General features: G+C 36.6%; 3 protein-coding genes and 1 long non-coding RNA gene across 4 annotated transcripts in view; 2 read left to right on the forward strand and 2 right to left on the reverse strand.

The window, feature by feature from the left end:
- The window catches only part of LOC118613754, a 7,120-nt gene extending 3,467 nt beyond the window's left edge, over window positions 1-3,653 (forward strand). The window contains exons 4-5 of the long non-coding RNA XR_004955794.1: window positions 1,354-1,440; window positions 2,062-3,653. This is a non-coding gene — a long non-coding RNA (uncharacterized LOC118613754). The remainder of the gene's footprint in view (window positions 1-1,353; window positions 1,441-2,061) is intronic.
- A 16,747-nt stretch (window positions 3,654-20,400) lies between these two features.
- Window positions 20,401-27,948, reverse strand: GABARAPL1 (GABA type A receptor associated protein like 1). Its single transcript, XM_016128904.2, has 4 exons — window positions 27,584-27,948; window positions 23,550-23,628; window positions 22,532-22,650; window positions 20,401-21,643 (listed from the first exon to the last, which is right to left on the reverse strand). Exons 1-4 carry the CDS (start codon window positions 27,671-27,673, stop codon window positions 21,578-21,580), a joined length of 354 nt encoding a protein of 117 aa, XP_015984390.1. The 5' UTR covers window positions 27,674-27,948; the 3' UTR covers window positions 20,401-21,577.
- Window positions 27,949-32,634: 4,686 nt separating this feature from the next.
- Window positions 32,635-43,345, reverse strand: TMEM52B (transmembrane protein 52B). Its single transcript, XM_016128924.2, has 5 exons — window positions 42,762-43,345; window positions 40,632-40,675; window positions 38,881-38,919; window positions 38,155-38,324; window positions 32,635-37,190 (listed from the first exon to the last, which is right to left on the reverse strand). Exons 1-5 carry the CDS (start codon window positions 42,834-42,836, stop codon window positions 36,946-36,948), a joined length of 573 nt encoding a protein of 190 aa, XP_015984410.1. The 5' UTR covers window positions 42,837-43,345; the 3' UTR covers window positions 32,635-36,945.
- Window positions 43,346-50,428: 7,083 nt separating this feature from the next.
- OLR1 (oxidized low density lipoprotein receptor 1) lies at window positions 50,429-60,675 on the forward strand. Its single transcript, XM_016128916.2, has 6 exons — window positions 50,429-50,583; window positions 53,108-53,209; window positions 54,615-54,860; window positions 58,964-59,103; window positions 59,403-59,518; window positions 59,787-60,675. The coding sequence occupies exons 1-6, from the start codon at window positions 50,496-50,498 to the stop codon at window positions 59,929-59,931; spliced, it is 837 nt and encodes a 278-aa protein (XP_015984402.1). The 5' UTR covers window positions 50,429-50,495; the 3' UTR covers window positions 59,932-60,675.
- The last annotated feature ends 6,059 nt before the right edge of the window (window positions 60,676-66,734 follow it).

Genomic DNA, 66,734 nt, shown 5'->3' on the forward strand with positions numbered 1-66,734 from the left:
GGTTACCGGAAGTCAGAGCTGACTTAGTCCCATGTAAAACATACCTTTCCCATGAGATAGAAAAGTTATAGGTCCATATTCAACTAAGATCAAATCAATGACCAGCAGCATTCATTGTAGGAGAATATCTTTAAATTATGGAATAATCCAGTTTATGGAATAAATATGGAAGACTAATTTTGAAGGAATAAAAAGTTGATGATAATGCTTTCTTATTGTTCCACTGAATTATAAGAAAAATACCCATCTTTAGTATTCTAAGTGGTCTGATAAGGGACTAACACAGCAATATTTATTTCATTAATTCTCATGAGTCCAGCAATGCATTTTGGATTCAAACTGGAGTACTATGGTCCAGGGAACTTAGAGTCATGGTGATACGTATCTGCACTTAACCACATTGAAATTCTTTGTCCATCAACAGATTACATGACTCTTCAATTGAATTTGGATCAGATCTTTATAAAGCAGCCATGCAGAAAGATTTTCTCTACAATTTGTGTAAAATTTCCAAAATCCTTAGAAGTAACTATATACCATTTGGATTAAAATAAATTCAAGCTAGGAACAATCATTTCAGTCTTTATTTTATGATTCAAGTTGTGCCATCTGAAGTTCGAGATCTTTCAAAATAAAGCAAAACACATTTATGTGAAATGACGTAGGTTAAAGGTTTTATAGTTGAAGACAGTTGTAAAGAAAAATGGTACAATTTTTCAATCTTTTCATTTTAATGAATTTGAATTTTAGCATATAAACAATCGATAGTCTCTGAAGATGATTGAAAGATTAGTATTATTCAAGCTGTGAATTGGAGGTGTTAACTCTAGAGAAATTTTAAGGAAAATGTTGGCAAGTGAACTAGAGACAGAGATCTTATAGTATATTATAACAGCTCAATACGAAAATATCAAAAATGTGAATGGGGAAAGGTTATGGTACTGTAAAGAAGGAAACAGATATGTGAAGAGTCATAGTGACAGACTAAATAGTACTTTGTGATTGATTGGATGTGTGCCATGTCAAAAGTTTTGGCTTCAAATATAGCCTAAGTCATTATTTCTGACTTTCCAGGTTTATTAACTGCTTAGAATGGCATCAGATGTGGAAACTTGCAATTACTAAAGCACCAGCCATTAACTCAAAAGTATCCATCATAAGTAAAAGTTCATACTTTAATATCAGCTACTTGAAAATGAAAATTTACAATTCATCCCTCAGTTAATAATATAAAAGGAATGAATAAATTGTAGTTAAGAAATTTTAGATTTCTATTTCATTTGCAATCCCGAGTGTATTAAAGTGTTAATAGTCTTAAAATAAATTTTCTTTTGCAAATTTTATGAATTTCAGTTCATTGTCTAGAAAGCATTCTGAAGGCACAGGAAACCAATATGCAAAATGAGACTGCATACTGCAAAATAACATAGGAAAATAGAGGTAAGTATTGGATCACAATAGGAGTTTTGTACCATGCAATGATGTATAAATCTGGATGTATATATATATAATTAATAACTATAAAATCAAAGTTAGATAACTATAGTGTACTTACCAGAACTCATGTATCAGGACTTCTTTTAAAGTTAAGAAGAATAATTGAAAACGATAACGCAAAAATTATAATACTAAGTAACATGATGATATAGGTTATCTTCATGCATGTACTTTTAAACATTTTTTGTTAAAGTATAATTCATATACAATATTTTTATAAGTTTCCAATGTACATTATAATGATTCAACATTTATATATCTTATGATGTAACCACCATAATGTCTAGTAACCATCTGTTGCTGTACAAAGTTACTACAATATTATTGACTATATTCACTGTGTTGTACGTTATATCCCCATGGCTTATTTTTTAACTAGAAGTTTGTACCTGTTATTTATTTTCACCTATTCCTGACCCCTCTGCCCTCCGGCAGCCATCTGTTTGTTGTCTGTATCTACGAATCTGTTTTTATTTTGTTTTGCTTGTTTGTCTAGTTTAGTTTTTTGTTGTTGTTTTTTGGATTCCACATATAAATAAAATCATATGTTTTTTTTTTGTCAAGGAAATTGTTCCTTCTTTGAAGAAAATAGAGATATTATTTCTGCTAAAAATAAAATCTTGGCAGCAAAGAAATTCTTCTGAAACACTGAGGTCCAATCTTATCAAGACAAACAGCAAGGAAGAATTGCAAGTATATGGCATGGTGTTCTTTCCTATATTTACTATACAGAAGATAATTATAAATAGAGACATTTTAACATCTTGTATTCATTCAAGTAGCCTAAACTCAATATAATTAGAGATCTCTTACTCAAACACAAAATATCAAAATATGGACTTAAAATAATTGATTTTTAAATTTTATATATATTTACATATAGAAGTAAACACTGCTGTATAAAATTTCAAACCTTAAAAAATAAATGGGTGGGGGGAATCATAGAAGACATACAAACTACAGGGAATCTGGTCATATTTGGCATTTAAAATAGAGCTAATATTTATTGATTATTTCTAATATTCCTACCACTAGTACTTCAGTGGCTACATATATGAAAGCATGTACCGCTCCAATATCCTGTGAGGCAGTACTATCATTACTGCTGTCATAACAACAACTAAAGCCCAGAAGGGATGAGAAATTTTCCCACTTTGTATAGCTACTAAGAATTAAAACTAAGATTTAAATTCAAATAGTCTTACTCAAAAGACCATGAGCATAACCATTACCCTATGCTGATCCTAGAACAATAAATTGTATCAAAACGAGTCGTAATAATATTGCTTCTTTGGAAATAGTCTGGGCTGTTTATGCAAGCATATTTACATTTTTCTCCCACGGATGAATCTTTCAGAGAAGAGGAAATGAGAAAAAGAACTTTCAAGAATCAAATGTCAAGTAGCTGGTCATACAGCATGACTATTTTTCTATTAAATTTATTGTGGTGGCATTGGTTAATAAAATTATATAGGTTTCAAGTGTACAATTCAATAATACATCACCTGTATATTGCATTGTGTGTTCACCACCCAACGTCACTATTTTTGTATTAATTATTCTTTAGAATGTGTAGAAAAGCGATTAATAAAAGTGATTTTTCCCCTACAAGACTCTAGCAAGCCTAAAGAGTACACATCTCCTTTATTGTTTAGTTCTCTGCTATGTGACTGTAGGGTCTGTATTGTTTTTTTTTTTCACTGCATTCAAGTTCTGTTATTACCTTTTCTAATTAAAATTATTGGGGTGACGATTAATAAAATCAAATAGGTTTCAAGTGTACAATTCGATAATGTGTCATGTGTATATAGTATTGTCTTATTACTTTTAATAAAGTCTTCAAACTGTATCGGTGATGGTAAATTTATGGCGTGTATTCAATTTCCATGTGGTACTCTTGGAAGGTACTCCTCATAATCATAATATTCTTCTCTACTGAGGCTGCACCCTGCTTTGAATAATTTTCAACAAAGTACACCTAAAAGCCTTCCCCCATTACATCACTCTCATTTCATCTACATACTATGCTTCAAACTAAACTGAACCTATATATACAGATCATTAGTGAACTCTTTCAGAAAGAGCAAGTAAAAATACAAAATATATTTAAAAAAATAAAGTTAAACGTAACATATAGTCATACTCTTTAAAAAATATAGAACTGGAAATGGATGCCAAATACCTGGTATATACTCTTTTTTAATTGAATTTATTATAACAATGGCTAATTACAGTACGTAAGTTTCAAGTGTACAATTCCATCATATGCATTATATTGCATTGTGTGCTCATCACCCAAAGTCTAGTCTCCTTCCTTCACCATGTATTTTATTCACCTCCTTTACCCATTTCATCTTCCCTTTATCACCCTTCCCCTCTGGTAACCACTACATCGTTGTCTGTGTCTATGAGTTTGTTTTGTTTGTGTGTTACTTTCTGTTTTATATCCAATATGTGAGTGAAAGCATATATATTCTTTATTTTTGGTTGAAAACACACACATACATGCGTACCCCTTTCTGGCCCAGCCTCATTCAATAAACAAATAAACTTGCTAAGAAGAAGTAAGAAAAGTAGAGTCAGAAATGTCCTTAATGAGAAAGAGTCCATACTGAAATTCGACAACAGATGCCTAAGGATGGTAAGGAGCATGGAGGTCCATCAAACATCTTATCTAACAGCCACTTTGAATGGCTTTTACAATAAAAAAAAAAAAAGTGCCATCAGAATGCAAATAATCTCAAAAGCCAAAAACCTGATATAGATATTAATGGGACAAAATGATAGGGCTTGAAATGGCTGATCAGACTGAAATAGTAACACTATTGTCTAGAAAAGTACTGACTGATAGTAGTGAGGCACCGCTGATACTTCTAAGGAGACAAATATCCAATGTAGTTTATCCGCCAGAAGTGAGTGAGGGCAAAGCCTAGTGCACTGTGGTCTCCTCCACTGGAAAGCGGCAGGGTAAACGTTGGGGCAAAGTCACAAGTCTGTCACACAGTGGAAGCCTCTGCAATCAGAAACAGAGTCCTACACTTTGTGCCCATCAGTGATGGCAATGCCTCAAAAACCTGAATGAAATCCATGAAGATGGTGGAGATGATATCGTCACTTCTGGAAATAGTACCTTGGAAGTAAGGCTGCCAAAGAAACTCTAAGACACCAAAAATATACCCACTCAGGGAAACAAAATCAGTGGAAATTAATATCACTTTTTTTCCCCTGAAATCTGAATACCACACATAATAACATGGATAAATCTTAAAAACATTACACTGAGGGAAAGAATGTTCTATACAAAAGAAAATATGCTGCATTATTTCAATTTCTCGAAAAAGAGTATGTAAAACTAATCTATAGTAGAGAAACATCGGAACAGTTAACTCTAAAGAGTGGGTAAAGATCTATAGGAATTGCTTGAGGAAACTTCATGAGATGTAGTAATATACTTTTTCTCAATCAGAGTTTGCCAGAGATATATGCCAAATTTATTAAGTGGCACATTGAGATTCATGGACTTCACTGTATGTAAATTTTGCTTCAAAAGAAAAAGAATTATAAACAAATATTGAAATCCAGTTAATGATATACATGCTTAGGGTTCAGGGGGAAATGTGCTGATATCTCAAGATAATTTTGAAATGCATAAAATATAAGCTGCATTGATGAATGGATAAAGAGATAAAAAGATGGAGATACATGATAGAGAAAGTGTAGAAAAATGTTAATGGTAAAATATTTGTAATAAAATTCCTTCACTTTTTCTGTTTGAAATTTTCACAGTAGAGAGATCTGAATGGCACCTTTAACTTTATTCGGGGGCCGAATAGCTTCCTAGTCTCTTCTTCCAATGATAATATTGGCACATAATTCAGGGATATTTGGGTAAAATATATATATATTATGTGTGATATTTTGTGTTTATACAAATAATTCAGTTATATTATTCATTTCCAGTGAGGGTGAGCTATAACATATGTTAGTGCTTCAACTATAAGCATTCAAAGGTAGGTAACAAAACAATATATATTATAGCACACATGCTGCATTTGCTATAATTACATAACTTTGAAAGAACCAAGATGAAAAAATAACTATTACTACATGTCTGATGATATATAATTAATAGCACCATATTAAATAAGCACAGTCTTACATATAAATATCTCAGTTTTATTTTGTTTTCTTGAAAATAAAACCTCTTTTTTCTTTTGTATGGTTTGCGAAGAATTCTCGAACATTCTCATTTTGTTATTGATATTGTTCTGTATATAAGTACTGTGTGTGTGTAGGTGTGTGTGTTTGTCAAGCCTTGGAAGAATTCGTACTTTATATTTAAAGGCAATCACCATATTTTATAATATTATGAATTAGTAAAATCTTGTGGGGGACCAGTTTCTTTTTCTTTTTTTTTTCTTTTTCTTTTTTACTGTTGCAACTCTATTTGACAATAATTTACTTTGCTAGTGACCCGATAGTCTATATAGCGTAGTTGGCCACCCTTCCTTTGTGTGGATTTAGAAAAGGCCTCATATGATAAATGTATATTCCCTGAAATAAGGAAAGATATTGGTATCAGGAATAAAACAATTATCTGTTACAAAAATAGAGCATCTATTTCTCTTCAGAGTCTGTTGACAACAGTGCTCCTGAATTTTACAGCACTTAGAGTATTCTGAATAATCTTATATTCACAAGGGTTGCTATAACCTTAAACACCCCTTCTGGACAAATTTCCATCATATGTTAATATTGTAAGTACCCTCCTTTTAAAAAATCTCCATGAAGATACATACCAGAGTAAAAAGCTGAACTCTGAAAAGCCACTACTGTTTTTGGTTTAGAATGACCATCTGGGAAGGAAAACATTTAGAGAAGAAGAGGGTAGTAGATGAGGTACCGTGAGGTGGAAAGAGCTGACGCTTCGTACTAAGCCTGAATACAGTGTGTAATTCTTCTGTCATTAGTATATTGTTTCTGCTATAGTAAAATAGGGACATTGGTAAAGCATAGTGTTTTACTCTTTACATTTAATTTGAGAACAAGTTGTACAGAATGAACAAAGGATGGAGCTTACTAGAATGGTACATGTAGAACCCATAGAAAATTATAGCTATAAGAGAAACCCCAGCTCATTGTCATTTCCAGTTTAATAATTCCAAAGCTTTCGGTATGGGTAAACTAAAGTTATTACTCATTTTTTATTTTATTTTTAAAAGATGCTCTGTAATAGAACAACTTAAAGAAATAAAAATTCAACAACTGAGCTATTAAAGCAAAGTTCTTTGTACCTCCTGTGTGCCTAATTATAGTCATCATGTTATAGAATACAATAAGTTGGACTTTTGAATAGTCATCAAGCTGAAAATCAATTTTCAACAACTTTATCGAATAATTCTATTTCTTATGAGGCCACAGATGGCCTCGTCACATTGACCAACACTCTGCTAATGTTCTCCAGTACTTTTTCACTAGCTCGCTCCAGCTCTTAAAATCTCTTCCACCTTGTTTCTCCAGAGTTGAATTCAATCTCTCTCCCCTATTGCATTAGCTTTGAACAAAGTCTTCTGGGACTGTTTAATTCTGTCTAGTTAACATGTGAAGGATTTGGGTTAAGACTACTAATTCTTTGTACCATTCTTGCAACTTTTTCTGTAAGTTTGAAATTAATTCGTATTTTATAAAAGTAAAGATCCCTCCCCTTCTGAGCTTACTCATTAGCTAAAAAACTGGAAAAAAAAATATCAAGTATTTCTCCAGCAAATTTTTTTCTATATAATCTGTAATATAGATTAACCTAATAATTGATGAGGTGACATTAACTATTTATAGAAATATTTCAGCCAGTGAATGAAAAGAGATGCTTGAATTAAAATAGCACTATTTTGCCATGAACAGTGAATTATGGATGTAGTTAATGATTATCAATTGTTGCTAACATTACAAAAATGACACATTAAGTATTAAATATCTCTGAACGCAAGTACACAACACTTATTATAAAACAGTAGGGTTTTTTATCCTCCCAAAATAAATTCAATCACTATCTTATCAAGTATCTTGCTATCAATATATAAGAAATAGAGAAAACAAAACATGCCCAACAACAATACAGAAGATCAGCAAAGCTAGAACTGTAAAAAACCCTAAAGGACAAACAATTAACTTTCTTCAGTGACATAAAGAGCAGCAACAACAACAAAAATAAGGATGTATCAACCAGTCACATTGGTGAATCCTTATTTAATCTGCTTAAAAATATGAAACAATCCAGCAAATGTGAACACTGATAAGGTAGCTGATATTAAAAAATTATTGTTTTTTTTTAAATTTATTGTTGACATAAAGATTATGTTATAAAAATGTGTTTGCCTTATAGAGACTTACACTGAAAATTCACAGATGAAATCATATGCTATGTGGAATTTCAAACTCATCTGGACTGGAGAGTTGAGGTTTGTTAAAGCTGAGTGATGGGCACAGGACAATTCATCGAACTATTGTCTCTATGCTATTTAATGTTTAAAATTTTTCCATAACAGAAAGTTAAACAATATAAAAATACTTTTCTCTCCATCAGTCGCTGGGTATGGAGAACATAACTGAAGAGCTGCTCTACTGAGCTAGTCTTGGTAAGAAATAAGATCATGACGTGAAGCTAAAGGATAAATGTAGAGGAAAAAAATAAAAGACATTGAGAAGGTAGAAATGAGCATCCCAGAACACATTGATGGCCCACTTGCGTAATTTTCTTCTAAAGTGGTTACTGTGGCAATAGATGTAGAAATGATACATAAGAAACACATATAGTATTGCTGCTTACCTAACTATATGGTTTCATAATTTTAGTGGGAGGAAATTAATTCACTTGAAATTGACAAAATTGAAAGTTTTATTAAAGAAATTGTATTACAGTGATAATAGAAGGGAGGAGAGATGGTAGATCAGCTGTCAACATCAGAATCCATGATCACACTAACTCATAGACTAGAAATGGTGGAGCTGAACTGATATCAGCCTCAGAGGGGTCACACTTTTTGCCCAGACATAAAAAGCAATTCTGTCATCTTCACAGTACGTGGGTTTCTTAGAATTCTTACTACTAAAGATGAGTTATATAGGTACTTGTTTTTAGTACCAAACTTGCCCACTATATGATATATGTTCTTACTTTGAATATATTAATATGTTATCTGCCTTTTTTTCTCCTTTCTTTATGCTAATTCATTGGTCTGGTAGAAAGTTAGTCTAATCCCATGATATCAGATCAATATCTTTGGATCTTTTTTTGTTAAATCATGTTAAAATAGTTAAGTGCCTAGTTACGGCAAAAACAAGAATACAATAACAGGAAAAACTTTCGTGATGGCTAATCTCCCTCATCAGGCCTTCCAGAATTCTTGAGCTTCTCGAACAACTAAGTAATAATTAGGCGAGTGTCCAAGACTCACTTTTGAAGTTTCGAAGGCCTGAATTGGTGGATAAACTGAAAAAATATCAGGCTCAGAAACTACAGATGCAATCTTCAACTCACTGTTATTCTTTGTCAGATCTAATTCACAAAATTCTAACGTTAAGAAAAGGTCATTACAGTCATATGTTAAGGTTAGAAAATCTCTCTAATTTAGATCCCAGATGGGTTGGTTTTGTCTCACTTCACCAGATTTCTAGTTGTCACTTTTTAAAACTAATGTTGTATGCTAGATTATTTTGGTTCTATGCAAAGATATTTCTGGTCCTGTGATATGTGGTCCACATATATAAATCATTAAGTCAGTGAATGTTATTATTTATATATATATATAATTTTACTTAAGAGGCTTTTCTATCAAGTTTCTTTCCCATTTACATTCAAATAAAATTGTCTACTTAGGAAAATTCAAGAGTTCTGAACTCTTACTATTTACTTCTCAATTTATATATAGAAAATCTTCTAAAGAGATACTGTTATTTAAAACATATTTATTGTGTGCTTAATTGCATAATAACTGACACGTAGTAGGCACAACTTAAATATTCACGTGACATAATTATTGAATGAATGAAAACTAGACAATGGTTTCTGGATTAATGGACACTATATTCTTCCTAATAGAAGAAATAATAAACTCTAAGTAGAAAGGCAAATGAAAAAATAGAGTTCAAATTAGAGTTAGAAATGAAACAAAAAATGGTTTGAGATTCAGAACAATAGTGGAGGGACCCTACAATGTCTGACTGGGTGAAATGAGATTGTAATATTTAAGCTAAGACGAAGTATAAGATGAGCTGGACATACAGAACTGAAGAGGAGAAATTCAGCAGAACATGCCACCATGTGCACAGCCCCTGAAACAGGAAATTGGTTAGTGTAGTTCCAGAAACAGATAGAGTACTAGCATGGTTCAAGTTTAATTAGTGAGAGGGCAAATGACGTATGACGTATGAGGTTAGGTAGATAAGCAGAGGACTATTGTATATATGCTATCTCTTTAGTAGATCTAATGATTATAAACATTACTTAGGTGTACATTTTGTGCCCACAGAGGTTTTATTATTATTATTATTATTATTATTATTATTATTATTATTATTTACGTTTTTCTTTTTGAAAACAATACAAAAATGTAGTTCTAGATTTTTTTAGCCTTATTTGAAAGCTTAACCTCCTAAACAAAGAGTACAGCACATTTGAAAAAAGATGCTCAGAAAGTGTTCACTTCCTTTTCCTTTTCCCTGCTTCATCCTACTCTTATCTACTGTCATATCGGGGAAGTTTTACATTAATTTTCAACAACCTATAGAATGAGGAAATGAGAGCAAAGTCAGTTCTGAGACATTTAAAGGGATTTATAATCAGTACCTGCCTTTTGGATTGCAGTGATAGTCTAGCAACAAAACTTCACTTTTTATAAAGGAAAATAGTCTTAGAGGTGTACAAATTGAGATAAAACATTAAGCATTTTGCTTTTTCCTTCTTATAAATCTTTATTTGGCCCCTCGCCCCCTTTTTGCCAACTTCTTAGGTAACTCAAACAAAAACAAATGAAAAAACTGATTTATGTTATATTATTTTTTTTAAATGTGCTTGTATTTCCTTTCTTGGAGATGTACCATTGTTAGCTTTTTTAACAGAGTATTTCCATGAGTCTGAGATAAGAGCATTCATATTTTCTCTAGATTCTGAGACACTAGAAAGTCAGAAAAAAAAAATGAAAAATGTGTAATACGTCTCTTTCTGTTAGAAGATAAAAAAAGTTGACAATCAATGAACAAGAGGATCTCTCATATTTCCATCTAGTCTTAAAATTAAACGGTCTTTGTTTACAGAAACGTGACACACCCTTGGGAAAATGATTGCTGCAACCAGTTAGGAAGCTGAATAACGGATCTGGCCCGCCACCTTGTGGCCATCAGTGAAATGAACATAATTGTTTCAAAAACCCAGCTGTGATGCCGTAGGAGGTAAAGGTCAGGGTTTAAAAGTTACCTCATCAAAGTTTTTAGTCAGATCAAAATAGCATCAAAGTCATTGTGGGCAGAAGACAGGTGGCTTATATCTTTAAAGATATACAAGAAGCTTCATGCTATAGCCTCTTCTGGTCTGTAGCAGAAATCTAATTCACTGACTGGGATCGTATTAGATTCCCTAGCACCTTGAGAATTGATGGATAGAGGAAGAGTGATGTGGGTAAAGGGGATCAAATATATGGTAGCTGAAGAAAACTGGATTTGGGGTGGTAAATACACAATAGAATATATAGATGTCAAATGATAATGTATACCTGAAAATTATAGAATTGTATTAACCAATGTTACCCCAAAAAACTTAATTAAAAATTAAAAAAAAGAGAGAAAAAATACGATGGAGAAGGAAATATGGAGCTGACAAGAATTATTTTATGTCTCTTACTTAGTAAAAAAATGAATCAAATTCAGAAGAGACGCTCCTATTTCCAGAACTGGTACAGATGAGTTTGGTAAAGAAAAAGCATCCAGTTGAGTTGTTTACAGCCCTGGCCCCAGGGATCACTTGAGGGATTTGTAAAAAGTAAAGATGCCCAGGAATGAAGTGGAGCCCTGGTATCTGTAATTTTTAAAAGCTTGCCACTGATGCTAATGTACAGCCAGGAATAGAAATACCATGTAGTCTAACCCCGTTAAGTAGGACGGATGGTGACTTTAAGTGACTGTAGTTATAAAGATCCAGGTTATTTTGCTCAAGAATGAACAAACAAAACTCCCCACATTATAGCAGACTTATGTATGTTACAACACACCAATATTATCCAAGTTTTAAAATAAAATGATTCGAAGATGAAAAGAAACCCAAAAGATCATTTAAATACTTTTCCTTGGCTAGACTCCAATAAATGTGCTCTACAAAAAACATCCTGGATTACAGTCCCCTAGTTTTTATTCCTTCATAGGTCTAGATACATTGTATTGTAGACTTATTTTTATACTCATTTTTAATTTCTCTCATTCTTTGGAAAGTATAATACTGTACCTTGTGGTTCTTGAGATTCTATCTGCATACATAAAATCTCGTTTAAAATCCAGTTTTCTGTATTTACTCCCAGAAATTCACATTAGTAAGTCTGGAGTGGTGAATAGAAATATCTCTTATTTTACAAGCAATCAGATAACAGCGATGCACTTGGTTTCTTACATCTCAGTCATATTTCAACTTGCTAATTCACTGAGGGAGTGGGGGTATCTTTTAGACAAGGGATGTTCTTACATTTTTCTATTACAGTGATTGACAAGTGTGGTCCTATCATCAGCATCACGAAGGCACTTCTTAGAAGTGCAAATTCTAGGCACATTCTAGACCTCTGGAATCAGAAACTCTGGGGGGTAGAGCCAAAGAAGTCTTTTTAAGCAAATTTCCAGGTGATTTTGACACTCTTAAATTTGAGCACCACTGGTCTCCTCAACACCACCCCTCCATCTTCCTTGATGGCTTTTAGATGGAGCTTCTCCTTGTTCCTACAATTTTTAACTCATCCTCCAAACACGTCTTTAGGAAGGAGCCATGCTGTTTCAATATTTTCACTTGAAGGATGGGCTTGACCAACCAATGGTTAGAGAACAGTCTTTAGTTTCCAGATGGGCCTTGCTGATGAGAAAACTGCAGCCCTGCCTTACTGCCCTGTCAGAGAATGTCATGCTGTCTAAGGCACATAAACACTACTCAGGCTGACACTGCCTGCAGGAACGTGTGACCTCTGTGTCCATCAGGACTGCAACTGTGTGGGTGGTCACGTACCTGGGACAAATGCTTGCCGATATGTCTCACCAGATAAAGGCAAGTGTCATTGTTTCCATTGTTCAAGGACGAACTGCAGATGAGCACAAGCTTCTGCCCGCACTACTGCAAATGGTATTGTTTCCTTTTCCCTCCTATTAGATGTTCCCTGATGTACTTCTTTGCCAAATAAGTCCCTGCATTTCTAATTTTATGTTCCAAGTGGAAGAAGAGTAAAACCTGAGGATAGAACTGTGGTTAGTATTTTGACTGTTCTTGTTTATTTGTCTGAGGGACAAGTTAGGAAGAATGTGCAGGATTGGAGTAGGCACGTACATCTTCTAAAGAAATATTTATATATCTCTCTAGATAATCCTGTTGGTTCTATTTCTTTGGAGAACCTTAATATTCTAGATAAGTCTTCAGAAAGTCATGAGTTTATAAAAATCATGGTGAATTTGAGGAACTAAGAGAGCCACGAAGCTACAGCATAGAGAGCAAAGGACAGAGTGACATTAGTTGAAGCTGGGTAGAGAAACAAGTAGGAAACAATGAGGAAGTCACTTATCAAGTTACAATCCGTTTGTCTTTGAAGGTTTAACTTTGCTTCCAAGGATGCCTCACCTGTTAATTTTGAGATATGTATTTAAGAGGCAAGATTTGAAAAATGCCCAATCTGCTTTAGTCTTTATCACTGTATTGTATCGCACAATTGTTTCAGATTTAATAAAACTGTACTGAGAGCTGGGTACTGGGATATGAATATGAATTAAACAACTGAGGTCTTCGGGAACTCAAGACAATGAAGGAGAGAAGTTTCTAAATGAAAAGTTACAGTATTTTAAGACTAACACACACTCAAATGGAATAACGTACCAAATGATGTAATTTTGAGAGGCAGGCATTATTATTTCTAATTTACCAATGAGGAAATTGAACTTTGCAAAGGTTAAGTAGCTGGCATGTTGATACAGAGCTGCAAGTACCAAAGGAAAATTTAGTATTTATTTTAGATAGCCATGTGCCTGGCTACAAAATCAACTTCTATGGGAAAAGGGCAAAATGGGTTCTAGGGAACAAGAAGCCATCTCAGTCAAATCTCTCAACTCTTAAGATTCTTTCAAATTCTTAAGACTCTTCCTACTACTTTAATTACTTCTGCTAGTCCCTGTGGTAGGTTTTTTAAAAAAGTATAAATACAAAGTATAAATATGTCAATAATTAATATTCCAAAATAATTAAAACTGGGAACATTATGCAAATCATTTAATCTCTATCTCAGGCTCCTTATAAGCAAAAGAAGGATTAAGATGAAGATTCGAATGAACTACTAATTTTACTTAATACCCACCCATCTTAGGGCCATTGTGACTTTTTTTGGCCAAGGTGGGAAAAGAGAGCAGGGCAATTAGCCTTATATTCATTTAAATAGCTCAGTCTCTTTTTATTCTAATAATAAAATTGACTCTGGGACTTTAAGAATATTTACAGTGTTTTATTACTATGTAGTTAGTATGTTAAATACATTCATTAATAATTGCCTCACAATGATATATTTTAAATTCATTTTATAATGTCTCCCATGTAACATTGCTGAAAATCATGTCATTAACAAGATAAAGGGATTCCTAGTTGCTTGGTTAATCAATAATGCCACAAGTGTCTAGATTATGCTAAAGAGCTCAGATGGATATGCTCTAAGAGTTAATAGATAAATCTCATTTTTTAGTGTAAGTATTATCCATATGCTTATTTCTTTATTTCTTCATTTAACAGTCACTAACTCCTAGTAACTAGCTGGCTACTGGGGACACAGACAATTTAAAATATAATTTCAGAAGCAAGATATGTTTAAAACAAAATAAACAATACAAAGAACAACACGGTGAAGTGTATGGGTGTTTTACCAAAAGTCTAGAGATATGGGATACAGCACCTGCACCAAGAATTATGTCACCAAATTTCCGAGTGTTGAAGGAGTTATTAGGAGTTATAGAAGAGAATCTTTATGTTCTTTATAGTAATAAAGTTTTGAACCAGGCAGATGGCCGCCTATGATAAAGACTAAGTTCTCCAACTCCATTTGCAACTTCGTGTGGCCAGGTTACTAAGTTCTCGCTGGTAAAAATATGTGGAACTGTCTTGAGCACCTAAGGGACAGTTCCTTAAGAGGGAGCTGGCTTATAGCTGTCCTCCTAGATGTCACCCTCCGCCTGATTACAGGGAATAGATGATGACTTTGACCTTTTAGGGATGAGGACCACACCCAGATGATGCAGAACAGAGGGCAAGGAGCAGCCGGCCTGGGCCTCAGGAGACAGAGGCATGTTACCAAACCTGAAGTTTTTTACACGAGAAAGGAATAAATATCGTGTTTAAGCCACTGTTATTTTAGTTTTACAGTTACTCTTCCTTGTACCTAATTTTCACTCAAAGGCTGCTCCTGGACAGAGCTCAGTAGGCAGACAGGACAGGCAAGTGCGTTTCAGGTAAAGCTACTGTTAAGAAGGCCTGAGGTGTAAAATTACCTGGTGTGTTTATAACTGAAACAACTCAGCTATAGGACGGGGGACATCGCAAAGAGAAACTGAAGCTCATTACAGTTTCAGCCTTTAATCTGATCAAAACTTCACATGGAGTCCCTAAAGCCCTAAGTGCCGTGACCTTCATGAAGACGGTGCATGAAGGTTGCAGCCAGACCCGGCCTTGAAACTAGCTATGCAGAGCTCAACATTAGCTATTTCATCTTGGAACGACCTTTCTTTCTCCAATTAAGAAGTCCAATTGAATTAAAACATTCATCCTAGAGTTTATTTTCCAAGATTCAGTGAGAGGACGTTAGGAATCTAGCGCAGTGATTTATACATAAAGGTTTGTTATTTTTCCTGCCATTTAATTCTCCTTCTTGCTCACTTGTGGCTATTTAAGAAGTGTAGGTCCTTGAGGGATCCATCCCCTTGGGATTCAAAAGTTGCCTAAAAGGAAGCGAATAGACACCTAACTTGCCATCCCGGGGCTCATCATTTCCCAGCACTGGGCCACGCTCCTGGAGGGAGAAAAAGCGCTTCCGCACGCAGAGCCGTCTGGGCTGCAGACACCTGGGCCAAGGCCGTCACACTTCTTGGGAAGGCAGTTTGACACAGTTCATTCTGCTTTGGGTGGTACACATGGAGGGGAGTTATATCTGTTAATGCGTGTAGAGCACGATTAATATTTGTCTAGATATTTTATAATTATTTAGCCAAAAAAATCAAAATTCAAAAAATCATTATTCCAGCCTAATTGGGCTGAAAAATGTTCTAGCTACTCTGTCTTATCTCTAGGTGTTACCTACTGGTAAAGAAAAAAAGACCAGGAGGAGCATCTCTGAGGGTAAACGGCGCTACCATCATCAAGAAAATCAATCTTCAAGGAGAGTTTAATGGAAATGGAAAGGGGAAGCGCCCTCTCAGCTGTTTCGATCAAGTCCGTGAGCCGTCTTTGCAGATGTCCAGCTCAACATTTTCCCCAGCTCACGCCCTATTCTGTATTTGCCAATCAAAGTCCTGTAATATTACCAATGAATGAAAAAAAATGAAAACTGAGATCACCCCTACCAGCTAGCTTTAACAATTGCCATTTTCATTTCAGTGGTTTGGCAAAGGATTTATTTAATATTCACATCAACCTGTGAGGTAATTATATCTGACAGGAAAGGAACGATGAATTTCACTGATACAAAAATTAAATTGGCCAACGTCACAGAGCTAGCTGAGCGGCAGAGCTGGGATTCAAGCCCTGTTCCCTGCCTCCAGATCTTCTTTCTAGTAAGCCCCGAGGGCTTCCCAAAGTTCTTTGAATGGCCCTTTTGTAACTTATGCTTTCATGGAAATTTAGTTCTTAACTGAATTTCTTACCAAGTCCCCGAACTGAAATTTTCAGTCCCATCAGAAGCTACTATTCTTTCACTATCTTTGGAGCATCAGCTATATGTCAAGCACTGTTGTGATCAGTTTGTGTTAATCAGTGAACAAAACAAAGTTTCTGCCTTTGTGGAGCTTTACAGATCTGGTGAGAGAAGACAGACAATAAACCTAAGACGTTAGGTGATCAGTGGTAAGCAAGGACAAAGCAGAGCGAGGTAGAAGTGAATGTGAGGGCTGCGCGTGAGGGAGGCTGTTGAAATATCTCAGAGGATGGGTGGGGTGGGCCTGAGATGACAGCTGAGCTGAGACTTGGAGGCAGGCAGTTAGTCAATGTGAGCATCTAAAATATGGTTTGTTTCTGTTATTCTTTGAATACCAACCAGTGTGAAATCATTACGCTTTTGTTCAATGATGTGAGCGACTACTAGAAACGTAAAAATAGAAAACATTGTTTCGACCCCCCACCCAATAGCTCAGGATCCCTTATGCAAGTTTTAAGTGCTTAACACCTCTAATCAGAAGTCACAGGAATCTGAATAAATACACTGCCAGGGTTAAAGCAGAACTGTCAAGACAGATGGTCCACAATGTTGAAAATGCACCAGGAGAATGACTTAAGTCTTTTGTTAGTCACCGCTGACATATATGCACACCTGCGCAATGGCATGTTGAAATGTCATTTGACAACTTCTTGTTACTTTATACGTTGAAAATAATCTGGTTGTATAGATTTACAAAGTACCCATCCATATCTGCAAGAGTAAAAAAAAAAAAAGAATGTTTTTTAAGTGGTCCTACGATCCGAAAGGGCAGTTAGGCTGACATTACTACGGGCTCTCACAGCTTTTTATACAGGGACTCTAATGCCTGTCGTGTGTTTTTGGTTTGGGGGTTTGTTGGGTTTTGTCTGTTTGTTTTTTACAAGCATGCATTAAGAGCTGAGAAAAACAAGCTCTGCAGCCCTGAGTCACCCACAGGATAATGGGCCACAGGCTGAGTTGACCAAACTGCAGCGGAGCACTGTCACAGCTACGTAAACAAAGCCGTGGGCGGGGAGCTGGGCAGCAGGCCACAGCTCTGGGGCTGCACTGAAGTGACAAGCTAAACCACTGAGTGAAAACGGGCCAGTTTCTGGAAATAATTGGTGGTTTCGTGCAGCAACAACAAAACAAAATGAAGAATTCTTGCAGCCTGCTCAAATCTCTCAGAGTAGAAATACAGCTAAAAAAAAAAAAAAAAAAAAAAAACCACACGGCTAGGAATAGCTGATTACAAGTTTTGCGTAACAGTAAAAAAACTAGAAATTCATTTCTCAGCTAGTTTATTTTCCAGAAATAAATTGGTGCTGTATCCATAGGCAAGTGTCTACATGCCCCACCCACACACACACCCTAAAAATTATACCATACCTATTATATACTTGGTGGTTAATGACACAAATACAGTGTGGAATTATGTGCTTACTAAGCCTAACGTTTCCACAGCAAATGGCAGTAACGGACACTATTGTACCCAAAGGGGCACTGCAACAGCCAGAGGCCTGTGCACACGCAGGGGAGCGCAGTTCACACTGGACGATGTCACAGTGGCCTCTGGTCTTCTGCCAGGCACGGCACCTGTCTGCCTAGTTACCACTACTCGTCAGTTAACCAACATTTGTTTTGTTCTTTTGCGATCTTAATCTCTGACTTCACGATACAGTCTATAAGCTTTTTAAAATGCACAATGTTTATAGGAAGAAAACGATTCTGCTTTGAGGAAGAGATGGCAAAATAGTCTGCCATTCAAGACTGGTATTCTTTTTGTAATTTCCACCCACACCGGGGAGAGGCCTACTGGGGAATGCTCTAACTAGGTGGCATAGGCATCGTCTCTCTCGATAGTGAGGATAAGCTTCCATTTTATACTAAGTATAAGGAGAGTGACCATATAGTATTTTTGCCCACTGGGGAATCGTGAATAAACTAATCAGGGCAAAAGGCATAGGAATAAGTCAACAGTATCCTTGGCAAACCTAGGAGTAAGCTCACTCTACAGATAGATATGAGATCTACCAAAAATACGTGGTAAAAGCTAAGGACTCCCTCATTTCCGACACTCTCATCATACCAGCTTCCTAAGGAAGAATGGGCTTATTTGACACATCATTCAAGCCTGATTCCTAGAAAGAAGTATCAGAGTGTCAGTCAATCTCACTTCGGACATGGGGCCTAGGTTAGTGAAAAGGCATTTCCTAAACTGCTTTTAGCCTTAGACTTGACTCACAATGGCCTGAGGTTCCAAAAAGCTTTAAAGCTTGACAAGCAAGAAACATGGGAGTGGCTCGGAAAGATTCTGTTCAGGAAAGAGCATCATGTCCAAATCAGAGCACTGAAATATCCTGCCTGCTTTTACCTCTGAATTTACTGTTATTTAAGCTTTATGGATTTATAAAATCAGTGGGCTGGTCTAACATTTATGTAATGTCTCATCCACGGATAAGGTTTTTCCCATAGAAAAACCTAGATAGGTCGGACTGAAATAAGCAACGGTCTCCCAGAGAGAGGGAGGCTCTAAATTCAAAGTACCTCTCTGGTTTAATAGTGGCCTGTAGTCAGTCCCTGGCACTACAGGGACTGGTTCCCATGTGTATAGAGGACTGGGATCTGCCACATGTTTGTGATATTTTAAACATCCATCCAATCTCATTCCTAGATAGTGGGCAAGTCTATTAACTTCAAAACATAGTTCATATCTTAATTATTACCTTCCATTTGCCTTTAGAAGAAACAACACCCTAATACTTTTCTGTTTTAAGTGATGGTTGTGCATTTTCAGTGCTTCGAATGCCAACATCAAAATTCCTAGAGGTTTCTTAAATTTTCTTCAAGTGGTAAGTGCTGGGATCGATCCTTTCTGCCCTCACAATCCTGACCTACCTTTCTCATTCAGTGCACTGGCATGGTTTGGTGGTGGGTGGAATCTTGCTATGGATCTCTTATAACCATCTACTTCCTTTCTGGTAACTCTGATATATTACATAAAACTCTACAAAGACAGATACCACTTAAGAGATTTGGAGGTGAGATTAGAAGGTTATAATGGGTTTAAAAGTTCTTTAAAGGAGTTCCTACTAATCTGTTTTTCATTGTCTCATAACTTGCTCTCCAACTGCCCACTCACATATAGGTCCCTGGCAGAAGGCACCAAGCTTGTTCAGAATCCAGGAGCCTTACCTAGGCGCTTTTGCTTTTTTAACCTCATATTGACCAAGATGTGATGGAAAGAATTGGTTTGGCTGGGACTTACAGCAAAACCAGGTACAGAGCAATGCCCCCCACTCCCCAACTTCAGTGTGCAGAATCACGAGGTGCAGGTTAAAAATATGAATGTCGGCACTGAAATTCTGAGTGGGCTAAATCTGGGACAAGGCCTAGACATCTGCATTTTTAATAAGTACATCCCTTTTCCATCCCCTATATTCTGAAGTAGGCGGTCTTCCACTCTTGGCTTTGAAAAACACATAAAGCAGTGACAAAGCATCTATGTGCAAGGGACAGAATCACGTACACCACCACCACGGCACCGGCCACACCGCCTCCCACCGCCTCCCACCTCGACATTCACTTTCGGGTGGTAACTCCTGGTCAGTAAACATGTATACGTCTGACCATAAAGGAACAATCATTTCTAACAGCCACCCCACTCAAAATTTTCTGCTCAGAGGCTCCACATGCCACCTATTTTAATACGTACCAAATAAAAATAACATTTCTGAACTCATAGTAGGTTTTTAAGGTATGCAATTATTTTATTTCCTTAGCCTGACAGCATAAACTTCATTATACAAGAACCTGCAGCTGACAAAACTGACACAGATTTCCCCCACAGGAAGGACCTTTTCATCAGCAGAGATGAACTGAAATGTCATGTCCGAGTGCAATTCCTGCTCCCCTCCCCCCCCGCCCACGTAACCCCTAAAGTGAAAATAATCAGAATCAACGGAATCCCCGTGAATTACTAAAAGTCGCCCCCTCGAACTTTTCTAACTAGCAGCTGCGATAAATGAACACCCAAGGGGGGAAGCAGCTGGCCATCACTTAGCATCTCTGTGCGTGTGAGACTGAAGGGACAGCAGGGAGGAAGGACCTCCCTTTAGCCTATAACTGGAAATGGCTGAAGCTCATTAAAGCCCAAGGTAGGTGTGGGATAAGGGGTACCAGAGAGACAGCAGGTTAGACAGAGATGCTCAGTACTTCATCAGTTCCAGTTAATGATATCAAAGCTATCTTCTTCATAATCATAATGTCCTTCATGCCTGGCCCCTAATTTCCAATAGTAAGAGAGCTCCACCTAAATTTCTGTTACGATGTCTATCATCACCACTGGGATGGTACTGTGATGTTTGTGTGTGAGATAATGACAGGGATAGGGGAGGAGGTATGGATAGGAGAGATCAGGGGCACAATGCTTTAACTGCTATGTGTCTCTTCTGGTCCCCAGGAATGGTCCACTACCAGTAGTCCTAAAACATTCCCATCCCGTTTCCCTACATGTCTTGTGCAAATGTCAAAAACAGAATCTCTGCCCAAAGAGAAGGGAGAGCAGGAAGTTGATGCTGGTCCACAATTATCTCTGGCCCCAACTTGCCCATCTCCTCTTTTAAGAAAAATCTCACAAAAATTAATTCATAGCAATGCTGTGAATTTACGTCATCTCCATTCCTCTAGCAAAGCTGATCCACCAGATCTGTCCTGACACACGTTCTCCCTGGGCCGAGGAAGCAGCAAAAAATATCAATTGAGCAGGTGAAATTATGATGACGGTGTGTGCAGTATAGTGTTTCCAGATGTCTTCACCTTCTGTCTCCTCCATGGTGGGAGCCCCCCCCTTCCCCAAGTCCCACACACACCCCTCCCCCTACCCCCGAGTCCAGGTGCTCCCATCTGCTGGCTTCCACCACTCACTTCCCATAGACACTCTCATCGCTGTAGGCCACGTACAGAAAATAGTCTTCCTCGTGGTTGTCCTAGGGGAAAAGAGGAGAGGAAAACTTACAAGACGTAATCACAGTCATCATCTCCAGAATTCTGAGCTTCACAGAACCTTGTAAAGTAGATATAGAAGCTGTCATCAGTCTCCATTAGAAGAAGGAACAAAGAATAAGCAGAGGTGGTTGAAAGCAAACTTTGTGTTCACAGGCAAAAATCTTCATGGAGAACATCATACACATAGATATCAGGGATACGATCATGACTAGGCCATACATAGTTCTTACCTTTAAAACTCATTCTAGCAAGGAAAATAGAGATACAACAAAACATATATACTGGAAGATATACTAATAGGGAATACATGCTATGGAATAAAAATTAGAAGTATTAGAAGTTCATTCGACTCACTAATGGGGCACATGAAGGCAGCATCCTGTGTGAACTCCTTTAAGGAATAACACAGTTACACTGTTAGTGATACAGCGTGATAAAGTCCTTTACTCCAGTTTTTTCGTATTAGATTCTGACAGTAAACCAAATAAATTCACATAAATTATTCTCTCCGGCTGAGTTTATCTGTTAAGATGAATCAATTTAAAGACATATCCTTAATTTTGAATTTCAGTTTATTTGGAATTTTCACAGCCAGATGCCATTTCCTGCTGTTTCAATAAAGACGATCCAATATGAAAACACTCTAGCAAGGAAAGACTGAAAGGGAATTCAAAGGGATCAAATCTGGTAGCTGCTCCATCCCTAAAAGACAGTGGTATCTCATCTCCCAGAGCCTCACACAGCATGTGTAAGAAGATCCTGATAGACAACACCTCCTGCCCCACTTCCCGGGTGTGTTATCAAAATGCACCAGGACAAAGCTGGGCAACAGCAGACTTGATAGTATTGTTGTGGCCAAGGACTCTTACCTCATACAGCTGGCCCATGGTAGCGCTAGTGGGAGGGATAGTGTTGTTGACAAAGAAGAATAAGGCGTCCTCAGGTCTCAGGTGGATCCTCTTCCGGATTAAGAAGTAGAACTGGCCCACTGGATGAAGAAAAGTTTAAAAAAAGAAGGCAAGAGGGAATAAAACAAAGGATGAGAAGGGTAAGACCCAGAAAAAAATTCTGTGGCACCTGTTCCAAGTACCACCTTTACATACCATCTGAACAGAGCCCAACAGTGTCCCCTACAGCTGTAGAAACAAAAAGTAGATCTCAAAGAAGCCTGAGTCTCTGACATGCCACTGAAGAGTTTATTTCTCAGAAAATAAGAATTTCTTTTCCATTACCCCATTTCAGTCCTAATGTTAGGATAGCCACTCAAAGCCAGAGGACAACTTTGAAGGCAAAGCACGTATATCCAGACTGAAACATTCCCACCATTGTCTAAATCTGATTTGAAATAAACTTCCACACCCACTTCCACCCTAAGACAAACTAATGAGAAGAGGTCTTCTGGACTCCTGTAATCTTTAGCACTATCACTCATCCCAGTTTGGGGCAATGAGCAGGGTTAAATGCCGTCTCTTTACGGAGCACTCTAAAAAATTTCTAGAAGGCTGATATTCGAAACTAATAATTCTGGAGCCAACAACATATCTACAAAAATCTTTCCAGTATCTCCTAGATGCAATGGTTATTCCATTAAGGATCAAAGTGAAGAATGAATATATTCTTTGCAATTCCAAACAGTATCTACAAAACATTAACAAAAAACATAGCTTGAGGAGATAAGGTATCAAACAAGACCCTACCATGGGAAATGCATAAAGAAACTGGTGATGAGGAAGAATCGTGTCACCATTTTTTAATCACTTAACCCTCTGGAGAATTCCACTCACTTTCTTCAACCCTACTTCCTCTCAGTCTCACGAGCTCATGCATACAGGAAGGACTGGGAATGCTTTGAGGGAGGGGGATGGTCAAGGGAAGGAAGAGCATTACCAGTGAGGTCAGAGGGCACTAGGTACTTCCTCTTGTCCAGATCAGGCACCCTGGCCTTAGGAGCCTTTTCCACGATCACCTGGGAGGAGAGGCAGAGAGTGGGAATGAAAACTACAGAATCCAACCTCGCGTTTTTCCTTCCCCATCCAACAGGTGCTCTAGCTGAAGTGAGTTTGTCTAGGCCCAATAAAACTTTTCCATTTCTTCTTCTCCTTTATCTCTTATGAAATGTATGGGGAAATGGGCTTTCTTATAAGGGTATAGGTTTATTACTGCAGTAACAAGAGGATGGATAGAGCAGGTAATGAAAAGTAAAAAAAGAACTTTTAAGTAATTGTGAGTTACCTCTCAGGTATACTATAAAATATATGCTTTCTGATATTTAATTAGAGTATTAAAAAGATTGTCTGGGTTGTCTCAGATGGTCCAGAACACCTATTAGTTTTATTATGTCTTATAAATTTCATTTATTAAAGATATTGATAATACAATTTAAATTTTATATTTGTCGAAATTTTTGAGAATAACTGCACAAAATATGTTCAAGATACTATTTTATTGAGTGAAAAAGTCAGTAGTAAAACAATTCTTATAGTATGATATTCTGTAATATGATGTCAGTACAATAACCCATTTATTAACATTGATTATCTGTTAGGATCTCAAGAGATTTTCAAGGTTTACAAATATTTTATAATACTTCACATTTAGAAAGGTCATATATTTCTGTACTGAAAAGAAAAAAGAAACTATACAAAAATTAAATTTTTGTATGTAAATTTATATTTAAATTTAAATATTATAAAATATATTCAGTATTTATAGATTTATGTTACATAATATGTATTTAATTTAAATTATAAATTTTTAAAACCTACTATAAAACCATGAGGTTTAGCTTATATTTTAGAAAATATCATCATCCTAGATAGAAGATATGGGAAGAATAGAAACGTTAAAAAAGCAGAAATAAACACTGGACGAGTATCCCTACTAGCTGTGTGATCTTCAACAGGCCACTTAACCTCTCTGAGCTTCAGCATTCCAATGGGTAAAAGGAAGATAACTTTCCAACACATCCTTTACAATATCATGCTACTGATACAATAAACTTGAGCAACTCATTAAATTTTAAGTAAAAAAGCTATGTAAATTATACAGATTTATATAAACATAAGGATTGGTTTAGAGGGAGGAGTTTAAAGCTTTGAAATTTAAGGGGACAGATTAAAACAGTGAAAAATTTATTTTGTGTTTACAGAGAAAAAGAATCCTATACTAGAAGTTCAGAGGAACATGATCACACTTAAAATTAAAAATAAAAACTAGGGTGCTAATATGTGAATCAAAAATTAAAAAAAAACAAAGGAGGAAAAGCTTCAGGAAGAGACCAGTGAAGACCCAACAATGAAGATGAAGAGGATGTGACAGGTTAACAAAATCAAAGGAAAACAGGACAAGCAGAGCTGTGTCTAGCAGGAACTAAGACCGGGCAGCTCCAGCTCCAATCAATCAAGAGATGAAAACAGGAAGAGAGCAGAAAAAGAGCAATAAAGCCAATCGCAAAGAAGACATCCGCAGGGAAGGCGGGATTTGGAGAGGAACAGGAAGGGAAGGGGTAAACAGGCCCTGATTTACCAGAAAATGTTTAGGTTTTCAGGAATCCCAATTCCACTCCTCACATACAGAGGGCCCTGGACTAGATGCTTTGCCTGTTTGGTTCTTGGTTTCTGTGTGAAATGAAAAGTGTCCAGTACTCCTTAGGGTTGTTCTGGAATTTAATTTCCTGCTATGTTGCAGGTTTTTAATACACTAGCTATTAAACCGATTTCAAGAACCCATGAAACCCTCCTCTTCAGGCACAAGCTCACCTATTCAGGTGTGTGGCTCTACAGATATTGTCAGGGTTAAATTTGAGATATGCAAGTAGTCGGGGTACAGGACTGCTATGGGACTGCTTTACCACCACCAATGGTCCAGCTGAAAGGGGCTTTGGAAATCATGTACTCTAATTCTTTTTTTTTTTTTTTTTGTAAACAGGACACTTGAGCACAGCAAGATTAAAGGTTCTGCCAGAACTAAAATCAAATCTCAGAACTCAGAGAGCAGAGCTCTTCTTCCTGCGTCACTAAAAAGAAGGTCACACGGTGAGCACCTAAGGAGCAATTGGGAGGCTTATCACTGGTTAAAACATAACTAGAGAGACCATGAGATCCGACTGATGGTTCTAATAACTTACAAATTATACGATTTTGTAAAACATTTAACACCACATTTTGAGCAGGAAAATAGAAGGAGGGGAGATTTGCTGAAATATTCTGGTGAACACATGCAGATGATTCAAATGGGAAGGTCTCGGTTTTAAGAAAACGAATGGGAATTTTAACTAGAATTAGGAACAGGTACATTTCAGTTTGTAATTACAAACAACTACTGGAACAGTCTCATACTACTTTGTGAACTCTTGAGGGCGGTAACAGCTCACTTCTCTATTTCCAATCCCTAACAGTGTGAGGTACACAATGAAAACTGAATTGTGTCTAGTAGAACTATATTAGAAATTAAGAAATATTATAGCATGGAGGGGCCCAATAGCGGGGTCGCAATGTGAGGTCTAACCACCATGTGAAACCTTTAGGTTACTTCACTTCTCTGTGCTTCAGAGCTTTCATCTGTAGAATGGGCATTATAACGGTGTGTGGATTATGATGACAGACACAGCGCTCAGAATATGCACAGGTACATGGTACTATCAATAAGTTACTTTTAAATATTAAAAGAGAGTAGAATGTCAGCAGAATTGGGAGAAACTTTTAAAGCAGTCATCCAAGGTCCAGAGACCAGGAAAGTAATTAGCGAAGCATCTTTTTTGTGTGCAATTCTCGGGAAATGGAATGGCCTTCACACTTTCTCTCCCTCATAGGAAAAGGCTGTGGGGCCATGACAGATAAGGACTGAACAGGAAGCTAGCCCAAAGAGTACCTGTGGGTCAAGAAGCACATCAGATTATTGCAAATCCTTTACCTGTAAATTATATGTAACATTTATCTTAATGACCCTGCCTGAAGATCAAGAGCACGACATTAAAATCTCTGCTCCTCCATCTCCAAAATCCAACGGTTGTTGGATTGTTGCTCCTTCTACCACACTTAAAAGTCTTGTGCCTTTCAATACTGCTGAGCAGCCTACTTGAGAGAAAAATCAGGCAAGTGGCGGGGGAGGGGTGTCAGGGAGAATGCCCGGATGCATAAATACCTTAATATTTCTTCTCTGTTCCTCCTCACTGCTTGCCTGAGTTTTAATTACATAAACCAGGGTTCAAAACAGAGAAAAAGGCCTCAGCCCTTCTTGATTGTGCCCAAGTACAATATGATCAGAATAGGTACCGGAGGAAGGCTGGCTGCCCCCTACACCTGCCCCCAGAACCAGGAATGATGAGGCAACCCGACTGTTGCGCAGAGAACATGACCTTGTTTTCTAGGCCAGGTCTATCTTGTGGCATCCCGCCCCCCACCCCCTCCCCCATCGCCATTCTCACAGAATAAAAGATAGGATCCAAGGGCTTCCCTCTCAAACCCAATGCTATGAGGGCCAAAGTCAACTTGATAAAGGGAAAATCAGCTAAGGTAGAAATCTATGGGAGCAAATCCCACTGCATCAGTTATTCCTAGTACAATTTCCCTGCAATCTTAAAGGCAGCAAATGTGTATCTCAACCTAATCATTCTCGCAATGAAGGGTTACATTTTGAGCACATCCCAACCTCAACAGCCTGTGAATACTGCTGAGTCACTCAAACGCAGGCTCCGCTCTAAGGATGCGGTCAGCTCTAAAGATGGGTACGGGCCCTGGGGATACGGGTTTTAAGTCCGCAGTCAGAAAGTCCATCTCATTGGCTCTCCTCGCAGTGAAGGGCGTTCAGGGTTAAGGAATTTTAAGGACCAGCGGGCTTCTGTGCCTTCGGGCAGCCATCACGACTCCCCCGTCCCCCGATATTCCCATTCTCCTACCCCTTCCCGCTCCCCTTACACTCACAGGGACTCTGTCTGGATATTTCTTCCGGATCTTTTCTCCTTCCTTTTTCCGATACTCAAAGGGATGGTCCTCCTTATACTGGAACTTCATGATGAACCGCAGGGTTTCTAAGATCCCCGGACGGGGCCTGCCTCCCTCGCTGATGATTGCGTCTCTCCCGTCTTGCTTCCCCCCGCGAAATTTCACGATGGATCGGAATCGCTTCAGAAATGGCAGCTCCCGTACCAACGCAGTTTGCTAGAGCTTTAAGAAGGGATCTCGGGTGCTCTAGTCTACAGATAGGGGATTTGCCAGGTAAAGAATTCCCGGTGGCTTTTCCCGAGAGCTGGGAACACAAAAACAACACGGCGGCGCGTTGGTATTGTGACGTCATTACGTCCCGCCCTTCGCCCCGCCCCCGGCGTCCCGGACCCGCGCCGGCCGGGGGTGGGCAGGCACACTGTCTGTTTCAGCGAAATCTCTTTCTTTCTAAACTTTTCCTGAATAGAGGTCATTACAAAGAGGAACCGTTTTTACTTCCTATTTTATTGATAATGTGACATTAAAAATGGTTTTAAAACTAAAAAAAAAATTGTTCTAAAGATGTCTTCTTCCCTCTCCCTCGCTGTTTCTTAGTAGATCCCCAAAACAAACAGCGAGAAAATCCAGCTCGTTCCAGCTTGTTGGGATCTGGAGTCTGGGGAAAGAAGAAATGAGGGTCCCGAGTGTCTTTGGCCAGTGGAAAAATGCCCCGTGTTTGCATTTATTCCTTTGCTCCTACATTTGCGCCCGCCCGGCCCCTCGGGAGTTAGGCTGGCTTCCTCCGACCGTGACCCCTCCTTCACGTTGTCGTCATTTTGTTTGGGTCCATGCGACAGTTTGTTCTTAGAGCAGGAACATAAACAAAACGTGACTCAGGAATTCCAAAAGGCATATTAGGTGAAGAGTATCAACTGTAATCAAGATCCAGAGACGTGGTCAGTCATTACTAAGGGTTTCACGCGTGTTCAAATATAGAAATGATTCACTTTTCTCCTATTAACTTAGAAGTTGGGCCTGTCTTATGGAAAAGAAAATACCAAGCGATTTAAGTGATTAACTCAGATGTTCTTTTTTTCCTATGCAAGGATAGTATTACTGGTTAAGTGTCCCCAAAGTGAATAGAAAGTACAACCTGAAAGGGAAGTAAACGACTCTGGGTGGTGGGCCAGATGCCAGTGTGGCTTCCCTCTGGCCATCCCATCTCCCACCAGGAATCAAAGCGACTAAGGCCTTTCTAATCACAGCTCGTGGCAGTGGTTCCAGAGATTGGGGGTGGGTAACAGAAATTGTGAACGATAAAGAAGGGTACGGAAAAGCTGGTTTGCCCAGTGCAAGGGAGTTCTGAAAACTATGTTAAACAATGGCAGCCCCTGTCACCTTTCTTCTTTTATCAAGGTCTCAGTGTCTCTGATTTAAAAAATAAACCTACAAAGTAAAAGAAATTTTTATAATTGAAACAAAGAAAATGAATTACATAACCCTACTTCTTGATGTTGATTATTTTTCTCCATGGCATCTTTCGATTCTTTTATGTGTGAAAATCCAAGAATTAGTTTATCATATTGCATGTTTATAATTTTTAGCCCTTATTTTCAAATTGAAATTTTCAGCTTATTTTAGCTTTGACCCAAATATAACTAAACCTCTCAACTTACAGCCAATGGAGAAAAGTAATTGTAATGGAGGTTAACATTTTAAGACTGTTGTTTGCTGATCAAATCTGAAAATCATAACTAGTTAAAATACTGATTTTAACTTTTATTTTAAAAATAGCTAAGCATGGTAGCAATTTATATATGAAAAATAATTTGGAGATGAAATTTCCATTAATATTTCTGCCTCAAGTCTTTTCTAAATGCTAATGCTCTATCTTAGAGTACCCAATCTGACAACTTCCAAAGTTTGCTCTGTACCTATATTCTCAGCAAAGCATTTAAAATATTACACAAAAGGTAATTTTATAAATTAACATATTCAATCAGATAAAAATACTTCAAAATTCCTTTTTAAACAAAGACAAAACACTATATTTAAACACTCACATTTCAGGAACTCTCATTCATTAGTGATAGAAATGGAAAATGGCACAGCCACTTCGTAAGACAGTTTATTGGTTTCTTAGGAAACTGAACATACTCTACAATACAATGCAATAGTTACCTAAAGAACTTGAAAATTTCTGTTCACATAAAAACCCGCACACCGATGCTTATAGTAACTTTATTTATAATTGCTCAAACTGAGAAGCAATCAAGATGTCCTTCAGTAGGTAAATAGATCTTGGCTCCCACTCTTCAATATAGGAGGAATGTTAAATAATTTGTGGACATGTTTAAAATCACCACTATTACTGACACCCATTCTTAATTAATCTTTACTTTTATCTTTATCATTTTTAAGGGGGAATAAGAGAGGCAGGAGGATTACTCACTGATGCCCGAATAAATATAATAAAACTATATATCGTCGTGTCATCTCTTTTTTTAATATCATTCAGTGGTCAGAGATTCTCTGTAGTCTTTGAGAAAAACTCAAATTCCTTAGTGGAGAATTAGAATACTCATGATCTGACTGCTGTTTATATTACAGCCTAATATACAACTATTTCTTATTTTGTACTCTATGGTCCGGATATAGTAAGTTATTTAAATTATTTATTTCCCTATATTGCCCTTGTTTCTGGCCATTGGATATTCCCAAGGGCTCTTCCTGTAAAAAACAATTTATCCTATTTTTTTTTTTCCTGTCTAATTCCTATAAATCATTCAGGGCTTAGTTCAGGCATCACCTTCTCTCAGAATCCTTTTTAATCTCATTTGCCTGGATACTTCTGCATCCTTTCAATGTGCTCTCAAAACATTGTGTTTGTGCTTGTCTTTGTCATAGCACATTTAATGATGCATTGTCATTAGATAATACCATGTCCATTACTTTTCATTGTTTATTTTTTGGGGAGTGGGGAAGGGAGTAATACATGGTTACATGGTTTTGTAAGTAACTACTTCTTCTACACTGATAACACATAGTTCTAGTGGCATCCACCAATCAGAGATCCTGACTACCTTGACCACTTAGAAAGCCAGGTAACTTACAAAAGACTAATCAGAATCTTTCCTTAAAATTTCTGACTTTTGAACTAAGAGAGGTAAGTCCCTTTTTTGATGAGAGAGTTTGGTTGATACATGATCAGAGGCTTACAATAGCCATTGTTTTAGCTTCACGAAGTCCAAACTTGCTGTCTAAATGCACCAGTCCAATATAAAGAGAGATAAAGAAGATAACATAGGAGTAGCTCCATAGTGCAGTGGTTAGCACATCTGCTTTACACACAGAAGATCCTGGGTTTGCACCCCTGGTGGAGCCACGGACCATCCCCAGGTGTGCCAGGCCCCGGGTAAGCGTGGGAGGAGACACCTGCCTTCAGAGATCCAGTTCTTAAGGGGAAATGGCAACATTCATAGGTCAGGGATGGAATGAGGGGAGGGGAAGTAAAGAGAGGGAAATATAATTTTAAAAAGAAGATAACAGAGACACAGATATACGGATAAAGAGAGAGAGATTTAAAGATAGAGTTAGAATTCTAACGGCATTTAAGTCCCTATTTTCAGGTACTTTCTCCCAGTAGACTCTATGCTATTTGGTGATCTATTACTTGTATTTATATCCTCAGTACTTTGGATACAAAATAAAGACTCAAAAAATGTGCAGTATGTCATAGTCAAGAAAGCAAAGGGTAGACTTCTGATCTAAGATGGTGGATTAAAAAATATACATTTTTCTTTAATGTCTCCTGAAACTCCACTAAAACAACTGTGTCGTTAGCTGAATTATGTTCCCTAAAGAAATGTCAAAGTCATAACTGCAGTATCTTTGGATGTGACTTTGGAAATAGGGTCTTTGAAGATAATCAAATTAAGATGAGGCCTTTAGGGTAGGCTTGAGCCAATATAACTGTTATCCTTCTAAAAAGGGGAAAATTTGAACATAGAAACAGACATGCAAAAAAGAAAAAGAATTTAAAATACGAGCTTTATGTACAGTATGTATATATGTATTAACCTCCACACAGTAACATAATGTTAATATACTCATTTTATCATCATTTTACAACCTAAGAATTTGAAGCAGAGAACAATTGACTACACCATGACTGGACAAGGAGTAAGGGAAAGATCCAAAAAGCCTGGTTTCAGGCTTTTAGTCATTATTAGTCTTTTTTCCTGCTACCCATTATACTCATCTGATCAAAATTATGATATAACTATATTTAGAAGACAGAGGGGCATAAGAAATGTTCAGATGTGTCATGGTAGCAAAAGTATAAATCGTGGTAAGGAAGAGGGGCTAAATTTTGTCTCTTCTACAAGGGCAAGTCAATAAATGATGCTCCAAATTGAAGATTAAAATCAAGAATAGCAATGTGTGCATAAAAAGTAGAGGGTATGTATATATGTATATGTATGGTTGGAAGGTGCTATTTTTCTTTAGGAGCCTTGTAGAGCTCTTCGACTTTTTAATCTGTATGAATGTTTACATTGATTCAAAGAAATAAAAATAAAAGTTTAAAAATAAGAGCAAAAGGGCTTTTTTTTTTTTTTTTTTTTGGTGTTTGAAGACTGAAGCAGTTGAGCATAAAACCAGTTCAGACACTCAACTTCTTGCAAGTTATACCACATCTCTACAGTTCAGCCTCCAAAGCTGATAAAAAGGGAAACCATGGTTTGAAGAATTAGATGATGTACCGTAGGCACTCAAATGAATATAATTGCTTATCAGTCATTTGACTTTTGATAAACTTTTGTACCCTATAAATTGGCTTTCTATCGACCTACTTTGATATTTACTGAGTTTGGATTTACAAACTTTTTGAGAGAGAGAGAGAGGGGAGTACTCAACTTTACCACCTATAGTAATAAGTATTAACTAATACAGGAGGGAGCAAGTTCCCAGTCTAGTTCCAGAAGGAAGTACGAGAGAGACCCTGTGTGGACAAGTTGGATATACAAACCGGAACTCAAGAAAGGTCTAGATACTTGGAATTGCGACTTCATTTGTCAAATAAAAACAGCAATAACCAAAGGGCAACAAAAACAATTAAAGGACAAATACAGAGAAGCTGAAATAAAGAGGTGTTAAATTTAGCCTGCCTTATTTCGTAACTTTGCCTATAACTAAGCTTTTTTGAAAGAAACTGAAGTATTCCCTGTTTAATGGTTCAGTAGCCATAATGGTCTCCCTGTCTTCTACATCTTACTTCTCTTATTCATCTTCTAGTAACAGCCAAAGCATCTACAGCTTATATGATATCTTTCCCGTTTCAAAAATTTACGATGGCTTTCATAGAATGCAGGATAAAGATCAAACTGCTAAGCTCCCATATAAAGCCATCCATAAGAAGATGCCAACCTATTTTTCCAGATTTATTCTTATTATATCACTCTTAGAATTTTCAACATTCTTCATAATACACATTCACATTATTTCCATCTTTGCTCATAGACAATAAAAGCTGCTACATGGTATATTTAATTTTTAAAATTTTATCATCTGTCAGGTTTCAACTCAAATACTACTGCTTTCACAACGACCTTTCCGAACCCAAAATTATGAGGAATTCTGAGGTAGGGAACAGTGTAATTCTGGCTTAACAAAGGTGAAAGTGCCAATGGAAGGACACTGGTCACCATTATTCTGAGACAGCATGTAAAATATTTTCCACCCTCAGTTGAACCCTCAGTGTGCCTTGGAGAATCCATAAATCACTGAAATTGTTTCCCCAATCTGCTCAAGGGCAGACTTCCCATCACGGCCTCTTTATTACTTTCCAGCCAATCTGCTTACTCAAGGAAAAGAAAACAAAATTTGCTGTTCTCAGACTTTGCCATTTTTCTCTCCTGTCTCTCATATTGGTTACATAAATCTAATTTTTTATTTATTTTTATATACTCACACAGAAGTACACTCTTAATGCATTAATCAGACCCTCTAATAAAGGTCTTATAGACCACACCCATAAGTCCAATTCAAGCCTCCAAACCACAGACAAAAGCAGTCATCAAAGCCCAATCTTCTCTCAGACCCATCTTCCCTAAGAGAGGAGAGCCTGCATTGTCCCATGTAAACTAATATCTACTGGTCTTTCAGGTCTCTCAGAGATTAGGACCTTTGTGCTGTTAGAGTTATTTCCTACTATGTAGATATCGACACTTTCGTTCACATATTGTTATCATGCTGGACACAGCCCAGATTGTTTACAGGAGTCTGTTTTGGCAGTAAAAGGTGTTTTTTGGCTTAGTATAATCATCGCCGGGATACCTAAAATGAGCTGTCGAGGATGGTAGTGCAGCTTCTCTGCCAGGCTGCAGGTGTATACACAGTTGTGTTATTCAGGCTGAGAAAGAAGTAATAGAGAATCACTACTAAAAATTAGAGAAAAGATCTAAAGAAAAATGGTGTATAAATATGATTTCCTAACCTTTTTTATTTTTCAATTTGAGCACAGCTTGGAGTTCTGTTGAAAAGAAGAAATGATTATCATCCATTTCCTCACCACCCCTATGTTTATTTTCAGACTCTCATCGCTTTCAACTAAGGGTTTTATAATATGCTCCTAGGTACAACTAAGATCAACCTTCTTCAGAGTTCAGCTAAGATCTCAGACTTGCATCAGAGTATCTTTCTAAAATGTCGATCATGTTATAGAATTCTGCTAAAACAGATTAAGTGTGTTTAAGTTCAGTGTTTGAATTATTTAGTACAGGCTTAACAATGTGACACCTTTTTTCTTCAGCTATATACTCCCCTTCATTTTACAATATATAATTCATACAAATCTAATGTATATTAAAGAGAAGAAACTAGTAGAAAGTGAACGATTAAAGAATAAAGAGAGTAAAGAAAGGAGATGGGGAGTTGATTATCTTATTTATACCCGGAAGCAAGTTTTATCTTAGCTTGGTTATTATTTCTCCATCGAATACCTTTTCCCCATTTTAGAAATCACTGTCTGGAATTTCCCCCTAAATCTAGTCTTTCTCCACCCTAATACACTGCTATACCTTCCATGCATTAGCTCAGGTCAATGACCCAGTAATCATTTTTTACTTTTTTCCTTTACTACATTTCCCTACCCAATTCGTTAGCAAATCCTGATGAGCCTTTCCCCAATATATCTTACAAATCCTTACCCTTATCTTTATTTCCATCTCAAATATCACTACATTAGTCCCAGCCATAAGAATCTCTTATCTACTCTTCTTCAGTAGGCCTAATTTGGTCTTCACGCTTTCATACTTGACCTACTCCTTTCCTGTAGCATTAACTAATTGTCTTAATTTCAAATTACATCAAGTGACTTACTGTCTAAAATCCTGCAATGATTTCTCAACACCTATACTCCTTACCCCCAAGGCCCCTTCTCTCTCTCAGACTCTATTTCTGCAGCCCTCTCCTTAGCTTACTATAGTCATCTTCTCTAGTCTTTTTCAGTTCCTCAAATTTATGAGACTGTTCCTTATCTTTGAAAATGATCTTTCCTCTCCCTGCCTTTCCCAGAGGCTCTTTGTACTGTAGATGTTTTCTACCATTTTTCTTTTGCCTTTTCTTATGCTCTGTGAGGACCGAGAGTCAGAGACTCTGTGCGTCTTGCATAATTTTATAGCCCCAGCCACCCCCACACTATTCTTGTCACATAATTTCCTAAATAATACCTGCCCAACAAAGAAACTGTTGAATCAATGTGATACAAAGCACAATTAGGAGTTTTATTATTGAGAAGAAGGAAAAACAGCTATTTCATTGAGACCAGAGGAAGGAGGAAAGGGGAGATCCACAGAGGTTTGTAGCTTTGGGCAAAGAAGTTACCTAAAGGTTTGATTTTCTCTTTGAACTAGGTGGACAAGTCCCCTGCCTAGAGTTAAGGGGTGTGGAGTTTGAATATAGACATTGAAATTTAAATAACTACTGAAAGAAATGGGAAAGTTACTGAAGGATATCTGGAAGAAATGGCAAATTATTCAGGTGTGTTGGAGACTGTGAGCTTGTAACGACCTCAGCAGAGTTGAGAGATTTTCTGCAGCTCTGTTCAGCAGTGTAGGCTTTGGGGAGATAGAAGCTTCATTGGACCAATGTTTAGAATTTGAAGGGTAGAAGTGAGGAAAGTTGAAAGGGGTTAAAATTTTTTGAAAACAGTGGCAAAAGTGATCAAGCTGAGTAACAGATGTCTTAGATTGAGTATAGAAAGAAATGAAGCCAAACAAGTGCTAATAACTAGTGACAAAATGAGACGTCACAGGAGTGAACTCCATGGTGACTAAGGAGAGCAGCAAACTGTGCTTTAAAGGTTTCAGAGACTTATCTACAGTCACTAGTGAGTAGTTTTTCCCCAAATATTATTCACTTCCTCAGTTTTCCAATAGTAATACATTTTGGAGGTCGTGTGGGAGGTGAGCAACTTAGCATTACGTAGCAGGAGGGTGCCTTCAGAAGGATCTCATCCAAACTTAGTTCAGTTAGTGCTGCAGAAACCGGAGAGGTGTGTGGATAGGCTCTATCAGGAGGATGCATTTTCCATCATGGTTCCACTAGATGGCAGTAAAGGCCACCACTAGAGTCTAGTGTTTGTCACTATAGAACAATCTCTTAAGTGGTCAAAGCAAGGAGGAAAGAAGCAAAGTAATGCTATACTTTCAAAGTTAGAAGAGGAACTGAAAAATGAATAGAACTGTAGCTGCACTCTAGGCAATGTCTCATACTGCTGGTTGGTAGAACCAAAGCGAAAGAAAGACCTTTGCATCTGGCACTTCAATTATATACTGTGCTCTCTTGTCCCATACCTGCAACCCCACCCCTGAATTCTGGATGTCCAGTTAGATATTACATGATATACAAGATTATCATTTCCACTCGGTATAAAAGTGGGTGTTCTCTCAAGAAGAAGGATGAATTTGGTGATTAATGTTTATGGCTGTTTTTCTTCTCAAGTGTATTACCTATTAGCTGACAGAGAAGAGTAATTTGCAGTATCGTATGGGTAAAGGAACTCAAAAGCTGAAGGAATTCAAGAAATCTTTGATGTTTTCCTGCTTCTGTAGTAATCAGCATTGCTAGAGGTTAGTTGCAAATTTTGGCTATTGGGTAAAGAACGAGAGTTCTTGATTAGAGCATTTCATGTCAGAAAATGTGTGTGATTGGAAATGAAGAGTCGGAACCCATCTTTTCCACTGAAAGATGTTTAGATGTCATCCTGAATCTCCTGAAAGTTAGAAAAAAAAATGTTCCATATGTCTGCCTTTACCAACTTTGGGGGAAGACCCACCCCATTCATAAAACCAGAGTTCCCATCAGTTTGAAGAGCGTTCTGCTTGAGGAGACTCCTTCTCCATTGGAGGCAGCTGCTTTTCTTCTGGCACGGAGGGTAGATCGGGTGTTTTCTGTCCACACCTTGCCACGGTGAAGCGACTCATGTGAAGTGCTTCCTCATACCCCGGGAGGGTGTCCAAGGAGGAAGGCAGCTGGCCTAGGGAGCTGTGGGAGTGAGCCACTGCCAGGATTCTCCGAGCCGCAGGGCCAAATACTGACTGCAGGGCTGGTGAGAGCAGAAGGAACAAAGCTAGAGTAAATGTGACATCCTCAGAAATCAGACTTACAACATACTTAATTTCCTTTTACTTTTAACAAGTGTCCAAACTCATTGTCAACTCTCTGCCACAAATGTTATGAAAATCCTGTGAAGCTTGTTTAGAAACCAACTTCACTTTCAGCTAGAAGATCCTGTCTTCTCATTATCGTCAAATACTCTGAATTGTGTTCCCGGATCTCACTACCTTGCCCTTTCCCCTTTACAGATTCAGAGCCCTTATACCAACCCCCTGATACTGCAGACTCTTTAGGAGCATTTACTTCTGTCTTATTTATCTTTTCTCAAAAACGATAGAAGAGAGAGGCAGGAAAGGTGAACATCAACATGCTATAATATCTTCTCTGCAAAATAGAAGTCACAGTGTTTTGCTACCTGCTGTTCTGCCTGGTATTTACTCTCCAATTTTAGGAAAGACTATAATATAAAGAAGGGAACAGAAGAAAACAAAGTGTCTTATGACCATCAAGGGGATATTGGGGCTAATATTCAGCGCATTAAGACTTGGAGAATAAAAGAACTGAAAGTACAAATGAAACATTTCTCTAACTATATTAAAGTTAGAAACTGTAGGTTTATACAAAATCCAAGACATTTTTGAAAAGGAGACATGTTCAGAGCTTAAAATAATTTTATCAAAATAACTATGAACTGAGTAATTTTTCCTACAGAACATTTCCAACACTGTCTCCAATATTTCACTTTCTTCACTCTATCATCAGTCAGACCAATATTTGAGAAAATAGCATCCATGAGAGGCCAGATCACCGTCCCATCAGGTTTTTGGAAATAAAATCACCCTGAGTTTTAGAACCTATAATATTATTCAATCAATGTTTTTATACTGTTATACCATCCTACTCATTCATTTAAACCTGGGTTCACCTCCCATGTGTAATGTCAGTGAACTCACAAGTGATCGTGCTCTGGAGGGTGCTATCATGATCAAAAGCAATGACTGTCACTTCGTAGGGTGGCTGGCCATCGTCTTCCCCATTTCGCCGGCGGCGACTCAGGCAGCAGCGAAAGCACACAGAAGTCAGACCACACAGAAGCAGCAATGCGCCAATTACCACCAGCAACCTGCAAGGAGCCCACGGGGCAGTGAGAGCTCTGTGATCTGCCTTTTATCTCCGACTTTGGCATCATCAACCTTCAATGTCTCCACTTTGATTCTTGTGTGAATATTTTATAGAATAATTAAAAGATTTTAATCCCAAGGCTTTCACTTCACATATGTATGTCCTTGTTTTGTCAGCAAGACTAAGTCAGTTCAGTAGAACAAATAGTAAGAGATTTAATGTGGTTTGGAGGGGCTGCTTTTCACTTTACTGAAGTAATCTCCTCTATGTAGGTAATCTCTAGAGCTGCCCCTGAGAATGTACACAATAATCTGGTGATGTTTGGCCGAGGAGATGATATTGGAATAAGCAATCCTGGCATATTTTCACATAAGGTAGTAATGAGGCAAATAAACTTTACTCCATGAGATGCTAGGTAAATAGGCTAGCCATCTCATACATTTTTTTCTCCTGCTGTCCAATATTTAAAAAATAACAAAACAAAACAAAACAAACCCTGAGAAAAATAAAGCCTCTTTCTTTTAAATGTCTTTCTGGGTGTTATAGCTGAAACTTACCATATATACCAGAGATGTACCCAGTCTGTGGTCAGGCAACTATGAAGAAAGAATAAATTATTTTTGCAATAAAAATATAGTGAATACCTGTTATGATTCCAGAATCAGAACAATGAGTTACAATAAGATGGCATCTAGTTGTAATAAAAGCATCACAGGTTATATTTACTTCAATGTAGCCAGCTGAATCTACTGTGAAATGGGATGCCTTAATTAGTGTTTTATACTGTAAATGGCATTGTATAAATCATTTTGTAAATCATTATAAGAAAGACTAAAGTAGTGATCATGAAAAAGTGTTAATAAAAATGTAACCATGACCATTGTAAATGGTTATGATGACAATTACCAAGAAAGAACTTCCAATGAAAGTTTACAAAGAGTGAGTTTGAAAATGGATGTGAAAGTTAATGTTTGTATATATTTAAATATAAAAAAATTCAGTTATAAGTATGAAAATAATTCAATGAAGTTTGTAATTTATGTATGTTTTTGCAAGTTGTTGCAAAATGAGCCACCAACAAAGCATAAAAATTTCTACCATAAAAAGGGCCCTAAATTTTCACATCCAGAATCAAAACTGATATACATCTGCTGAGTCCAAAAGAAAAGGGGGAAAATAGAGATATCAACTTCATCATGATGAAAGCTAATTAAATATTTCCAATTAACTAGGGCTATTACAAATTTTCTCTACGGGGATAAAAAAATATGGATTACATGGGAGAGTGAGTATGGGCTAAACTTAGGAATGGAGAGAAGCGAAGGAGAATATCTTTGAAGATGAGTACATTTAATAATACTTTCTGATATATTGATCTATTGAAATCTATTGAAATCCACTTCTGTGTCCCTTTTTCGTTTGCACAGTTGTGGAACATACAGTTTGCTTTTTCACTGAACAATGTCTCCCTGGGTTGTCTCACATTCCCTCTTTGTTCAAAGCTCCTTCTAGCTCTACACCATTATGATTTTCTGATTCTGTTAAAAATGCCCCTTCTTATGGTGGTAGGTGTCTAAAACCTCAGAAAGCGTGTGACAAGTAACCAAGGTCATCACCATTTCCCCTGGGTGTAACGTACTTGGCTATTGGGAAACCCTTCCCATGGCTAAATATGTGTTTTCCTTCAGCCTGAGCAAGTCTTTCAAACTGTCTCTGCTTTTTTTTTTTTTTTTAATAGTTTACCTCCACGTAGAATTAATCTCTTCTCTTTTTTACCTTTATATCCTCTGCATCTACATGACTTAATTATGAGAGGTTTTGATTAAGGTACAACTACCTCAAGATGATAGATAAATTTTGTTACAATGAAGTTTCCATTAAATATTAACATACCCTAAAAAATAGAAAATGCTTTTCAGATATGTAGTGATGATGCATCTTTGGAAATCACCCAAATATGTCTGCCTGTGACTAAGATGTTGAATCCAGTCTGTCATGATGAGTCACTGAGAGGCATGGGTAAGTCTCCTGCAAATCTCTAAGATTGCATACATCTAGATTAAGCCTGCTGCTTTGATAGGATGATTGGCTTTGGAAAAAATGCTGTCAGCAGTGTTATGAGTGCTTAGGATGACACAATTATGTGTCTTTATTTTTGAATAACCCGTCTGTCAGATAAGTGGGTTGATGCCCATTTAAGTAGAAATAAGGGAAGTCACAGATATCTGATGACATTTTGACCCTGTTTTGTACATTGATGTTTTTGTCTGTCTCTCCTTCCTCTCCATGTGAACTCTCAGATACTTACTGTTCAGGACTGACACAGTTCTCTTCACATCTTGCCCAGCGAAGCTGTAGGAAGAAAAACAGTCTTAGACAGGGAAATCTTGAATCTACTATGCCCAACAGCTTATCAGTCCTTCCTCATAACAGTACTTTGTTAGATCAGATGGTGAGGGCAGGGTAAATATGAGGACGAGTTCACAGTGTCAGCCATGTTTAGGACTGCCTGTTTTCATCTCTCACATGTCTATTCATTACTGCATTAGAAGTGGGAGAACCTGGAAGGGCACTATCTGGCTTCTTTCTTTCTCCTTCCTTCTCTTCTCTTTCCTCTTCCTCCTCCTCTTCCTTTTCTTTTTCTTTTTTCTTTTTTATTTTGGCAGTGGGTAAGCATCACTGTTTTTGTGAATGAGAGTCAGCATTTATACCAATTTGTTTCTCCTAGAAATTTTCTAATCTGTCCCGCAGGATACTGTTACTGTCTTCCTAATTATTTCCCAGTGAAAACTGAATTCTACCCCACTGCTCTTTGTGTTGTTTTTGTTGGTGACATGAAAGCCTTCACTTTTTAATTTGGTTGACACATCCCACTGCTATTTTTCATTCCCTCAGTACATAAATAACTTACCATACAAGGAAAGAAGGAGTAGGGGAAGTTATATATTGAATAGCTACTATATGGAAGTCAGACTGCTAAAAATTTTTAATATTTCGTAACATTTCATCACAATAACAATGTAGGCGGGTATGTTTAGCTTTATTTTAAATGGTTAAGGGGCTAAGGCATAGGGGTTTAAATAACATAACCAACTGCACACACTTATTGATTTGGCCATAATTCAAATCAAACTCAATTATATATATTGAATTAAAAAAAAAAAAGGAAAACTCTGCTCTAATAAATTCTTGACATTCCTATTAAATCCCTTCAACTCTCAATAAAGAAACATTCCATTCTTTCTTTTACCTTATATTTCAGTTAACTTTCTCCTTCAAAAACTTGTCTGGGTAAACTTTTGTTCTAGAAACTGTTTCTCTCTCACAATAACTTAAAAGACTTGATATTTCAGGAAATCAACAACAAAGACCACAAATATCTTCTAAAAAAAGACAGAGATTTACACTTATTGGGATTTTATGGGGAGGGAACACACGCATACTTCTGATAAATCAGAAAGGATTTTTTTTTTTAAAAGACTAACAGCTGTCCTCTGTGGATAAGATTTGAGAAACTCTGTTTTTGTTTTAATTATACTTGGTCACTAAAGATGACAAAGTGTGTGCAACCTTAACCCAGCCTTGGTACTTTGTTTCATTTTCTTGACTAAAAGCTAGAAATGCCTAAAGCACTCAGCAGATAAAATGCCTCTTTCAGGCCTGTTGCAAAAGTGAAGAGGAGAAAACAGGGAAAGGGACGTTAAGGAAGAGAAAGGGAAACAAAAAAGAAATACAAGAAAACATATGGATTTCAGACATTAATTTAACTGGTATGTAGGAAGCGAAAAAGACAGCCCACTTCCTGCTAGGAGCGGTACAGGAACTTGATACTAGTCAGTTTCTTCACTTGTTCTCCTTTACAGATTTCATAGCTATGTAAACTCTCCCTTGACAATTGTCCAGGATGACCCCAATCCAGTGAACCCTTCCCCACCAAATGAGTTACTCAGGAACTTCTGATTTTTAGTGGGAAGAAAGAAAAGATCCGAAGTATTTTTAAAGAGTTTTCTTTAACTTTTTTCTGATCCAAAAGCACCTATAAACTTCAGAAATAGTGTAAGAGTTGATGTGGGAAACTCTGTTTAGGGGAATTACAGAGCTAGTTTTGATCATTTACTTGGGAATTTGACGGATGGGTGATAGGAGGCTAAAAGAGAACCATATACAAAAGTGGCACTTCTAAATTGCCATAGCTATCCTGCTCGTATCTATGGCTGCCTTCATTCCTGTCCCTCTTTTTACTGAGGTTGTCATTCATCACACCAGCACTATGTAACCCCACAATACTGAGGAAACATTCTAGGTATTCATTTCCCACTCCCGTTTGGTTCTACATACGTCTTTTCCCCTCATTCATTTCCCCCCAGATTCTTTGGAAAGTTGACTTATCTGAGAAGCAAACAAACAAAAGCTTTATTCCTACATTTTCGCAGCTCACCTGGATGAAACACACCAGGGCAAAGGCCAGCACTGTACGGGTTCGCACTCCCATTGGGCTGAACTCCTCCTGCATCTCCGAGATCACACGCTGGATGTCCTTACCTCCTTTTCACACTCCGTGCCATGTCCGATTTCTTGACCTAGAGGACTTAAGGAGAGAAGTTTTCTCAGCAGTAAATCAGTTTTTCCTTTTCTCTCTTTCTTCTTACTCCCCTGGGCTTTTATTTTCTGTAGTCTCTCCCTACTCTTTCACCCTGGCTTCTTTCTCTATTTCTATTTCTAGTTTTAGGGTCTTGACATTTGCTCCCCTTTATCTTCTTTTCTTCTCTTTTATTATTAATTCTTTCTATACATCTTAAAATTTCTCCCACTGCCCCTAGAAGAAGATATTCAAGGAGGACACATCAGTCCTCTGAATTAGGTGTTTTTCTAGGCAACTATAAGAAACTTGACTTTGAGGAGGATCAAAGGTAGATTGCTGGTGACCCAATAAGTACTCTTCTCCATCAGAAAATGAGTAATACTCTTGGTCTTTCACCACAGCACTCCAGGGTGACTGTTGAAGGTTAAAAGTCACTCTGCTAAACTCCATTCACTCCCCCTCCATATGATTAACCCTCCTTGCTCTTTGAAACCCTCCCCTTCACTACGTTGATAATCAACTCTCCTGGTTCTGGGTCATTTATTTCTAATCATTGGAGTAGGACTGAGAGGTTGCTAAATGAACTGGAAATCCATCCCATCCAGGTGTGGAGGTTAAAATCTCTGGATCCTGTCCATGAAATCCCCCTCCAACCTGACTTAAATTTCTATTGAAACAATTGTCAGACAGACATTCTTTTTCTAAACTAGGTTCCAAGTTCTCTCTCTCTCCCTCCCCACCCCATTTTCTCTTTCTCTCAAATAAAATCTAAGGTAAGAGTATAAATTATCATGAACGGAAAGGACATAGAATATTTGTAAAGAAGTATATCTACAAGAACAAATGAATGCTGTATAAATGATTTATATTTAAGTTGATAATCTTTTACTTAATAGAAATTATTTAAAATATTTAAATACAAAGTATTTTATAAGAAAATTAGACAGTTTATAGAGATATATCTTTCTCATAAGAATTGAATAAAACCACCTTTCAGATTTTTTCTAACTCTAAAAGTTTAATTTTATTGAATGATTGTTGAGGGGAACTATTGGGTGGGGTGGATTCTAAGAGCCCTCACACAGTATGACAATGTGATATGAGAATGAAGCATGTAAACTTAATTTTTTTTCTTAGTTACAGAAATCAAATAGTGAGAGAAAAACCAATGGTGATGAGTTGAAACCAATCAGTTCCAAAACAAAATGAGGACTACTTTCTTTTTTTAAATGTAAGGAAGATAGAGTTAGAATGAATAGTGTTTTACAAATTTCAGTGGAAATCTTGGCAAGTTTGTAGGCATTTTACAGGACAAAGAGAGCAGAACTCTAGTCCGAGCTCTCTACTGAATCATTACGTACTTTCTCCAGTCCTTGATTTTGCTATTCATAAAATAAGAGTAGAATGTTCACTTGACCTGCCCTAGATGTTGTTTCATAGAGGAACTACAATCAGAGACATGAAGGCATTTGTTCAGAATATTTCTATTCAGAATGCCAGGTACATGAGTAGCATCAGTAACCTTTCTCTTGTCAGAGAGACAGAAGAGCATCATGGCTAAGAATCCAGCTATATTTTCTGGGATGAAATACTTGCTCTGTCACTTACTAGCTGTGTTATGTTGGACAAGTTATTACATTTCTCTCTTAGTTCAGTTTCATTCCCTATAAAATGGGATAATAAAAACACTGCTTCTTCATATACTTATAGAGATTAAATAAGTGTGTGGAATGTGTAAAATTGTCCTGATATAATAAGCATTTTATGTGTTAAGATAATCATGATTTCCACTCAATTTCATCAATGACCTTCACCTTCATGGATAACTAACATCCTCCATGCTTCTCATATGTATCGTGACCATGATCATGTTCTACCTTTCCTGCTATTCCAAATCTTGAATTGCTCCCTTTGCTAACCAGCCATCTCTTCTTTCAATCACGCTGGACTTCACCTGCTTGAACAGGTTTGCCAATTAACGTGACTGTTTTTTCCTCCCCGTGCACTTTCCTGCCATGTGATTGCCATCAACTTTTTGCCCTCCAGCTTCTTAACAAATTCGAACAAAACAAAATTACGTTAATGACCTCCTTGTTACTTTTCTTGCTTAGAATCACTGTTGCCACTTTTTTTTTTTTTCCTTTCTCATTGACTTATCCCCTGGAGAAATAAAACTTTTTGTTTATCCTAATGAAAGTGATTATGCCTTGTGGCGATTTTATCTCTGAGCTCAGCCCCATGTCAGAGGAGAGAGGATAAAGGTAGGAAGACTGAACAAAGTATTACAATGAAAAGGCTTGTAGCCAAGGTAAAGGGAAACAGTCTCATTACAACCCTACACAATCTCGCAGTTCCATTAAACTTGTGAATTATTAGCTTAGACACAGTTGTTAAGGACTTGGAGTGGAACCAGTGGAGCGCACATGTACACAGGCCTTTTCACCTGTGCTTCGGGGCCTTGTTACACAATAGCTGTAACAAGTGGGACTAAAGAATTACTTATGTCTGGTTCCGTTGTTTATTTTCTTTTTGACCTTGGCCAAGTCAGGTGATCCCCTGTAGAGTCCCTTCCTCTCTGTGCCTCAGTGGAATAGGGGCCAGAACTGTTATCACTCTGAGACATCAAATATGAGTTATAAAGAGCTGAACAGTGAGTTGAACCACAGCCAGGGGTTCAAAAATAGATAATGTGGCAGAAGAAATCACTTTACTAAGAAGTGTCTTTATTGTATGACCAAAGATTGCAGCCTGAGTATTGAGTGGTAACCTCAGAAGCATTGAAGGCCAGTGATAGCGTTAGATATAAGGAAGTTTAATAAAACAGGAGGATAAAGTTTATCATAGGATTATTCGTTTTATGTGCCATGTAACACATTACCACAAATTATATGAGCAACAATGGAAAACAGCATTTATCACCTCACAGTATCTGTGGTTTAGAAGCATGGGCACAGCTTAGCTAGGTTATCACAAGGCTTTCAACAAAGTGTCTGCTAGATTGTGTTCTCATATGCAGGCTCAACTGGGGAGGAACACACTTCTAAGCTCCCTCAGGCAGAATTCATTTCTTTGTGGGAGTCATGCACGCTTGCTCCTTTAAATGCAGCTAGAGAGGAGGGAGAGAAACGTTAGCAAGTTTGGCACTATACCTTATGTAATTATATTTACATAATCACATATATTCTGTCACCTTAGCCACACTCCAAGCCACAAGTCCCACCTACGCTCAAGGGGAGAGGGTAATGCAAGAGCATGAAACCAGAAAGCAGGGATAATGAGAACCACTTAAAGTCTGTCAAGTCTGTCCAGGTATCTGCCATGCAAGGATTATAGAAATTATCCCTCTGGATCTTTAAACACAGGAGAAATCCAAATGTCCATTAATGGATGAATGGACAAACACAATGTAATTTACACATGCAAGGGAAGGAATATGAGCCTTAAAAAGGAAGAAAATTCTGACACATGACTGCAACTTAGATGATCTTTGAAGACATTATGCCAAGTGAAATAAGTCAGATACAACAGGATAAATATTCTTTCACTTACGTGAGGTATCTAGAGTAAAAAATTCATACGGATAGTGAATAAAAAGGTGGTTTCCAAGGGCTGGAAAGAGGAAGAAATGAGGAGTCGTACTAATCAAGGCCCTCCAGGGGAACAGAACCAATAGGATGTATATATACAAAGAAAGAGATTGATCATACGGAATTAGCTCATGGAATTACAGAGGTTGGCAAGTTCAAATGTGAAGAGCAGAGCAGCGGGCTCAAGACCCAGGAAAGCCAGTGATGCGGTTCCAGTCCAGTGGCTGTCTGCTAGAGAATTATTTTATCTGGAGAAATGTCAGTTTTTTTGTTTCATTTAGGCTTTCAAGTGACTGGAGTAGACCCATTCATTTTATGAAGGGAAATCTTCTTTTACGTTAAATATTAATCTCTTCCAAAAATATCCTCAGAGAAACACTCAGAAGAAATGTGTGACTAAACATTTGGACTACCCCATGGCTCAGACAAGTTGACACATAAAATTAACTAACGCAGAACTCATTGTTTAATGAGTATAGCTTCAGTTGGAGATGATGAAAAGGTCCTGGGGACGAATGATGATGATGGTTGCACAACAGTGTGAACATACTTAATTGCTGGAGCCAGCTGGCCTAGGTCGAACAGTACTTGAGATGGGGAGTGAGGATTGAAGAAATCGACAGAGACAAGAGACAGATTCGGGAGGGCTCACAATCAATACTGCAGCAGCCTGGAGTTTGTTTTGCACAGCATATTTATACCCTACTGAGTAGTAAGAAGCAAAACACTTCTAAGTAACAAACAATCACTGAAACTTTGTAGCTATCTTCACATACTCTTTCCCATGGTCAAAGAACATTCAGTTTCTCTCCCCCACACCAGGTGCACCTCCTCCCGAGTCAGCAGACTGCACAGCTGGTCGACTCTGCAAAAACATCCTGCTTTACTGGCAGTTTAATCCTGCCTGAAAACGCCTCCCGACTCTTAATGCCACTGAACTGTATGCCTAAAAATGGCTAAATGGTAAAAATTTTATGTTAAGTTTTACCACAATAAAAAAGAGAGAGGAACCCGTTTGTTTCTGTCAGACCTGAATAGTGAAAGGCAAAAAAGCCTGAGCTGAGGAACCTGACAAATGACCCAAAAGACAGTGACTGATCTAATTTTCAAACTCTCCATGTGGTGGCTCCTCAATACAAAAATATTTAAGGGTAATCTTGGTGCGGGTGTTCCCTACCTCACACTGACTGTACTTTTAAAGTCTTCTATGAAGTAGATAGTCTCTGCCTTGGTGATCTGAACAGTCTCTTACTGAATCCTTTTGAGAGATGTTTATACTGAATTTATAATATCTCAATGTCATCTGTGCCTTTTAGTAACTGGCATAATTGGGAGAACAATGAACTGAGTTCTTGTCTGCATGAGGTTGAAAAGATACATTCAGCAAACTACATAAACGTTTTGGGATGCAGTTCCACTTTCTTAAAAATAGAAGAATTGAGATTTTTTTTGTTGTTAAATTTCCCTGTATTTTAAAAATCCAGCTTATGCTGTCAATGTCTTTATAATTAGGAATCTCAAGTATTAACTGTTTATTCTGCAGAATATTACACAATTTCTATGGTGTGCCAGGGTGGGAGGAAAAAAATGAGCTTTTCTTAATAGAAGGGGATCTATCCTTACTTTTAAAGGATTTGTAATTTAGTTGAAGAGAAGGAATAACATCGATGAAATTGAAAATCAATACAGTACACTGTTAGAGTATATAAAATGAGAAGAGTAAAGAAATCTATGATGTCAAACCTATCTGTTAAAGAGGATTTCTAAATTTTTAAGATTTTTATTTTTAAAGATTTATGACATTGATTAATGAATAAGAGGACTTTTTAAAGAAGAATAATGAATTGTATTGGAAGGGAGTACAAGATTTTCAGAGTTCATCGTGAGGTCCTAAACTGCTTAGTGAGCAGCCTGTGAGTGTTGACTCAAAGGACAATGGATGATGAAGCTTTCTCGGATTTTGTAGGTGAAGTGTGGAGGTGGATATCAGAAGTCTGAGAGACTTAGCTCAATCTTAGACCTTCTCTAAAGAATATAATCCTTTCTGATGCTGTGTACATCTTTGGATGTTTCACTATATAGCCACATATATCCTTGCAAGACATTGCTTTCTAGGATAATCCATAAAGGTTAATAGGCTGTAATGTGCACACACACACACACACACACACACACAAGTCATGTTTATTTCATCAATGAGTGTATTTATATGTCTTATTTTAATATACCAGAATACTAACGAAATATAAAGTAACTGAGTTTCTGTGGGGAAGATAGTGTCCTCTTCATTGTGATAGCATTTCAGTATTTATCGATTCATTATTAAAAACAATTTCATGAGATTTCATTTATGTGAAAGTCACCACGTTGAATTCAAACCAGTCTTGCTTCCTGGCACTCATAGTAAAGGAGAGTGGGATGAGGTTTGAGTGATAAAAGTAGATAACATTGGTTTGTTACAAGCTGATTTTCCTACACATTGAGTTTTGTGTGTGTGTGTGTGTGTGGATGTGAACTGTGTCATAGAGTAAAACTTTAAATGACAAAATAAATATTTTCAATTTGGACTCAGATACTCTGTACAGGGAAAGGGAATATGTAAAAACCTAAGGATGTTTTGAAGGAAATGCTAATTAGGCTGTCAGTATTGATGATTTTTATTAATAGTTTCCTAGATAGTTTATTTACCTATTTTTTTTCCAATGTTCTTTTATGTGTCTCCTTACTTTTACTTTTTTTTTCCCCCTGGCATAATTTAAGTAAAGATATCATATCACTGTTTCCATAAATACTCTGCAAGAAATCTCTAATAGAGAAGGATTTTTTTTTAAAAGTGTATATAACTGTAAGGAGATATTTATTTTATGATTTGGAAGTTGTGAAGGGGAAACAGATAAGAATTCTTTCAATGAATACATATAGGCCTCTGAATGGGGATTCCATGATTGTGACTCAACCATGTATAAAATGAAATTCTTTGACAGGCAATTCAACTGTGCTGATTACTACTCATAATATTAATAACTATTGTTTATTGAGTTCTTATTATGTTTGAAGTACAAAACTTAATATTTTCACCCAATTTGAATCACCATAGCAACATTATCAACATTATGAAGTGGATAATATAGTGTTTCAATTTATAGGCAAAGACATATGTTCAGAGTGTTAAGTAATTCTCCAAGATTACAAATCAAGGTGATAGCAAAGGAAAGATTTGACACTAGCTCCATCTGGCTTCAAAGTTTTCTCTGCTACTATGCTACACTGCCACTGTATATATAGTACCTCTAATTAAGTTCTAAGATTACCCAGGTGTCATAGATAGATAGATAGATAGATAGATAGACAGATATTACATATATATGATATACTATTAAATCGTACACTTGAAATTTGATTTTATGAATGTTACTCCAATAATTTTTCATAGAAAACATAAAATAAAATTACCCAGGTCATCCGTGGCTGAAGATAAGAGCCATATGTGATTGACTCCCCAGATTCCTAAATCTACTGATGATTAAAACAGTCAAAATTTAAAAAGGAAATGTGAGACTTGTGAAAGACACAGTATAGAGATAATTTGCTACTGTGAAATAAACAAACAAATATGGATGGACACTGGAATCAAAGAATCTGGTCTAAATGCACACTTTTCCACAAATTTAGTGTGACTTACTCTTTCAGGTTTCAGGTTTCTTACCTGAAGAGTGGGTACAAATTTCTCTCCTCAAATACTCATGGAAAGTACAGGTTTCCCTTTCATAAATTACTTAGTGAAATATCCTGAAACACTATCAGAATCACCACTTTCCCCGCCTGCAATAGACATAGCCCAAGAATTTGCGTCAGCAAATATGAAGCAAAGCCTCTCCTTCCTCCTACCAACGATTGAGTCATTCTCCTATTAGGTATCAGTAGCTATTTAAACACTCCAGCAGAAGCTCACACATTTTTACTTTGTGGAAGTTCTTGACTGCTTCACTTTCTCATTCTTGGAATGAATTTGGAGGCAACTTTTGATGACCTCAAGAGTAAGACTATGAAGGATCAACCTGATCAGAAACCAAATGGAGAGAAAGCTAAAGGTACTAGGGATGGTGAATGTGTATAGGGAGAGAATCCTGGATTAGTTTAAAACTGCAAATTAACTGAATATAAGAGTAGGAAGTCAAAACACTGAGTATGGGAAAATATGACAGAATTAAGGTTTACTTAGAAGAAAAGCAAGTTGGATATAATGGTAATGATGATGATGAATGAATGAAATAACTTGGTATGAATGATCATGTAGTAGACAATGATAACTTTCATTGAACCTTTACTATAGGCTACGTTCTCTACTATTCACTTACATGCACTATTTTTCTGAATCTTCACACCTTGAGATTAGGACTATTATTGTTTCTCTTTTACAGATAACTAGCTGGGGAGCAGAGGTTTAACTGAATTACCCATTTCATGCAACTAATGATAGAGCTAGAATTGTATCATAATCTCCCATTTATCCAGAATCCAATCTATCAGAAGTTTCAGAAAATGTTGAAGTTACTCAGTATTTATACAATGATAATTTTTATAATGATGTCCTTAATACATTGCAAAAACTGGACATATTTTATGCGTTATTATAAGCAGAGTAAATAATATTCAGTGTGATCTAGCATAAATTATGTTTTATTGTATAGTGCTGCTTTGAAAAACTATAATCTGATATACACAGTAAGTTAAACTGCTTAAGTATGAATTAATTTATAATCTCAACTCCACAAACAATCTGAATAATTTGACATTTATCTTATATCCATTCTGAAAAAAGGAACAAAATATTAAGAGGGGAAGTCATAAAAATGTCAGGAATTTGGATAAGGAAATTCCAGGTCATGTTTCCATAAACAAAATAGAAATTTCTCTCAGTAGCAAAAATAAGTACGAGCATGGAAAATTTTAACATTTGAGCTGATGAACTTAACTTGGTATGAAAATAGTATGGCTTTTATAGGTAGACTTACAAGTTAACAGTAGTTATTTGCTCATTCATTCATTCATTCATTCATCATACAGTATATACTGAGGGCCTGAGTTTTACTACAATTATGAAGTTAATTTTCTTAGAATTTGATTATATCAATCACCTACTGGACAAGATTTGATTGCTTTCTGATTAGAAAATTACTAGTAGGAGTGGGAATTAGATGAATGCTCTCTACTTACCAAGGAGACAGGACAAATTGTGGCCTATAGAATATGGGAGTTTGCTTTCCCTGCACAGGTGTGGATCCTGTGACTTCGAAAAATTCATAAGTTTCATCACTTAAAGAGTAGTGGACATACTTTATCTCCTATAATATCTACTCCTGTGGAGCAGATACTGACCGAGGGAAATGCTGGTTGAAAGATTTACACAGATAAGATTAGGAAATTATTTGCACAAGACACTACTATCTTCTACTTCTTCTCTGCCAACTTGCTGCACAGACTCTAGGAGCTTAATAACTTTGAATCTATGAATGAACCATATTCCTTCATGTCAAAATTTCTATCTTGTTTGTATCATCTGCAGAGCCTAAAAGAAGTGCTTTTGGCATATGAAAACTCTGTGAATAAATTTGACTATTGATTGATTTAGATCATTACTTGTTTGCACTAGATATTTTGTGGTGTAATGTTCCAAGTCATATAACTACTGACAATTGGTTTAAAGACTGATGTTGAGATTTTAATATTTGTGTGAACTTGGCAAATCACTAGACCTTTCAGTTTTCTTCTTTGTATATGCAGGGTGATATTATCGGTCCCTTATTCATTTATCTTACAAGATGAGGAATCCAAATATATTAGGTGAGATATTTTCCCACTGAACCAAAATATCTGAGCTCTTTTAGTGATGGAGCACATAATTAGACATACATACACCTGTGGCTACATAATTTATTTATTTCTATATTAATAGTGATATTTTTTGGTAACAACAGGGCCATATCTGGTGTAAATATAGAATGTGAAATTAATCTGAGTCAAGTGAATGTTGAGGTTTTATTTCTAGTTTATTTGATCAATAATCTAAGTTCCAAGATGTAATTTTAGTGGAATAAAAATAGAATAGGAGAGAATTATATTGTAATTCTTTGAGGAGCTCTGGTTGATTAACTGACTAAAGCTTATTTGCTTGATATCTGACATTCATTTATGTATGTTACTTATAAAACGCACTGTGTGTGTGTGTGTGTGTGTGTGTGTGTACATGCACACACTTGGTCTATATTAAAAACATCTGGCTCTCTGCCCTGCGGTTGGAATTGATTTAACCAGGCTGGACTGAGAATTTCTTGAAGGGTCATTGTGGTGAGTAACAGACAAAGTATAAGCTTTAGAATCAGATACTTAGAGTCAAACATCTGGTGTTGAATCTTGGCCCTTAAATTGTGTCAATTGTGTGACAATGAGTCACACAATTCATCTGTAAATATGGATAATGAATTATTTGCAGAGTCCTTGGGAAGACTGGAACTAAGCAATGCAAAATACCAGGTACAGATGAGATCCAAAGAATCGTTTGATTACTCGCCCAAATCCTTTTTGTCTTTCTGATTCTATCTTCTGTCACTCTAGGTCTTCCTTTTCTTTATTCTCTGTGGTGGTGCCCTGTGGCCGTGACTCTAGGGATCCTTTGCCTGGGTTTACTGGTGACTATCATAGTGCTGATAATGCAAGGTAAGTGCTGGCATAGAAAAATGACAGAGGAAAAAAATGAGAATTTATAAAAGTAGTTTATAAATTGGTTTCAGAACACCTTCAAACAACCTTGATTTAGGTACATTTTAGGCAAACTTTTTAGAATGAGTGGGAAGATGAATGGGTATATACTCTCTCAAATTAATTGAGGCATGGAATGAAGATTATGAATGCAAAGTTTTTGTTTTGATTTGTTTTCATAATTTTATGGATAGAACCTATGTAAACCTTAGCATAATGAGAAAGAAAATAATTTGAATAACTTACCTATAAGTTCACCTGAAAGACCCAAAAGTGAAAGAAATGTCATTTAGTTTATGTTGAGCTTAGCGATTATTAAATACCACTTTGAAGTTAAGAACCAGAAACACAGTCTAATAAATAAAATATTTAAAATAAAATATACTTCAAATTCATAGTATGGCTATTTAAGAAAGAGGATGTTGAGAGGAAAAGAAATGAAGAGAAGGATGAAAGTGGCCTGGAAGGAAAAAAGATGTGCCCATTGTTCATCTAAGCCACCTGTGTGTTCAGATTGTAGATCTGGGTCATTTCAGCTTTCTGGAATTCAAGTCCTTAAGGCTTTTAAAGTGCTATTTATTTTTCAGTTGTTTAAGGTCACAAACCATTTATTTTTTCAATTGATAAACACTAAGGCCTTTCACAATGATCGAGATTTGTGCCCTTGACAACTGGCAATAATTGGAAGTCTTTCTCCTAATCTCTGTCACTTTACAAGGTCAAATCTGGCCTTCAAGGCATTTGCTACTGAATCATAAAACTTCCAGAACTAAGACGCTCGAGCCTTAACATTTGTTGCCTGCTTGATTTCACAACCTTCATCTCATCTCCACCCTTCCTAAAATGTGCTGTAGGAAAAAAAAAAAAGTTTTTAGACTCTCGTGACACAGTAACTCAAAATAAGTGTGAGTATCACAGTTCTTAAATAAATTTAGGAAGTCTGAAAGGGTAGAGAGTTGATGGGAATGAGGAAACAAATAGGCTAAATCATTAGTGACATTCTTACTAACAGTCATTAATTCTAATTGGTTACTGACTATTTTAGATTGTTTGTATTTTATTTATGCCACTGATACTTATTTTGGGATTACTTTTTATTTGTGTGTACCTCTCAATAACAAGTAAAATCTTGATAATTTTTTAAATCACAAGTGTCTGTGACAGTTCTTGATATTAAAAATACATATTGCAGGAATATGAAAAAACTTTCAAATCAATAATTTCTGAGTAAATTTGGGTCAATTCCTAGTGATTTATTTGTTGTCCGAAAAGATTATTTGATTCATTTATTTGATTTCTTCAAAATCCAGTGGAGGGATTTTTATTGGGGATTGGAAATAGTCTTAATTCAGCTGTGATTTAGTATCCCAGGTGTCTGATCTTCTAAAGCAACAGCAAGCAAATCTTACTCACCAGGAAAATATTTTGGAGGGGCAGTTTTTAGCCCAGAAGGAGGAAGAAAAAGCTTCCCAGGAGTTACAAAGAGAGCTGAAGGAAATGATAGAAATGCTTGCTCAGAAACTGAATGAGGAATCCAAAAAACAAATGGAACTTTTTCATCAGAACTTGAATCTTCAAGAAGCTCTGAAGAAAGCAGCAAATTTTTCAGGTATAGGGGAGGGAGGGGTGAAGAGAGGTATTCGAAACTTCTCAGTTTAATCTTAACTCTTTTTTAGAAATGTCTCTAGGCACAAAAATTGGCATATGAATATGTGTATCATTGTTTACACAACATTATAACATAATTTCATAATGTTCTATACCAGAAGTTCTCTATTTCTGTCATCCCCACCCCATCCTCTGCCAAATTCTTGATACCTAATTTAATTAATAACACTTTTGGTGGAATTAAGTTTTCCTTTCTCAAAAATATCTCTTTCTTTTAAAATTCTGGTTTTGAGATTTTTTTCTGAAAGAACATGCCCACTCTTACTTCTTGTCACAGATTTTCTTATCTCATTTCATTCCAATGTATTTTAATCATTGATTTCTTTCTTAAGCAGTCTCCTTTGTCCCTCTACCTCTACGTTAGCTTTATTCTATGGCACTATTTCTTAAAGTGTACTATATCAATTTAAATTGAATCAATAGAAGTAGACCGGCTTAGAAGTATTAGGTAGATACTTCAGATTAAACAAAAATCCGAGGGGCTCAGAAAGTCAGTTTACTATGAGAAGAACTGAGTTGATCTCAGCTGTTTAATGGACTCATACTCTAAGAGGTAGGTAGAAATAGCATAGTAAGAAAATGATAATGTAAAGTCTGATGTTATTACAGAAGTTTTTTCTATTAATCTTCCCACTGTGTAATTGAATCAGGTATATGTTTTAGTCATAAGGAGAGTTAGAGGATGTGAGAGGGAGTACATTTCTTCCTTGGAGGTGTATAAATGAGTCTTATTCTAAACATCAATAACTAACTGCCACTAATAAATAGTTTTCTCCAGTTTATCTGTGCAACTCAATCTCAACCATGTAATTTCTTTGACTAAACTTTATATAATAACAGTTCACAGATAACCACAGATCATTTTATTTTATAGATGAAAAATTTGAAACCCAGATAAGTTAAATGTTAATAATAATGATTAGAAAGTTCATATAAAGTTTTGCAGTTTATAATCCCTTTATTATTTACAGGGTTACTTAACTTTCCACAGTAAGCAGAAATTTTTAGCAAAATTAATTTTTAGCTAAGTGTCAAGCATCTATTTAATCTCTTTAAGGAGGAATTATTGAGAAAATAAAAGAATACACCATCTCTAAGAATACTTACAGGGGGAAAGCTGGTATATTAAGGATAGGAATGTTAATATAAACAGAAATAGCTACAACTAGCCGGTGGTTGATTTCACAAGAGGGGCTGTGAAGAAGTTTTGCTTTTATCTGTTGCATGGAATTAAATCTACGTCAGGACCTTTCAGAACCATCTCCCAGAGATGCCAGGCATGGATAAATAATTAAAAATAAGTGATATGTCTTTCACTGGCAGATATATTACATAACATGTTTCATTCCTTGACAGTGTCAGATAAAGGCCAATTAGTAGTGATACCAAATAAAGCACTGCTTTTCATCACGTAGATTTGAGAAGATTCTCAAAAGCATTAATAATAAAAGACCACCTGGAAAAAAATATCCGTTTTCTCAGGTTTGAGACAAGTTTTATGTTCCTTACTAAGAGATCTGTGGTCCTCAGTGTATATATGAAGAAGGAAAGACTCTGAAGAGTTACCATATGTGGTTTGCTTGAGGTCACCCAGCTAAAAAAGATTCAGGGTCTTCACAGTTACATACTTTACATTTAGCCTAGACATTGGTGATGGTTCTCAACCACAAGTTACTGTACATATTATCACCCAAGTAGCTTGTTTAAAATGGTAGATTTCAGGTTTACCCCAGGATTCTGTATCAGAACATCCTGAGGGGCACCAAGAAATATTTCCTCAAATGACTCCATCTCAGAAGTTTGAGAGGTAGTGTGATGTAGGATTAAACGCACAGACGCTAGAATTAGACTGCCTAGGTTTCAACTCCCATTTTCTCTACCCATCAAACGAAGAAAATGAATGCAATCTGTTTCACAGTGTTGTTGTGAGGATTAGATAAATTAATATATGTAAAGTACCACTGACAGTTTTGGGCACAAATAGAAATATTTGTGTTCATTAAATAAAAATAATAATTAAAATAAACACATGTGGTTTGAGTACCACATTTTGAGATTTGTCTTTCTTGCTTTGTCATGGCTTAGAAAACCTACCTAGACTGCCCTTTAGTCCACAAAACCCAATGTATTCTTTCCTTTTACATAAAATGATGAGATTAGGCAAATTAAGAAGTAAAAACGCCTGCTTTCAACCTAGCCTTCTATTTGCCTTTTCTCATTTACTTTCTTCCTCTATAACTCAGCACCCTCCTACATTCTCCTGATAAAGCCTACTCTTATAAAATTATCCAATGGTTTTATGCCACAATGAAAATTCAAATTAAAATGTTGCTTTTCTCAAGGGTTTTAGGTTATTTTATTCCTTCCTTCCTGTCTTTCTTTCTTTCTTTCTTTCTTTCTTTCTTTCTTTCTTTCTTTCTTTCTTTCTTTCTTTCTCTCTCTCTCTCTCTCTCTCTCTCTCTCTCTCTCTCTCTCTCTTTCCGCTTTTTTTTTTCTTCTGTTTTCCATTTTTGGTCATAGCATAGACCAAAGGGCTTTGTTTTCTATTAAACAGATTCCAAGTGTTACTAGCTCATGGAAGAGGTGATGATGATGATGATGAGGAGGATTTGGAGTTTCTTTAAAATGTCCATAAACATATAGACATTGCATATCTTACCTATTGATTAAGGCCTCTGTTGGTACTTTGGACTGAAATTTTTTCCCTATTTTCTGAAGTCTTATTGAAATTGAGAAAGTCACTTTGTATCAACATACTGTTCTACCTAGAACATCTCTATCCCAAAGAAATATAATTTGTGCTGTATTTGCAACATTAAATTTTCTGGTATTACATTAAACAATCAAAGGGTGACATGAAATTAATTTTAATAACATATTTTATTTAACCCAATATATCTGAAATATTTTTGCAACACTAATCAGAATGCAAATTATTAATGGGATATTTTACATTCTTTCTTCATACTAAGTTTTTAAAGTCAGGTGTGTATTTCATACTTACAGTACCTCTTACTGTAAACTAAACATAATCCAAGTACTCAAGAATCACATATGGTTCATGTATAACATGTGTCTAAAATCAGGAAGCACAGTATTTAAGTCTAAATCCATTATTCAAAGACCTGAAATTTTTAAATATATAAGCATATCTTTTTAGTAGCAGAACGGCTATTAAAAAGACATTCTCCCAACTCTCACTTTCATTATTCTAAACTTAACTTTAAAAAATAGATAAGACCCCTACATATACTGCCTACAAGACACTCACTTCAGATTAAAAGTCACACATAGACGAAAAGGAAAAGGATGAAAAAAGATATTGCCTTGATAGACCTAGAGGATATTGAGCTCAATGAAATGGATTGGATAGAGAAAGACAAATAGCACATGATTTCACGTACATATGGAATCTAAAGAACAAATAAGAAACAACAACAACAAAAGTGGAAATAAACTCACAGAGACTATTTTGAGGGCTACTAGATGGGCAAAAAAAGGTAAAGGGATTAAGAAGTATGAATGGATAGTTGCAGAATAGACATAGAGCTATAGAGTGTGTAGCATGGGGAAGATGGTTAATAACGTTGTAATAAATATGTAAGAGGGAAGAGGGGTGCTAGATTTAGTGGGGTGATTGCTTTGTGAGCTGTGTGGATCTCTGATAGCTATGCTGTACAACTGAAACTGGTATAATATTGTGTGCCAACTATAATTGAAAAAAAAAAACTAATTGAATTGCACAGTGTAAACAAAAAAAATAGATGAGATTCTAAAAGTAGATCCCAGCTTAAGCCTTGTTTTCTTTTTCAACAGCCTGCTTTTGAATTTAGTTTACTAAAATCAGAATGTTTTTTCTTTTTCTCCAAAAAATGGAGAAATAAAGACTCTGAGTCTATTGAGGAATTTGCAGAATCTGAATTTAATTCTGATTAAGAAGACATGGTATGCGTGGGAAAGTCCCAAGGGGAGACTTGATTTTAAAATTATAGAAATATTTTTACTCAAGCATAACTCACTAATTACATATAACATACTTCCTAGGTCCTTGTCCCCAAGACTGGCTGTGGCACGAAGAACACTGTTACTTGTTTTCCTCCAACTCATCTAATTGGGAAAAAAGCCAGAAGAGCTGCTTGTCTTTGGATGCTCAGATGTTGAAAATTAATAGCCCAGATGACCTGGTGAGTTTGTATGGATGTGTGTTGGGCTGGAGTTTTGGCTTAGAGAGAAATAATTCAGGTTTAGGCCCTCTATGGAGAAACAGTTTCTTGAGTTAGAATACCTGTTTTCTAGTCTAGCCTAGTTACTAATTACATGCCCTTTAACGGACAGGTTACAAAGTATCTCTAGGCTTCAGTAAATATTTCTGCGAAATCATTGAGGGGGTGGAATGATCTCTTTTGGTTCTTTAATTTTGCGAATCTAATCTAAAATGACTACGTTGACTCCACCATCAACTCAGAAATGTCACTCCCCACAGGAATTCATCAAGCAAGCAAGTGCCCATTCCAGTTTCCCGTTCTGGACCGGGCTGTCCCTGAAGGAGCCCAGCCGTTCATGGCTCTGGGAAGATGGTTCTCCTTTGATGCCCCATGTGTAAGTTTCCTATTCTTTCTGATGCCCCCATTTAGAAGTGTTCTGTATGTAGCCGAACTTGCTAGTGAAGTTACTGCAGCATTCCAGACAACGTCCTCTTCTTGCCAGAGAGAAGTTTGGGAAATTTTGTGACAGTCTCCTTCCCCAACCCTCTCACTGAGGGGCTTGCCCTTCTCTGAGTTTTCCTTCCCATTGTTACTGCAGATTTGAAGCTTTAAACACGAAATGTCAGTAAATTTACTTTTATTTTTTTCCTCCCCACCCCCAGGTTTAGACTCCAAGGAGCTGTTTCCCAGAGGTATCCTTCAGGCACCTGTGCATATTTACAAAGGGGAGCTGTTTTTGCTGACAACTGCATTTTGAATGCATTCAGTATATGCCAGAAGAAGGCGACTTTACTGAGAGCACAGTGAATTTGAAGGCTCTGGAACAAAAGGAGAAGTCGATCTTTGAATTCTCTTCTGGAATTTAAGCTATTTTTCCTCACTTAGGCACAGACCGTGAGAGCCCTGAGAACTGATATTATCTGACTGTAGAACATCTTAGCAGGAAGTGGGACTCCAGCTGTCCGACACCTTTATATCAAAAATTTTGATTCAATCTCTGTCTACCTTTTTTCACCTAGCTTGTCCTAAGCATTCCTGCCAGCCCTTGGTCCCTCTTCCCTTTTTCATTTTAAAGGTTTGCCCCTCTCTAAGCCTTGGAACCCTCTCTACCTCAGCGCCATCTTCTCTTCACCCTCGTAAAACTGCATAGAAGATTGAACAGGCAGAACGTGCCCAACTGCAAGCAGAGGGCGAAAAGGGGGAAGGATGTATGGAAAACAGAGCAAATGAAGAAACAGAAAAGGGAAAGGTCAGACAGGATTCAAGACACTTAACATGTCTCAATGTTAAAGCTGCCACTGCTGGTCTTTGAAATCGTGGTCTCTCTCCAGACTCCACCACTATATGCGCACGCGCGCGCGCGCACACACACACACACACACACACACACACACGCACACACAGGCGTGCATGCACACACACACACACACACACGCACGCACACACAGGCGTGCATGCACACACACACATACACACATACACACACATCCCGTGTCTTCACATTTTGGGGGCAATTTGGATGTCTGAAGAAGTAAACGAGTCTACAATTAAGTATAGTTCCTGAATGAGTTATTTCTTCATTTTTTCGCTACCAAAAGACAGCTTAGTACCTTTAATTCTTCGGAACAGTATTTGGTAGATTCACGAGGTGGATAGTCCAGAGGAAAAAACAGTTGATTTATTTTTCCTCTAAAGTACATACTCTTTATAAATTACCTCTTTTTAATTTTGTTTTACTATGCTATAATTCAGAAACATATAGGACCAAAAAATAATGACACTCGATTCTAAAACAAACTGAGCCAGATATAAAAATATTGCTGAATAGGAACAGATGGAATTAGAAACATTTTTTTTCTATTTTAAGTGCTTCACTCTCTTTCTAGCTCCCTACATAAGTTATTCTACTTTAAAGGAAATCTCTTTATTTTTTTGCACATAATCTAATGCCAATCTTATATTTTAAAAAGCCATATCATTCCTAGAAAGACAAGAGATTTTATTAACATCTTTATTAAGGTGTAATCGACATAACAAACTGAATATATTTAAAGCGAACGATTAATAAGTTTTCACATATGTAAACATATTCCATTGAAATCATTGCCACAATCAGGATGGTGAACATATCCCCTAAAGTTTCCTCAAAAAACTAAAAATAGATATATCATACAACCCAGCAATTCCACTTCTGGGTATTTAGCCAAAGAAAATTAAAACACTAAGTTGAAAAGATATATGCACCCTTATGTTCATGGCAGCATTATTTGTAATAGCCAAGATATGGAAACAACCTAGATGTCTGTCAATAGACAAATGGATAAAGAAGATATGGGGCACGTGCATGTGTGCGTATATATATCTATATCTATATCATCTATATCTATATCTGTATATCTATACATATAAACATATAAATAGGATATTACACAGCAATAAAAAACAAAATCTTGCCATGTGACAACATATGGATGAATCTAGAAAGTATTATACTAAGCGAAATAAGTGAAGCAGAGAAAGACAAACACCATATAATTTCACTGATATGTGAAATCTAAAAACAAAATGAGACAAACCAACCCAACGAAAACAGACTCACAGAAACAGAGAACAAAGGGATGGTTGTGAAAAGGAATGGAGGGATAGATGAAAAAGGGAAGGGGAATATAGTTGATAATATTGTGTTAAGTCTACACGGCGATAGATGATTACTAGAATTAGTGGGGTGATCACATCGTAAGCTACAAAAATGTCAATTCACTGTATTGTATACCTGAAACTACATAACCAATATAAGATTCTGTACCAACTATACTTACATAAAAAAATAAATAAATTGAAGAGAACAAGAAAAAAAGAAAACGATTTAGCAAAATCAGGCAGGAGTATGAGGTGATAGTGCCACCTGCTGCTTTGTATTAGGAATTTCAAGGCAAGTTAGAGGAAGTTAATCTGTTTTACTTGTGAGTAAAGCTGAAGAATTTCTGCAGCTTGAACCTGACTCATAGTAAAAATGTGACCGATTATAGATAGCCATGAGTGGCACAGTGATATTTCGGTCAACCATGAACTATGTAAACTATGATGGTCCCATAAGATTATCAAGAGCTGAAAAACTCCTGTCACCTAGAGACATCACAGCTGTTGTAATGTAGTGCAATGTGTTACTCACGTGTCTCTGGTGATGCTGTTGTAAATAAACCTCCTGTGCTGCCAGCTGTATAAAAGCACATAACAATTATGTATAGTACTTAACATTTGATAATGCTAATAAACAACTCTGGTATTGGTTTATGTATTTACTACACTATACTTTTTATCAATGTTTTAGAGTAAACTCTTTCCACTTATAAAAAATTTTTGCTGTACAACAGTAGACCATGTTTTACTGGCAGCAGGCTCATATATTTGTATTTACTTTGTCTTCATCGAAGGCAGACTATTGCTGCAACTGAGGAAAATACTGAGAAGACAGTGATAAAGTTCTGGAAACATTCCAACCTCTATGACTGCATCAAAATCCTTGGTTTGACTTGGGGCGACATCATCAAGGAGTGTATGAATGGCATCTGGAGAAAGATACTCAAGGGATTCCTCCATGACTTCAAAAAATTTGCCAAAGATGAGGAAGTTGCAGTAATCAACAAAGCGTCATTGAGATGTCAAATGACTTGAGCCTGGGTGTGGATCAGGATGACATTGAGGAGCTCTTAGAGGTGGCTCCTGAGAAATTATCTAATGATGACTTGTTGAAACTGGAGCGGGAACACATAGCTAAAGAGGTAAGAGAAAAGGAAACTAACTGCAGGAGAAGAACCCTCCCAAAAATCCACAGTGAAGGTTTTAGCAGAAGCTTTTGAAGACCTCAATAAGCACCCTAAAAAGTTTGAAAACATGGACCCCAACACCAAAAGTTTTTTGTTACTAGAGAGAAATGTTCTTGGTATGCTATCTGTTATAAGAAAATCTATGATGAAAAAAAGAAACAAACCAAGAAAACCACCATGAACATATTTCTGAAAAGTGACCTCTTCTCAGTTCCTTCAGGAGGTGTTCCAGAAGAAGGCATTGTTACCAGAGGCGATGAAAACCTCATGCATGCTATTACCCCTGAAAACTTTCCAATTGGACAGGATATGGAGGTGAAAGACAGTGAGATTGATCATCTTGACCCTGAGTGGGCCTAGGTTAATTTGCATGTACGGAGGACATAATTTTTTTTTAGTAATTCATATTGACTTAGCTCAGATCACATACCATAGGAAACTTATTTTCATTTTTCAGTTATTCTGTACCTCTCTTATTCACCATCCAAGGATCTCGACAGAGATTTAAAACCCATCATTATTTTACTGATGAGAAAACAAGCAGGAAAAATTAAACAATACATCTAAAGTCACTCAGTCAATCAGTGACAGAATCAGGAACAACAAGGCAATGTGATACATTTATTAGACAAAACATGGACTTCGAATTTAGATATTTTGCCAATAACTTGAAGATTTTTTTCCCCTATTCACCTCAATTGTTCTATCCTGAGTTGTTTCTTGTCTTAAAAAAGACATCAATGAAATATATCATATGTATACCTTCCAAATATTTTCAATTGTTTTTCTTCTAAAAGAAATTATGTATAAAATTCCCACATGTAAAACAAGCAAAATCAGAGATGCTCTACTTGTATTAATACTGGGGCCATCTAGGGACGTTCCTATTTGGCCTTTCCTGCATCACCTTTTGCTATATTTTTCTTCCTATTACAGATGATGCTGAGTTTAAGGGCACACAGAAAAAAATATTCAACCAAAACTGAGGTAGCCAAATCAGTAACAAAAGCAAATGCAAATGAAAAGAGCCACTGTGGGTGGAAAAAAGGAAAATGCCACATGTAACTTAAAGCAAACAAACAAATTCACGTACAAAAAATACCTCCCACTTGAAAACACCCACAGTCTTCGCTTTTCTCCATTCTCCAAAGGCAATTTAAAGACAATTTGGTTGTGATTTTGGACTAGAACTTGGAATTACCTATAATTTATTTCTTAGTTTATAAAAAGTATAATTGTTTATTTGCTTATTTTTTCCATTAGACAGGACAACGGAGGCACTTTTTCTTTCAACACAAAATACCAACGAAAATAGAAAGTTTGTCCTTTGGAGTTTATAAACTGAATCAGATAATAGAACTGGGTAATTTTAGGCTATAACATATAAAGGTGCTTATATACACTTTGTACATATATTATTACTTTTAAAGTATTTTTATTTACTTTTACACATTTATTTATACATCAACCCAACATATATTTATTGATATATGAGTCAGTTAATCAGAAGCTGGTCTGGGTTCTTAGGATAGATTAGTAATAAAACAAGCAAGATTCTTAACTCATGGAGCTTATAAACATGTGGACAGGTGAGTCTAATCATAAACAGATGAGCTATATTCAAATAGTATAAAGTGCTTTAAATAAAACAAGAAAAGCTGAATGATATGATTCGGAGTAATAGGCAGGCACCCTGGCTATATTTGTTTCAGATTGAATAATCAGGAAAGACCTCCTAGAGAAGATGATATTTAAACTCAAAACTGATAATCAAGAAAAATCCCGCCACGTGAAGTTGCCAAGGCAAAGCATTTCTGCCAAAGCATAAGTTCAAGGGCCCTGAGACAAGAACAAATCGATGTGTTCCTTTGATAAAAAATGTTAGTGTTTCAAGACGGTGAAGGGGAGATGATTACAAGAAAGTTAGAAAGATAGTCAAGCATTAGATTATTTAGATTCTCATAGGGCAGAGAAGATATCTGAAGGAATGTTCAGCAGGCAGTAAAGGGGTGCTAAATTGTAAAGAACTAAAAAATAAAATAAAATTTACAAAAAGTCAGCCTGTTTTTTATTATCACCATGTGTCAGCAATACTACACATGACAATGATAAAATATTTCCTGAAAATATCTTTTGTTAGCCAAAGATTAAACAATTATTGTGGTTATTGTTAAGTTTTAAAACTATTTATTTACGTACACGGTTAATTCTTATTACCCATGGTAGTTTGTTCTATGAAGTCACAGAGAACATCGAATAGATATTGCTTCTAACGGAAATGTAAGGTTAGGTTCCTGTGAGCATCTGGTCACAAAATTTTTGTCAACAGATTAATATGCAAACTTGCTTTATATTGTTTCTGTTTAAAGACGTCTTAGTTAATATATGTTGTGATTCATTAACACTGAACTCATGGTCAACAGCACTGTAATTCATGCCTAAATTAAAGTTACTAAAACTTTTCTGGCAGGCTGGGTTGGGGCTGGGGTGGGGGGTGGGGTGGTGGGAGGAGAAAGTCACTTATTTACTCTCCATTGTACTCTCTTCTATTCTGATATGCGTTACTGAGAACTGCAGAAGCCTTGGCATGTCACAACTCTGTCCAAACATCTGCACAAAGAGACCTGTTGACAAACTCTAGTGAGGCCTTTGGTATTTTAAGGCCATGCCCCTGAGATGGTCCCAGCTCCTCTTAAATGCCTGCCTGAGAAACCTTAAGGCTTTCAAGAGAATGTACTATTTGTTCTACTTAAAACTTGGTAATGAGGGCTAGGCTCCTGAATCCCCTCTTAGAGCAGTTACTTTAGAAAGCTTGCAATTATAAATCTTTTCTCTACCCTTTAAAATGTAAATCTAGCACCCCAAATTCTGTCTTCAAGGGCCTAAGAGCCATCTCTTTGAATGCAAACATTCAGGAAGTGGGAGAGATAACTAGGGCCCCAGTACCTGTGGGAGGAGAAAGGCGTGTAACTGCAGTGGCAGCACCACCCAGGTTCAACCAGCACCATTGCCGCATGTCATAAAAATCAGGAAAAGTTTGTATCTCTTCTGGATAAGAATCGCACACAGATGACGTATTATTGAACCATACATTTGAAACCTATATAATTTGATTAACCAATGTCACCTCAATAAATTTAATAATAATAATAAAGACATAAAAGAAGTCTTAGTCTTTTGTTTTAGAGGAAGTTGAGTTCAGTTTACGCTGAGCCTTCTTCTCTATTGTAATAGCATTACTGAAGGAACTCTGTCTTCATTGTTTCAATGTCAGATATGACTTTCATTTTGCTTGCCTCCGAATCTTGTAAATGGGTTGGTTACCTCTCTAGTTTTTAGCAAGGATAAGTGTTTTCCATATCTCCTCGATTTGGACATTATTATGGCAACTGAAAGAGAGAAAAAAAATCAAACGTTTAGCATTACATTTCAGTCCCAGAATTCTCCACAAGCTGTTACTTATGAGTAAAGTATACTACAATGGTGAAGAAAGCAATGTTGCAAAACAGAAAAGATCATGAGTTTTGCAGCAAGAGTAGACTTAGGTTTGATTTCTTGCTTCAATATTTTTATTAGCTTCTTAAAATTGAGTGAGGGACTAAAATTTCTGTCTTACCTTCTTTCTTCATTTAAAATTAGGAAAATAATACCTTCCACAGGGACTTGTTAGAAAATTAAGATTGAATGAGAAAACATGCGCTCTTGGTAGTACCTGGCTCAGAGTAATTTTTCAATAAATAATTACAACTTTGTATTATTAATCCCTGACAAATCTGAAGAAAT

The sequence above is a fragment of the Rousettus aegyptiacus genome, unplaced genomic scaffold (genome assembly GCF_014176215.1).
Source record: "Rousettus aegyptiacus isolate mRouAeg1 unplaced genomic scaffold, mRouAeg1.p scaffold_m13_p_2, whole genome shotgun sequence".
Classification (NCBI taxonomy): Eukaryota; Metazoa; Chordata; class Mammalia; order Chiroptera; family Pteropodidae; genus Rousettus; species Rousettus aegyptiacus.

Excerpts from the sequence above, each read along its gene's own strand:
- GABARAPL1 (XM_016128904.2), bottom strand. The coding sequence starts at position 27,673 with ATGAAGTTCCAGTATAAGGAGGACCATCCCTTTGAGTATCGGAAAAAG. Across the intron at positions 23,629-27,583 it reads AATATCCAGACAGAGTCCCT|GTGATCGTGGAAAAGGCTCC; the intron begins GTGAGTGTAAGG and ends CTCTCCTCCCAG. Across the intron at positions 22,651-23,549 it reads AGTGCCCTCTGACCTCACTG|TGGGCCAGTTCTACTTCTTA; the intron begins GTAATGCTCTTC and ends TTCTTCATCCAG.
- TMEM52B (XM_016128924.2), bottom strand. The coding sequence starts at position 42,836 with ATGCAGGAGGAGTTCAGCCCAATGGGAGTGCGAACCCGTACAGTGCTG. Across the intron at positions 40,676-42,761 it reads CCCTGGTGTGTTTCATCCAG|CTTCGCTGGGCAAGATGTGA; the intron begins GTGAGCTGCGAA and ends TTCTTCCTACAG. Across the intron at positions 38,920-40,631 it reads AACTGTGTCAGTCCTGAACA|TTGCCTGACCACAGACTGGG; the intron begins GTAAGTATCTGA and ends CTTTCTTCATAG.
- OLR1 (XM_016128916.2), top strand. The coding sequence starts at position 50,496 with ATGAATTTGGAGGCAACTTTTGATGACCTCAAGAGTAAGACTATGAAG. Across the intron at positions 50,584-53,107 it reads AAATGGAGAGAAAGCTAAAG|GTCTTCCTTTTCTTTATTCT; the intron begins GTACTAGGGATG and ends CTGTCACTCTAG. Across the intron at positions 54,861-58,963 it reads GAAAGCAGCAAATTTTTCAG|GTCCTTGTCCCCAAGACTGG; the intron begins GTATAGGGGAGG and ends CATACTTCCTAG.